General features: G+C 40.6%; 2 protein-coding genes across 2 annotated transcripts; both read right to left on the bottom strand.

Annotated features, from left to right (window-relative positions):
* Positions 1–2,830: 2,830 nt before the first annotated feature.
* msc (musculin (activated B-cell factor-1)) lies at positions 2,831–5,050 on the bottom strand. Its single transcript, XM_076291324.1, has 2 exons — positions 4,286–5,050; positions 2,831–3,872 (listed from the first exon to the last, which is right to left on the bottom strand). Exons 1-2 carry the CDS (start codon positions 4,730–4,732, stop codon positions 3,789–3,791), a joined length of 531 nt encoding a protein of 176 aa, XP_076147439.1. The 5' UTR covers positions 4,733–5,050; the 3' UTR covers positions 2,831–3,788.
* Positions 5,051–13,933: 8,883 nt separating this feature from the next.
* Positions 13,934–47,502, bottom strand: trpa1b (transient receptor potential cation channel, subfamily A, member 1b). The gene is made up of 29 exons (XM_076291323.1): positions 47,471–47,502; positions 46,166–46,226; positions 43,986–44,101; positions 42,946–43,108; positions 37,213–37,388; positions 34,942–35,049; positions 33,032–33,140; positions 31,796–31,941; positions 28,049–28,185; positions 26,675–26,723; positions 26,350–26,449; positions 25,755–25,855; positions 24,608–24,777; positions 24,115–24,279; positions 23,249–23,363; positions 22,096–22,262; positions 21,596–21,686; positions 21,212–21,271; positions 20,485–20,583; positions 19,973–20,043; positions 19,332–19,485; positions 18,229–18,318; positions 17,524–17,693; positions 17,154–17,283; positions 16,856–17,038; positions 16,649–16,717; positions 16,450–16,551; positions 15,914–16,029; positions 13,934–14,957 (listed from the first exon to the last, which is right to left on the bottom strand). The coding sequence occupies exons 3-29, from the start codon at positions 44,067–44,069 to the stop codon at positions 14,768–14,770; spliced, it is 3,315 nt and encodes a 1,104-aa protein (XP_076147438.1). The 5' UTR covers positions 44,070–44,101; positions 46,166–46,226; positions 47,471–47,502; the 3' UTR covers positions 13,934–14,767.
* Between the last annotated feature and the right edge of the window lie 24,587 nt (positions 47,503–72,089).

Raw genomic sequence — 72,089 nt, 5'->3', positions numbered from 1 at the left:
GTGAGAGAGAATGTGTTTGTAAAACCTCAAAGCCTGCGACCCTGGGTCTCGGCCGGGACACAAGGCAGAAGTTTGTGCTTTTGGTTTAATCTACAAAGGAACCCTAAGAGAGCGTCAGTGTTGGCTTTGGACCTGCAGTTCCTTCCTGTTCATGGAAATTTCTTCATCGAAATATGTTTTGGTCCACAAAAAGTCCGAGAAGGCCTGGGTGGGTTCATGCTCCAGCACACAACCCCGATGTTCATGGAAATGTGTTCCACCTGAATAAAGGAGACTGCAAACACATCAAGAATGTCAAGAATTTAATTAAGTCAGGGATAATGTGGAGTATGCTTTTTGGCACTCAAGACAAAACATACTCACATATGAAAATGCACACACACACACACACACACACGCACGTGCACACACACACACACACACACACACACACACACACACACACACACACACACACACACACACACACACACACACACACACAGCAAACAAATATACAGGGGGTGGGGGGGTTAACATTTCAGCCTCTCTAAAACAACTTTTCATCATTTACAAGCAATATCCAAGACATAAATGGATACAATCAAATCCGGGACATTGATGTCAAACAAGAAGAGCTAGTCACCTAGGGGAAATAGTGTAAAAGAAGCTCTAGACGTCTCAAATAGAACACTCTTGACCTCTGCTGGTTGATTGGTGAACTCAAAGTCACCCTATGGGACACTGACTCAACAGCATTACAATGAAGTGGCCATGGACAGTGAAGTCAATGTGTAATGTAAATGCACGAATAAGAAGAGTTACATGACTTATTTTAATGTGTAAGGCTGTTAACCATCATAGTATACCATTGTACACACAATACCATGTTATTTTAATTTTGACAAATTTTAACCCATTTCTCATAACCACTGGTTTGTTTTTAAAAGTCTACTTTTATTGTTTTTATAGTTAGAATTTATTTTTCCACTGTAAGTGAAGTGTCAAAATTTTACTATGTTACTGTAAGGTTGCTACACTTTTGAAATATGCACAATATGCATGTACCTTTACAACCACTAGGTGGAACTGTTCAGTCTCATTCACTGGGCCTACTCCTTATGAATGGATCCATGTTACATTAATAACTGTGTGTGACAGAAATTTGGAAAATATGACACCATGTCAGAACAAAGCATAGCATGTCCTATCACTACAAATAAGAGTGTGCTTTGTGAGAAATGACACAGAACAACGTTTCAGTTTCTCATTAAAACAATGAAGCAATTCACAAAAAAAAGGTAAAAAAGTCACAATGTATCACAGTAATAGATGACCGCGTTATTAAGCGTAATTTTCCAGCAAATCTCTGAATTAATCCTTTCCCATTGAGCAACCCGGCGGTGGGGAAAACGCAAGAGCTGATTGCCTTCTGTCCGCCAAAGTGCTTTATCTCAGCGGCGGCTGCCTCAGGAGACCAATTCAGTGTTCTGGGAAAAGCCAACTCCTCGACAGCTGCGCTCCACCAGAAATGTGATGAAAAGTCACCCTCTTCAGGGTTTAATTATCAGTGTTCTGCAGAGCATTCCAAAACCAACTTTCAGACTCGTAAGTGGGGGAATACCACAAAAGTTGCTGAGTTTATTTAGGGCTCTGTTATATTTTGATGAAGCGTTTTATTCTGGGGTCTTCACTGACACTCAGGTTGACATAAAAGGATTTCACTAGACGATGTGTTTAGTCTAAAAGAAGGGCTGACTAAGATCTTATCTGAGTGTTTTATATAGCCTTCTAATGGGAAGATCAGACATGGGATGGGAAAAGTAAGAAGAGGCAGGCTTCAGAGAAGAAAAGGATTTTCATAACATGGAGAAGAGATCCATATGCATTAGACATCAGAAAAGAATAAAGGATGTATATACTTAACACAGATAGATAGATAGATAGATAAATAGATACAGGCATGCATGCAAGTGTGGATGGATGGCGATATGTAACACAACAGAACAGCCAAGTGTCTCTGTGCGTGTGTGACCTGGCAGCTCCAGGGACTGAAAGACCATTCTCCTCATTACACCAGGAGTCATTTGGCTTGATGAGGTAATGAGGCAGAGTTAATACCATTGAACTTCAACTAATCCTCATTCATAATGGCGGAACCTTCTTAATGAAAAGAGGAACTATTATACTGTCTCAGTAACGTGCAAGTTCTCCTGAGGAAGAGGATGAAGATACTGTAGCTAGAGGATCATAGGCCTTAGCTACCTTTTACAGCTGTCATGACATTCATTAAAAAAGGGCCCACTCCGTATTAAGTGTCCTTGTAACAGAGTACTTTAGCATGTACTATGTACATTTCCATGTGTATGTACTCTATGTTATTGCACATTGCAAACTCTAATCTCAGACCAAAGCCATAACTTTACTTCAAATGATTTAACACGGTAATAGCTTGCAATATAAATGTATACTGTGTATAGCAGGGAGGGATTCTTAAAGTGCTTATTAAGCATTAATTACATTGTACCCAAACTAGGGCAATACTTTCCGAAAGCTTTTACAATCAGTGGTAACACATTAAATGCATCTCTTTCATTAAAATCACTATAAGGAGTTAATTGTATTTGGAGATTGTCACTGAAATACAATGAATGATAGATCACAAACCTGTGATAAAATATTGGATATTGAGCTGTTGTTTATATCTATTGGCTGGGCGCTATAATAAATAAAAAATATGTGGACATCTGCCTGTCAATATGAAATAAATAGACTGCATGCTGTCTGTATACTTTATGTTCCAACTTGTCATGCATACAAATTATTACAATTTTCAAATAAATGTCTCAGGGGTCTAAAAATATAATGTAATTTTTAACAGAAATAAAAAGATACACAACAGTACATTCCATGTACCTCAACATGGGACTGCAGTTCAATGACAAGAAGTTTTGCAGTTTGTCATAAGTGCTATAGTGTAGAGGACCCACACTCAAACCACAGAAATAATGAGTACAACTTTCCTAAGTAAATTATGGGCCTCCCACAGTAACATCAATATTTCAGCACACTTATCAGTGGGAAACAGCCTAATGAAACTAACAACCTGAATCCTTCACATTGCCATACTGAATGCAAGTGTATTGAAGCACTCTTCCTTAAGTACGCTACACCATAATGGGACCTCGGAGTATATCTCAGGGCCACGTGGAAGATATGCAAATAGTTGTAGCCCAACAGAATTCGTAGTGGGTGAGAGCCTGAGGAGTGCGGTTAAGATTTTAATGTGACTTAAGAGTTAGGAAAAAAGATATTGACAATGTCACACAAAATTTTGCAAACCTCCAATGTATACTCATTTAAAAATGTCAATAATCAGAAAAGGTCACAGGCATAATGTCATTATGTGGGTCAACTGGAAGAGGCTACATTATATGTATCATGACATAAACATTAATCTTATGAAAACATATTGCTTGAGATTACTTGACTCTCATTGAGATGACAATGCAATAGAATGAATTGCCAACTGGGAGATACACACATACTGTAAAAACATAAAGAAATAGTAGTGTCCGTAAAAATGCAGTCCAACCTCTAGCAGGTCTAGACAACCTGTCGCCATATGGAAACATTAGGTATAAATAGTCACAGTAACAAATTCCTATGTTAGATTTCGTAACACATTTGAGATTTCAAAGCAGTTTGTAAACTGAGACTGAGTTCAAGAAATGCAGCCATCAGTGGACAGAATGTGATAAATACGATTGTGGGAAGACTAAGTCCAGCATGTCTCCAGCAGGCATCACTCATGCAGTAGCCCCACACAATCTGGCAGCGGTGGCGATCTCTTTGCTGTCCTCTGGTCTGCCTGAGACCACGAAGGGCCACGTCTGTGGACAGAGAGAGTACACAACAAAATGGGATTGAGGTTGATTTGCCAGAGTCTGGAAAAGAAATGCATGGTATGTAGAACACCAGAAAACAACTTGTGAGAAAAAGTTGAGAGTTGTCCAAGTCTGGTCTTAAGGAGGCACAGACTATGACTTGTTTGAGTTGTTCTGGCATAACAATTCATTATGATATGGATATAATACCATCCAGAAGAATGGAGCATGGCCTGCTGAATATTAGTTACCATGCACAACAGGTGGCTATACATTCAGCCTACACACGAAAGTCCATGGAAAATTCAACTACTGTAGTTCTATCATATTTCACATAGCGGAGATCTGTTTAAAGACTAACATACAACACGGGACTGTTGCAGAGACTTTTCTTCGTTGAAATCATTTTGGTCTCATACCAAATTTACCGGATGCACAAAACTGTTCTCATAACGGTCCTCCTGCAAGAGCTGCCTCAGATGAGAAATGTAGCTGGAGGCAAGTCGCAGCGTGTCCAGTTTGGAGAGCTTGGTGTCTGCCGGTACCCACGGCAAACTCGTCTTCAGTCTTGAGAAGGCTTTGCTAAGCACTCTCATTCGCGCCCTCTCCCTGGCGTTGGCGGCGTTCCTTTGAGTCTGGCGGCCATCCGATTGGTTTTTCCCCTGTTTACCGTTGGCGCTGGTCTTCGGCCGTTTGCTTTTCCCCTCGTAACTGTCGTCTATGCAGAATTCGTCCTCAGAGTTATCTCTTGAGTGGAGAAGTGACTCCGATGTCATGTCCCGCGTGGGCCGTCTACTCTGCGCATTCAGCTGTAAAACAGGTAATTCGTGGATGTCCTCAGCATCACTCAGTGACCCGGTTGACATTGCTAATGCACCTGTTCCTTGCCAGATGAGGTTGAAGCTTCCCTAGGATAAATTGAAGAGTCTGTATTGAAATTATCACGACTTTATCAACAGCTACTCCAGCAGATGTTGTCTAAAACCATCCATTCTCAGATTATTGGAAATTAAAACTTTCAGAGGCATAGCCTAGCCTACCAGGCAGCTATAATGTAGAGACATATCATAACAAAAATCTTTGAGCCCAGAATTTTTACATGTTTGCGTCCTCCAGTGATGTTAAGCCACTGTTAAAAAGACAGTGCGCTTTTGCGTTAATGAACTTGTTCTAAGTAGCCTACTCTGCGCCCTTCAAAAGTGAAACTCTGTCCTCCCTCCCGCTCACAGCAGATTTAAATGTAAGGGACTCTGGGGTCTTCTCCCCACCCCTTTTTTCTTCAACCATCATTCCTAGGCTGAACATCATCCCCAGATTTACATAATCAAGGATTTTGACTGGTCTGTGAGGACAGTCACACACATGGACACATCTTGATAGGTGTGACCAGGAAGGCATATCATAACATCTTAAACGTTTATTTGAATAAATGAAAAACAACAGGACTGCAAGGCAGATATATAACTAGATATACATTAGTATGTGTATTAACCCATCAAAATATAAGTGATGACATTCTGACAACTGTTAAATAACCATAGTTTGTCATGAATGCAGAAAATGATTTGCTTAAGCCAAAAAGATGTTTGTGGATGAGCACCACAGTTAAAAGACCTACATAATCTACACTTCCTATACCATGCCCTCCATGTCCCCATGTTTGTGCAGGAGTGCTTGTGTAACAGAATCATCTGAAAACCTTTATCAAACATCTCTAATCCAGCAGGCCACTTTCACAGAGCTATCTAGTTTCACCGTGTGTAGCGTGGTTTCACATACGGCTGATGTGCATTGGCTACAGCTGTCGGCACTTTCGGCTGTCACATCTGGAGCAGGCAGGGGGGGTGCGGTGGTGTAGGGTGGGGAGGGGAGTGATGAGGCGGTGGAGGAACTGGGGGAGAGGTGGCAGAGCCCCCGTGTGAACGAAGCCTTAGAGGAGCCACCCATTGGCACACAGAGTGGGAAAGTACTCGGGATGGTCCCAGATAGATGGCCACCGGTAGAAGGTATAGCGATGGGCCAGATGCGGCCTTAGCCTGGGATGGATCTGGTCGTCTGGACCTGGTTTTGTCAGACCATAAGCATGTTTCATCTCACAGTCTATGGTTATCTCTAGCTCTATCTTGCATCTTTATTTGTAGGCTACACTTAAAGACACCTTCATAACTGAAGACAGCTGCTTGAAACATGTCAATAGTACCTCATCAGATTGTTCCTTTTTGTCTTTGTGAGAATGCAAAATGAATGAAGGCTAGTTGTTTTTATAGGATAACTTGTCTTTTTTAATGTTTTTCGTGTGTGGACTTGAAGGATTCTTTGGATCTGGTCAGTTAAGGCCAGTGCTATTCCATAGTGGTTTGGAAAGAAATGTGTTTAAAACAACATTAATCAGCACACATGTGTTTCAGGGGTTGAATATTAATGCCCTGGCCCAACTTCATTTCCTCTTCATTACTGGTGCTGCATGTCTTCTTTTCCAGGGAGAAATGTATGTCATTAGAATGAAAAGATGTATCAATCTAATTTCCACCCACTTCAAGGTTGCCTTATTAATGACCTCTATGGGATCAGCTGATCAAGTTTGACTGATAGCCTGCCGCAATTCTTTCTTTCTCTTTGGCGTTTTTTTCTGTGCAGTTGAACATTTTATCCCCATCCAGGGAGAAATTAGCTGTGTTATCGGAAACCTTAGTATTGTCGAACCTGCGCGTTAGTTTCTCTAGAACTTCAAAGATGAGGAAATAAAAATGTCCTTGGCGCCAGAAGACATTTCTGATTCTGTAACTGATAGCCTCGGGTGCTAGCGCCCGTCCAGTGTTTCCACTTTGTCCATCAACCTCTTGGTTTCAAGACCAACTAAACCACAGAGAGAGCGAGCAACAGTGAGAAATGCAGCACATGAGAAGTGGGGAAGTAATACTATCCCACCTGACTCTGTGCTAATTACTATGTTGATAGCTTGTCTCGTTATGTTTCATGCTCATTCTTTTTTTTTTTTTTTTTAAGACTTGCTTTTAAGAATGTATTCTATGTGTACTATACTGTACTGTATGCATTTTCACTGGTGTAGTGTCACGACATGTGATTGCAAAAATCTTCCCACAGGAACTGTTTGCAGTATCTTACAGTGTTTTCCAGCAAATCTGATATCTGAGAGAATGTGCATCCCATTTTAATTGGTATGAAATTATGATTTTTCATCACAATTGCTGCCCTTGGCCAACCATTATCCAACAGCACAGCTGAGAAGCACGCTTGGTTTTAACCGAGGGTCTCTGCCAAGTCTAGTGAGCTCTTGGAAGGAGTACTATAAACAGCTCTAGTGTCTATGGCACTCTGCAACCACTCAGAGAGCTTCTCATGACATAAAGCAATCAATGTCCTATGTAATTCCCATTATCAGTTATGTTTATTGTGATGGCTTTGCTAAGGGAGACTTTGACATTGTGCTGTTCATCTTATGGTATATAGCTTATACAATTGATTGTTTGAATTGCAAAAAAGGGAGTAGTGCATTTGAAGTGAGATCCACATTAAAGTGGCTGTGGAGAAGTAATGTGCCTCTGTGACTCCTTTTTGTGTAGAAAAGACATATGATCCTCACTATAGGTCATGCTGCAAAAAAATAATAACTCCTCAATATGTCCTTAGTTGCCACCTGTAGGTGGAATAGAAAAAACATGTTTCAGGTGAAAAAAATCTTTTTTAAGGGTGTTTACTGTCCACACATGGGGCCTGTTGTTTTTATGCCCCCCTCAAGGTAAAGCCATTTTTCTGTAACCAGATGAAAAAGAGGCAAGAGAGTGCATCTCTCTCTCTCTCAGGGCCCAAGTGTTTCTCACATTTCTCTCCCTCACAGGACAGGAATGCTCCCTAATCCAAGGACACATTCTCAGGGTTCCAGTAATCCCGTAGCTCCTGAGTCTTTCTTTCACATGAAAACGGCACATCAGCTGCGTCTCCCGTGTGTGCGCACCCTGAAAGAGGGATCATCCTTGAACTTGTCATCTGGCTGATATTCAATTCCCGTGTCTATGTACTATGATAGAAACATATTGGCACACAACCATCTCTTTTCATTTTTTGGGTATCCATCACTGTTTGTGTGTGTGTGTGTGTGTGTGTGTGTGTGTGTGTGTGTGATCCAAGGGACATCAATATAGCTCTAACACGCAAGGTCTTCTCTGTAAACCTCTAGATTTATTTCTCTGTTTGTTTTACGCGTTGAGTAGACAGTTACAGTATGATGTGTTGCCACGGTAACAAACCCACAACAGATGTCATATGGACAAAAAAGTTTTATTTTTTATTTTTTTAGAAAAAACTAATTGCTAATAATTTAAATGATGTCAAGTCAGAAGGCTTTGTAGAAGAGGAGAAATCTCCTCTTGTCTGTCAGTGAGCACATTAAAGGTCACTATTTGGCCAGCCTGGTTTCCCAGTCACTTCTCAAAAGTCTTTGAGCCGCCAAAGACAGGTGCAAGCCGATGACATCAGCGCCAATTTGCACTCTCCTCCTCCTCTTCTCTCCGTCTCTCTTTCTCTCTCAGACCCTGTTCCCATGGTCACCAAGGTCTCCCATACAGCTGCAGCAGAAAGCAAATGGCGTGTAACTGCATGAAAATGGCCATTAGGAAAATCAATGTGACCCTCTTTTACAAGACCTACACTCTTGGAATTAGAGGGAGGTTTAATTGGTTTCAGTGTCCAACTGGGGGAGTATGTACTTTCAGGAGGTGCTCTTTTACACTCTGTTCCACACAGTGACCTTAAAGCTTATGAAACTCTCAGCAACGTCAGAAAGACATTGCCCATTTTTTTTACTACTGTACTATATGAAACTATAACTCTAGAATGTAAACGGATATATACTGTACTTGTAAAAGAAATCATGGTAATCTATATGGGATATATATAGTATATTGTTTTGTTGCTGATTTTGTTTTTGATGGTAAAAAGACTTGGTTGTTCATTTGGTTGTTATTACTAGCTAGGAATGTACAGTACAGTCCCCTGTGTATATCTGAAATCTAAATGTTCAACTCAGTGGTACATCTACATAATTAGATGGTAGCAAAGCAGACAGCTTCAGATTCAATTCTGCCATTTATCCCTGCAGAGCACCCTGCACACTCAGAAAACAGCAGCAGTGGTGGTGGTGAACGTGTGCTGAATCTCGGTGCAGAACAGACACCCGCAGGCACATGGACACCTGAAGGTAGGATCACACAGGGAGGGATGATTTGAACACAATGCTCATGCTGTTTGGATTAGCTCTCAGTAAGATATGTATAACCTATATTGACATTTGTATAAATCATATCATATTAAATTTAACTCAGGGTTCCAGTAATCCTGTAGCTCTTCCACATGAATACTGCACATCAGATGCATCTAATCTCTTGTGCGTGCATGCACTTAACCTTTAAACACTGTTCGTTGCTACCCCCCTTAATTTACTGTTCACGGTCAAATTTAACCGGACAGTTTTAACTGCTCTTAAATACCAATACCATGACAAGAAGTATTATTTAATAGAACATTATTGTAAACAGACCCTTATTAGAACATTAGCATCTACATCATGTGTGTTTGTGGGTGTGTGTGTTTCTGTATGTGCGTGAATGTGTGCGAACTCTGGTGGTTCACATGCACAGTGGTAACATGACAACATGAACTGACAACATGAACTCTCTGTCTGTGTGTGTGTGCGTGTGTGTGAGAGAGAGAGAGAGAGAGAGAGAGAAAGAGTGGGTGTAAATGTGTGTGTGTGTGTGTGTGTGTCACATGCACAAGTAGCAACATGAACTGTGTGTGTGTGTATGTTATGTGTGTGTGTGTGTGTGTGTGTGTATGTTATGTGTGTGTGTGTGTGTGTGTACATGTGTGTGTGTGTGTGTGTCTGTTTGTGTGTGTGTGGATGGGTGTGTTTCTGTATGTGTGTGAATGCCTATGTGTGCGAACATTGGTGGTTCACCCGTACAAGTGGCAACATGACAACATGAACTGTGTGTGTGTCTGTGAGTGGGTGTACATGTGTGTGTACTGTATGTGTTTCTGTTTGTGTGTGTGTGGGTGTGTGTGCATGCATGCTTGTGTGTGGGAACATTGGTGGTAAGTTGTAGGAGTGTATGTAAGGAGATGTCTTATATCCTGGAAGAAAATTATATTCTTTCCCATTCATTTCCTATGGCGGTCATTTTTGACCGTAAACAAAAAAAGTGTTTCAACGTTGAATAAATCACTCAAAATTCAAAGAAAGTAGTCAAAATAAATTCTATGTGTTCAAAAGCCTTTTGTGAAGGATATCATAAGATCTTGAGGGAATCTGATGAAAAATGCCATATTTATGGTACAGGGAATGTGTAAATCGGTCATTTTTGACCGGAACAGAAGGTTAAAGAGGGATACCTGAACTTGTCATCTGGCTGATATTCAGTGTCTATGTAGTATGATAGAAACATATTGGCACATGATCATCTTTGTGTGTGTGTATGTGTGTGCGGCTAACCCAGTATATTATTTTAAAAAGCCTAGGTACATGGGGTTAGTTACTTTACTGTAGTTTGCATACCGAGCCAAACGGTCTACAGAGGATGCAATCTGCTCTGCCCTCCACCCAGCCCTCACCCACCTGGAAAAAAGAGACTCATATGTGAGATTGCTGTTTATAGACTTCAGTTCTGCATTCAACACCATAATACCACAACAACTCATCTGCAAACTTGACAAACTGGGACTCAGTACCTACCTCTGCAACTGGCTACTGGACTTCCTCTGTCAGAGGCCTCAAGTAGTACGTGTTGGCAACAATACCTCAAGCAGCATCACACTGAGCACAGGGGCCCCCCAAGGCTGCGTGCTCAGTCCGCTGCTCTTCACCCTGCTGACGCATGACTGCACTGCAACCTACAGCAACAATCACATAGTGAAATTTGCTGACGACACAACTCTGGTGGGTCTCATCACCAAGGGCGACGAGACTCAATACAGGTTGGAGGTCGACCATCTGACCACGTGGTGCAGGGACAACAACCTCCTGCTGAACGTCAGCAAGACCAAAGAGATTGTTGTTGACTTCCGGAGAGGTCACACCCAACACCTGCCACTGACCATCGACGGTGCTGTGGTGGAGAGAGCGAGCAGCACCAAATTCCTGGGGGTGCACATCAGTGAAGACCTCTCCTGGACCACCAACACAGCATCACTGGTGAAGAGAGCTCAGCGCCGCCTGTACTTCCTGCGGAAACTCAGGCGAGCAAGTGCTCCACCAGCCATCATGACCACATTCTACCGAGGCACCATTGAGAGCATCCTCTCCAGCTGTATCGCTGTGTGGGGCGGAAGCTGCACTGAATACAACAGGAAAGCCCTGCAGCGCATAGTGAACACAGCTGGAAGGATTATTGGTGCTTCACTCCCCTCCCTGAAGGACATTTACACCACCCACCTCACCCGCAAGGCGACCAAAATTGTGAGTGATGCAAGTCACCCCGCTCACAATCTGTTTGATCTACTGCCCTCTGGGAAGAGGTACAGAAGCCTGCGCTCCCGCACTACCAGACTCACCAACAGCTTCATACACCAAGCTGTTAGGATGCTGAACTCTCTCCCTCCTCTCCCCCCTCCACCCTCAGCTACATAACATCCTGGACATTGGACCCACAATGGCCGCCTGCACCACTCCACTTGCACACTTGTACACTTTGCAACTTGTTGCTGTTGTCCTGAAAACACAACACTTCTGCTGCTCTTACATAACTTGCACCACTATGCCACTTTATTTCTTACTTAGGTCAAACAGAACTACCTCAGCCTCTTATTGGCCTGACTTTGCACTAGTATTTTATTTTATTGACTGTCTATGCACAATTTCAACCAAATTTTGCTGCTCTTATTTTTTCATTATATGTGCCCTCTTATTTACTTATTTACTTACTTTTTTTGTTTACTTGAATGTTATGTTTGTCTGTGGACTTAAAATTGGTAAAATATGTCTTGTCTCCACCGTGGGATAGTGAGAAACGTAATTTCGATCTCTTTGTATGTCTGGAACATGTGAAGAAATTGACAATAAAGCTGACTTTGACTTTGACTTTGACTTTGTAAGAAGAATGGGTTTGGTTCAGGGAGAATTTACTTTATATTGAAATCTATATACCATCCTTACTGTACTGCTCTACTCAAAGCAACAAACAGTAACAGCTGGTGACAGTGTCCCTCAACATCCACTCTGGGAGCTGAAATCATCTGTATCCATATATCATTTTCATTATCCACTATGTTTATTATGATGGCTTTGACCTGTTTGAGAGGGACATTGACATTACAATACAGTAATGTATACAATTACAATATTTTTGATACATCTGATGTTCAGAGAGCATATTCTGTCCACTGAAATCTGTATGCCACCCCCATTGTGTTTACACAGTCAGCCTCACCATCACCACTCACATACTCCCCCGTAGTGGGCAGAGAGGACTGCAGAGCTTAATCTAAGTACTGCTATCGGCATCTCCCAGTGTACACTTTCAGGCCGGGAGAAGGCCTGTGTTTTGAGTGTAACAAATGACGCACCTGTTGTGGTGTTTACCCAGGGGAGCAGGAAGAGGGCAGAGCAAAGGAGGGTGTGCAAAGAGGCCAAGCTAATCGCTATGAAGGCCTCGTCCATGTGTGACGGATGGGACCTTGTGAGACGCTTTTTATTTAGTCTTTTTTATGTGCGAACATAATTTGCTTTTAGAGGCGGAGTTGAAACAGACTCCTCCGGTCCGTGTCGCAGTTGCGCCCCAGGGGTTTACGGCTGTGGGAGTCTAGGGGAGAGAGATGGGTGACTCGGAGTCCACTCAAGTAACATGAAGAAAGTTGTCACCAAGAAAGTGGTACCGGACTCTCTTTAAGATGGGCATATTGAAGCCTGTTTCTTTTGACCCGATACCAATGTGTGGGATAATTTTTTAGTGTATAGTGTAAGCAATAATTTCTCCAACCTGATCATTTAGACTGAGACATAGCCTGCAGCAGAAACATACACAGGAATATATTCAGTAACTTAATTCATGTCATTTGAGTTTTAGAATAATTTCAATTAAACAACTTCCTGTGATAGTTTAATACATCTAGCCTGTTGGACCATGTTGAATCGTAAGGTGTCAGGGCTTTGTTAGATACTTCTATTTCTCACAGCACCCAATCAAGGCATTTCTAATGCAGAGAATTTGGCGCCCATGATATGAATGAAGGCACAACTGATGTGAAGAAACTGCGTGGGACTGTAAGGAATGCAGTTTCATTTCTAACCAACTGGCACAGAACCTCCATATATCCATATCTATGCTGGAGTCGTGATATCCCCACCGTTCCCATGGCACTGAACTGCTAAACAGACACTAAATGAAATTTGTTCTGTCACCGCCATTTTAACAGCCCCCATATCCTACATGACTCCCACTCTTCATTACAGCCAATCAGCAGGCTTCGTTCAGAGAGGGCCTCGCTTTCCATGGGAATTTCACCTCGAAACTGCATAGCGCTAGGATACAAAGCCCTGTTGAATTATGGGAGCGGAGTCGTAAATCTGAAGTATGCTTGCTCTCCTCTGCAGTCGAGTGGGCACGGAACCGCTATGCAAAAGCCTCGCGGGGTTGTTAGGTCCGGGCAGGGGGCCAGTTGGAATTTACATGCTAATTCTTCTGCCCAACCCCGAGACCCCCAAGAACTGATTGGGGTAATAAATATCTATCTGTGATGCTCCGCATAGCAAGGTTTATAGTGGACGGGGCTCTGCCCACGTGGACTTATCAGTGCATAAATCAGACGGCTGGCTTTTCAAATACCCTTCGCTGTCTTTGTCTTGTTCAAGTGCACCAGTCCACCTCACACTGGGGTTTGACACAACTCTGGCTGTTGTGCCCATGTAGTGTGAAAACACACTCCGCCAAATGTTTGGACTCGTCTGACAGCTTCAGAGAGGGATTCCCACACAGCATATTTAAAGCATCAGTTACACAGTCAAGAAAGTTGAGAAGAGACAAGCAGAGACAAGCATCATGTATTACTTGACCAACCACAGAATAACCACAAAATTGACATGAAATAAGTCACAGTATTAAATATAAGATATACTGTATATATGACCATGCTTTATAGTAACCATAGTTACTGTGTACTTTACACTTAATCAGTATGTGAAATTCACAACGTGTTGTTGTACTTGCTGTGAGGGTTAGTGAAATGGAAGTACGTCAGATGTTATGACTTTGGTAAATATGTTCTCATCAACACATTTATGCAAAATGGGGTGAGATATACTGTCTACTTCTGTAGACTGATCACCAGATGCATATGAAGCAAGACTGTATACTGTATGTTGGGAATTACAGTACATGCAGAAAACAGGTACATACACATATTGTGACATGCAAGTAAACTGATGTCCAATGACAAACTTTCATTTCCATTACAACATGAACAGACAATCACAGGGGAAAAGAGTGTAAATAATCAACAGAAATTTTATAGGATACTGTGATATGTTCTAACAGTCTAAAAAAGAACTCCAGTCCTCCACAAACATCTTGTTGTTTCTCTCCTCAGCAAGCATAATTGCAATTTCAATGTGAGGATATACAACCATCCTGTCTTCATCCCAACCTAAAAAGCACCTATATTGACCTAAATAAAGATATAGTTAAAATGTAGCTGTAGCACACAAGCTGGCGAGCTTACAAATGTTCAGGAAACACATGACATGATGTATCCCTATAACTATATTTTCAAGATAAATAACTGACACTCAGAGTGAATACAACACAGGAAAAAAGGGTTTGCTGAGGTCTCTGAAACCTTTCTGTAGCCACTTGTCTCTTTGACCACCAGCATACCAGGCATACGTACAATCAGTGGTGACTTGACTTAAGAGATTTGACGAGGGGGATCCATCTGGACCTCTGAGCGCGGCCCCTCCGGCCGCTGTGGGCATCGTCCGGTCCGTCGTAGTCATCCGCCTCCGATGTGATCTCCATCTTCTGCAGGATCAGCTTCACCATGCTGTGCTGCTTCTCCAGGACGCTGTAGATTTCCCTTAATCTAAAATTCAAAACACACACACACACACACACAAACACATTTGTACTGTAGGAGCCAGTTGAGTATGGAGGTGTAATCAACTTTCAGGAATGTCAGGAATGTTATTTAGTTGTTGTTATGCAGTAAAAGTTATGACTTTATTCATACATACTCTGTAATACTATATCAAATTCACTGTGAAGAAACAAATATGTAAATCGCAGGCAACTGTAACCATCATATAAAATCTTATGCTGTACGAATGGGCATGTAATGGGCATGTAATTTACATCCTGACCACTAGAGGCCACTCAGACACAGGTAATATACATGCCAACTATCCTGCATTAATGATTAAGACAACACACTTAGCCACCACAAGTGCATGTCATAAGTGACCAATAGCAAGTAGAGCTCATTAATGTTGTGGTTAAATTCAATTTGGAATGCTGAGGGCTTCCGACATTACATTAGCTGCAGTTTTGAGACCACTAAAGCACTGTCTTTGCGCATGTCTGGATGAAATAATGATTTTCTTTACCCAGCAGATTAGGTAACGTTAACATGTTAATAAATACACTGGAAAGAAACTTCTGGAAAACATTTAAAGTGAAACATGGGTGTAGACATTATAAGTATTTGTTTGACGATGGTAAACGTGCGTTTTGTCACGTGGGTTAAATAAAATTACTGCATATTGAAGTTCTGAGTGTGCCACGACACTTCTTCTAAACTGTAGACATTATAAGACCAATAATTTTGGTACATTTTGGTAGGGCCAAGAGGGCTATGAGTCACATCTTCCATCTCTGCTGTGAGTGAGGGCAACGAAAATGGTAGACAACGACCTCCATCACAGACATCAGAAATTTTTCAAATGTGGGCAGAGGGAAGAAATGCAAACTAAAGCTATTCACTTCCTTTAAGCCGTTCATTTCCTGTCTGTGAAGGGAGGCGTCAGGTGAGAGGAAGGTCACCTGAGCTTCTGCTTCCTCAGCTCCGTCTCCACCGGCGTGAGCTCCTGGCCACCGGTGTTCAGACGGCTCCGCACCGCCGACACGTCCCTTGAGTGCCAAAACTTGAACATGCTCCTCTAAAGGAAGCACACACACACACACACACACGCAAAATCCAACACGTCAGCATTTCACAGTGATTTATTAATTATTTTATTTTCAATGCTTTTATCTGAACAAAGTTAGATCACCTAAAAAATGTAAAAGGGTTTTAGTGGAGTGGAGGTGTCCTTTTTTGTTGTGTAAAGCACTTTGGTCTTGAATGTGCTATATAAATTAAACTTACTTACTTACTCTCTTGCTTACTTTTTTGGCAGCTGAGACACACCTCACAGAGGGCAAGTTAAGTTTTGTTGTCAGAGAATTACGGCCAGCTAATTCACATATGTCGGCTGGGGTGAACTAATTGCCTCATAAGTGCTTCTCTGTAAACTAACCCTCTCCATATGGATCAGTGATAAAGTCTAGGTACAGTACCACTGTTGCCAAATACCTACATTTCTGCAGGGCTTGTTAGGATAAACAGTGATGGAGGACTTGTCCACTCGCTTAAGGATCCAATATGGAAGCTTCTCCTCCAGGTTTGTGTGAAGATCAATCTGTAAGAGAATAATTTGATTACACCAAAACAAGCGCACAAATCCAAAACAAGTTTTCTTCTTTTTCCATCAAGCGGCTTGGATGCCCTTCTCCGACCTGCATGGCGATCCGCTTCAGACAGGCGTTCCTCTGCACTTCAGCAATGTCTCCGACTGCCAAACCAATCTACGAGTGCCCAAATGGAGACAAATATGTTCAATTTAACAGGGGCCGATTCAAGTCATTACCGACAATTAGCGACAGTGATTCACCACCGCACTCCCTCCTCCTGCTGGGTGGGTGAACGAGTGCGTCTGTCGTTACCATGAGGTTCATGAGCAGGATGGGCATGAGGAGGATGAATAAGACGAAGACCACGTAGGTGATCTGGGGGAAGGCCAACCGATTGCCCTCGAAGGCCGCGAAGAAGTTGCTCTGGTAGTTGAGCTCCCCCACCATCATCACAAAGGTCTGAGCCAGAGACAGGCCTAGCCAGTGAAACTCACTCTGAATGGGACAAAAACACATGATTAAACCTCAGTTACTGGTAATCATAATGTGCGGACACTTGGAGTATGTGTGTGTGTGTGTGTGTGTGTTAAAACTGTAAATGCTTGCTCACCTGATGGAGCATGAGAGCATAGAAGGACAAGCCAAATGCCAGGACCAGGAAGATGACGAGCACAATGACACTGAACAGTGTTTTGATGATCTCACCAAACATCACAACATAAATTCCAAAGTGCTCAAACCTAACATACCGAGGCAGATATATATATATATATATATATATATATATATATATATATATATATATATATATATATATAGAGAGAGAGAGAGAGAGAGAGAGATAGTGTGTGAAATGAGAGACACAAGAAGTAAGAGGTGTTTAAAGCTTTAAATGGTCCATAGACCATAGACCTCTTTATCATCCACCTGTCTGACTTTAGTTTGATGATGACAATAATATGCATGCAAGGTACCAGTACCTCTGCAGGTAAAGCAGGAAGTTGACCCAAGCCAACAGGATGGCCACAGCTCCGGCCTCCCAGACCCAGTTGTCCTCCACACCAAACATGATCGGAATCGTGAACATCAAACTGGCGATAGAGGTCGCCCATTCTGCTGGGTTCGAGGGGTCTTTGAAGTACTTCATTTTCTTTATGCGAAACAAGAAAATGGTAAAGATTTTTTTTTATCGTTATTCATACTCCACATGTCGGCAATAGTGGAAACACATCTCCACTGCTCCATAGGTAATGCAACCAGTGTAATATTGTATGTCATCATAATATCACAGAGGTGATAACCATCACATGCACTCAGGGCAATTGTTGTATTTAAACCCATGCAAGAGAGAGATGGTATTCAAAACAGAGCTGGCCCTGATCTGGCCCACCTCCGCATCAGATCAGAGCCAGACCCTGGCCAGATCCTATTCAGCTGGCCATATCTGGGTTTGCAGATGCAGATGAAAATAAGGGGGAGGTCCTCAAGGCCAGAGCTCATTCCCATTTCCAGGCCTAGTGGTTGTGCAATTCAGACACAGACACAGGCACTGAATCATGGGTAATGGCCCAAATGTCCTCAGTGAGAAACCTCGCCTTGAAGGTTTTCTCTTTAGAGTGACGCCGATTTATTGGCGGGTGCGACATGCGATAGCATGGGTAATGCGATGACATGACAACTGTTACCTGCTGTGACATCTGTGTGATCTGCTTTAATATGGCATAGCAGCTTATGACAATGACCATGATCGTGCTTGAGGTGATTAGATAACTGCTCTGTGGAAGGGAAACAGAAAGCAGAGAGAAGATTAATAAAACGAGAAAAACTAATCTTTTATTTTGATTCATTTCTTTCAACAGTTTAATGGCTCAGAGGGCAATTTTGTTCTAGTCAACCTGAAGTGCAATGCTGTATTTCATAACTTTCAGCCTAAATATATACAGAGTAAACAGCTTAAACAGCTTCTGACAGCAAACACATTGTTTACTAAATGTCCTCCAGGAGCTGAATCCTAGCTTAATCGCAGCCTAATACCTGTGTAATGCTAAACTCTACACTAACACTCCCTTACTTTCAAGACAAATAGCAATATCCCAAATGGGCTCAGCAATGCCAAGAGCAATAGGCATTCTAACCTTGAAGCCGGGAATGTGATGTATTACTCGCAGTTCATAATGAAAGTGAGTAAATTAAGTAATAGGACAAGGACAAGGTTATTACCCAGGAAATGCATATGGGATGATGATGAAGAGCATTAAAAGTAATAGCACATAAAATGTTCTGTCAACTCAAAACACATCTGGCCAACAAGGCCACGTGAATCATGGGAAGGTCCTGGCTCAGAGAAAGGAAGTGTGTAAGAGAAAGGTGACAAGGTGATATTACCGTAAAGTGCTATGGAAATCAGTAAGGCGCAATACCTGCATGCTTAATACATGCCTGCCCTGCACATACTTTAAGATCCCACTGGACACACACTTGACTGGACACTGAGATCACTTTTATGGAATGGTCCTTACATAGTCACGACACCTTACTGTAGCTGTAGCACAAAAGTATTTTTGCACTCTCTATACTACTTACCATTATTTCTTTCTCTCCATAAACATTATTCGTCACCTTCATTGTTCCCTCCACCTGCCTGTATGCCTTTTGTTTCCACACAATGGCTCAAAGAAACTTTTTTTTTTCTGCACCGACTGAGTTCTCTAATCAGCAAATGGAGTGTGCGTGTGTGTGTGTGTGTGTGTGTGTGTGTGTGTGTGTGTGTGTAGGCTGAGTGGAGTACCTGGCGGATTGGGATGGGGCCGACCATGACAGATGTTCCGTTCTGGCCTATGGTTTGCGTAGGCCTCAGGTTGATGATGAGGAAGGTGAGGGGCAGCAAGCCAAGCAGGTATATGACCAGATTGAGCAGGTGAACTTTACTCCCGTACGCCAGCCTGCCAGAGATAGCAGCAGCGTTCATAAAATCAAAACCTCTGGACGGCTTTCTGCCCAGCCGGGGGCTCATTTCCACCATGCATGTGCAGTATAAAAGTATCAAAGGAAAGAGGAAGTGCTCCTTTTTATAGCATAAATGAGACCAAGCCATTAAATATCAATGTGATAAATGGAATGCACATAAATGAAAATTAAAACTATGTTGGGTGAACACCAGTAGTGTTTAAATCATTTGATATTAAACCCTGGTGACTTTTCAGTTTTTTGCTCAGGAGTATATAGCACAGTTATACAAAACGAATGTGCGACATACATTCCAATATTGTTGTGAAATCTCATCTATACATCATTTTACATTCATATCTTGTGGATATGAAATTAAATTTCTGTCCTTGCTGATAGAATACTTATACTTCAAAATATGCTGTAAATGAATATGGCATGACAAATTCTTGCTTAAAATGTGTTGCATAAGCACATGCTTACCATTTCATTTCAAGGTACTTATTGCACACTGGGTGGGTAAGAAGCTCCACACGGTGGTACTGCACCATAGCCTGTGAATTTGCAATGGAAAATGTCAGCGCTTTGATGTTCCGTTGACTTTATATTTCGAGAAGTACAGTCAGTATTTCAGCTGCAACATACCATGCATTTAGATTATTTTAGCTTCGGATAAATGTAGGCCCATTTTACTGTTGTGGCTTGCTGTTCATTTGCGTTGTTTTAGTCAAGTTAAAAATAACAGTAACAGACAGGTGATATTTTAATGTGAAATTTGTCTGCTTGTTATTCATGCGAATTAAATATGTTTTTTTGGTCTGACACCTTAGTTTACTATTCAAACAATGAGCCATGGCATGTTCCATAACTGCAGTTCCTTAACTTTTGTTTATCGATTGGAATAGCATTTTTTGATGTACAGAATCACTATGAATCTATTCCTTTTTCCACACCCTGTTGAATGCTTGCTGGAGTCAATGTTTACAGTCACTTACATTCATACATGCCAAAGGTTGCACTCTCAGACTCTTGTCAGTCTTGGCATGTTTCTTCAACTGAACTGGTGCTTGGAGCCACTGGAAATTATACTGGATCTGTAGGCAAAATGAAAAACAGTCATCCCTAAATCTGAGCATAAATAATCTATGAGGTGGTTTGCAGAAGCAATGCAAGGGGGGCAATCCAGGACACCATATGGAGCTGTGTGGCTGGTGTCCTGAGAAGACTCCAAATGGCTTTATACACATAACCTTATGAAGAATCTGTACAGGTGCAACTGTTTGAAGTGTTGGATCAAAAGCATTGAACAAGTTAAAACTCAAGTTAAAAAAAGAAAACAATGATTGTTTAATTTTAACTGATTGCATGAAATGGTGACAGTCAATGTCTGTTTAAGGATATCTCATACATGATTCATAAAAAGTTCTTGTATTTTGGTTTTCCAAAATTCTTCATGTCCTTCAAAAAGTTAAATGATTTCCTTTTAATGGAAATGTAAGTCAGTGTATCAGCAGTGTACTCTGTCTCTGTTATGCAGTGAAGTTCACACTGTGGTAACCTCAGCACTTTCTTTTTCTTTAGCACACTTTTTCTCTCTCTACCTCTTTCCCTGTAATGTGGTCAAAACACTCTTTAAGACTTAATTAAGTTCATCATTCATAACGAACCATATTCATAATGATCTTAAATACAGTATGTGCATTAAAATATGTTTATACGTACATGGTAGTCAGGGCTGTTGGCATCATGGTCTGACTCTCTGATGCACAGGTCCAGTAAGTGCTGTGCAGAGTGCAAGTATCACAGTTACATGGTTAGTATTTAAAGGATACGTTCAAAAATGTCCAAATAGCAACTGAATGTGAAGATATGCCTATGCTCGGTGTTGCCCAGGCATTGAGAAGCCTCTTGCTGCGACCATTAAAGTTAGCCTGATCACCAGCCAAAGATTAACCATTTCTCTTGTACTACCCCTCTCTACCTCAGTGGTGTTGTATTTAATATAATGCAAGTCAATGAAAGGGTGCCATTGATGTATTCATATCCTACAGAATTATATAGCCCTTTAATACATAAACACAGATTTTAAGGAATGGACATACTGACCTTGAAGGATTCGGGGATTAACTCAATCAAGTCAATGACCACACAGCGATGGTCAGAACTATGCTTAAATGTTTTAATAGCTTCGTTTAACCTGCAACATGACAAAAAGTAGTTTATGATGCTATATGTAATCAAATGGATCAGAATTGGTAATGTGACTAGAAGCTTTTTAGGCCTATTAACAATTTCTTTAGATTAGCTATTAACATGTGAAAGGGTTAATCAGTGCTATAAATACCATATCCTTTGGGGGGAAAATGAGACATTCAGGATAATTGTACATGTTTTCCAGTATCCAGTCTAGTTTTATATGTTTTAATGAAAAGGCTTTATGATTTCAATTATTGTATGATAAACCTTTTGATAAAAATATGACATCTTCGGTAACATCCAAAGCAAGAATAAATGTTCCTTGTTGTTGTTGTTTTGTTAGGTCACTATAGATCATGATAAGTTATATAGTACAGTGGTGACATAAATGGAGAAAGTGGTCACGCTACCTTTCATTATCAATGATGGCATCTGCCACTTCCTTTTTCCCATGATGCACTGCTTCATGGAAGAAAGAGGCATCGCTGTTGTTCAGAACAATGGAAGCACCTCTCTCCATCAGAAGTTTCACTGCAGCAACATGTCCCTCTCTGGCAGCCAGGTGCAGAGCTGTGTTCTGTGACCAGGAGTTGAGAAAGGTGAACAGAATCATAAGGCCATTTAGAATCAGAATCAGATTCAGATCAAATTCATCAGTTCATACAAGGGACTGGTTCCAGCCGTTGGTGTCACTCTGGCATACAGTAATTGACCATTTCCGTGCTTATGTATGTATTCTGTTGTATGTCTAGAGATGCATTGTTGGAGAAGCACAGTCTGACATTGAACACATGGACATACTTCAGCTGAAACATGCACTCTTGCAAAGAGGGTATGCTAGCTAGGAGGCCAAACACTGTGGGTGTCTGATGCTACCGTCTGTAGGGGAGTACAATTTATTCACTGCACAGATCCGTACCCTGCTTGTCACTACTGGTATTACACTAAACCAGCTTGAACTTTACTGCCAGTTTGGACGATGACATCAATGTAACCTGTATTATAAGAAACACAGTCTTGCACTGGATTTAAACCTGCACCCTTGAACACAGGAGGTGAGCATGCTAGTATGGAAGCTAAGTTTACTCACTGCACAGCTGTATACCCCTTGGCCACCACTCAGGCTTTAACTGTTTGAATTACATAATACGGAAGTTTGAACAAACTTGTAAGCAATTTGTTAACATGATGGCAGACAGAGATGAGTTGCGAAGTCTTGTATGTGTGTGGTAGGCTGCCTATGTGGTTTGGTTAGTTTCAGTGAGGAAACCAAAGGTAAACAAGAGCAGTCAGGTGACTTCTGACCTCTGACTCCCGTTACAGTATTAACCAAAGTGAAACAAACTTCCAGCATCTACATTTTCAGCTGGATTCAGATGATCGTGGAGGAGGACAGAAATATGTGGACCCTAGTAGCCTATTATTTACATAACATAACTTTGCTGTGTCACCACATAGAGGTGAATGAAGTTATTAGAACATGCGTGATAACTATTACTTCCTTGGGAACATCTTTAGCCTCTGCAGAAATTTGCAATGGAGTTAATATACTGAGACACATACCCCATCCTCATCGGCCTTGTCCAGTAGTTTGACGTTGGCTGCCAGGAGGATTGTCATGGTCTGTGTGTAGCCCTCGGCAGCGGCGTGATGTAAACATGTCATGCCTTTGTAATCACTAAGGATGAAGGGGGAAGGAAAACCTGAGCTAAACATACTACTTACTGCCATATCACAGCTGTTTTTGTGTCAAGTCGTGCCAAGATCTTTGCAAATATTGTCTCGGTAGAATGACACTGAATCCTTATTTTATGGATTACACTAATGAAAGGGTTGTTCAACCAAGTGACATTAATGAATATCACAACTTCCTACAGTTATAATCAGTCAACAGAGAGCTTACTTTAAAAAGAGAAAGATATCTCTGACATGTTACCTTTCTCCACTACAAGGAAAACAAAATAGTGATTTGATCACCAAATTTGTATTTTTGGGTAAATACTGTATTTATCATCTTAGATTACCGGCTAAATCAAATATAGACCTGTCAAATATTTGTGAGTGGCTAGTATCTTCAGTGTAACTCTTGGCAATAATGTACATTATGAATGCAATTTAAGGTTCTTTGTGTAGTTCTAATAATAGTTGTATATAGCCTTTATCTTTAAATCAATTCTGATAAAGGGCCCTTGGACATAAAATGCCACTTTGGCAAATCAAAAATGATATGGGAGTTATATTGTGTGTGATTCATTCCTTACTCTTACACTATACAATGTTCTGAACCAACAACCAATTTTCTATGACTTTAGATTGTTTGTGACTTTACTTGTTTGTACCTATAAATCAAACAATGAAAAACGACTTCTTTGTGGCAGGTGGCGTTTTTTGCCTGTACAGTAACTCCGTGGACATTTTGTCCTGGGTACCTTTGAAACAAAGCTCCTTTCCTGAGCAGCAGTTCCACCACTTTTGTGTGCCCGCCGCGGCAGGCCAGGTGGAGTGGCGTGAGGCCATGTTCATCACCCTCGTTCAGCATCTGTGAGTCTGTGATTCTCTCCAGGAGTCTATGGCATGTGTTTATACGCCCATACCTGGAAAAAGGGTCATACACCAGGACCACTATTTTGAGTGGATATGACCTTTATGTTTAGGATGTCATATTGAGTTAGGACACACTCCATTAAAATTGACTTACTGAGACTTAATATTTATGTGCATTACAGTAAGTGTTTGTGACATGAGTCTGACCTGGACAGTACTACCAAAGATTCTAGAGCGCCACGCGCTTATTAAGCTGTTTCAGTTTAGCATGATGAATTACAATTTTACACAGACAATGTGCTTATTAATCTTTGTGACCATTGGGCCTTGCATCCAACTCAGTGCTGGCGATAAAAGTATAACAAAGGTGGCCCTTACTCAGCTGCGAAGTGAAAGGCTGATTTCTTGTTTTTGGACTTGCGTTTGGGGCAGACTTGCAGGACCAGGATGTTCTTAACGCTGTCGTGGATCCCCAGTCTGCAGGCGTAGTGCAGGGGAGTGCACCCCTCATTATCCTCATCACACAGGAGGTCCCTCACGGTGGCAGTCTGTGGGAACAAAACACACACAACACCATATGTCAGCACAGTGAACTGATGGAAACTAAAACACACAGCTCTCCAAAGCCATAAATGGTATGCAGACATCTCCATGGAGGAGGTGTTCTGGTCAGAACACAAACCCTGAACCCTAATTGCAATTATCCCCGTTATAACAACATGTTTATATTTATTATGTGTATGGTTCTTTCTTAGCAGACACTTTTGCCCAAAACAAATTATGATGAAATCAATAAACATCTCATTAATTTTAAAATTAACAGTTTATGGTAAAGTCATGGCCTAAATTGAAATAATGATAATAATTAACTAACTAATATCATGTACTGATATTAACTGTGCATTGTTAATAGAATATCATTACATATAGTATTAAGTACATAGTAAAAACCTGATTTGTAATTACAGTACTCATCTAAAATACTGAACTATATATACATGAAAATGTATGAAATGACTCATCTAAGTACCAAATACACAGTGTGCACAGACACTACATGTAGAGTGGGGACCAATGCTGTTTAATATCTTTATAGCAGTTTTCACACGATTTTATCGTTGGCTGGATTACAGTGAATTGTCAATAGGGTGACAGCGTGTGTACACTATTCACAGTAGCACCTTCACAAAGTCATTAACAAACGTTCTTTGTAACAGTGTGTGTCTCTCAATCCCGCATAAGAAGATCATCAATGACGTTGCATCTTTTAACTCACTTTCCCTGGATATAAAATCCACCAATTAAATTGATTGAGTAATTATAAAGCCCTTGGTTACAGTTGCTGAAACAAAGCTCTTCAGCTAATTAGCACTCAGAGGGATCCAAATATTTCGTACTGTCACTAGGAAACCAGAAAAAGGACAGACAAACATGGCATTGGAGTTAACTCCCTGCACTTCCACCATGCCACAATGAAACACTGATGTGTTTCCATTACACAAAAGAGTGTGGAACAGTGTCTTACCTGTAAGATGTGCTCAGGTATGCATTTCAGTCCTTTGGCCTGGAAAGTGGCAAGGTGCAGGAAGTTGCGTCCCTCTTCGTCCTTGATTTTCATATTTGCTCCTTTTTACAGAGAGCAGACTCACACATTCAATGTTTACCCAAAATCGGTTGTGTTACAGTAACACAATTTAGCACTACTGGGTACTCAGTTAGCTCTAAGGGGCCTCCTTCCTGTGGCAACATAATGCAGCATAGTGCAAAGCCACATAGTGCAATGCCAAGCATTCTGGACTCATATTAGCAATGTCAGAGACTCAGTTCTCCACATACAGTAGTAATTCAATGAACAAGAAGCTGTTTTTTAAGGTAAAATAAATACAGCAATTTCCTGTGCATTAGCTGCATTGTGTATAAGCCACAGGATAGTGTTTTATGCAAGTTAAAAAAAACAAAACCATATCACGTAACTGCCCCCGTGTATTAACCTCATAGCTGAAGAAATTTAGCAAAATCAATGTAAGCTCCGGCTAATAGTTAGGAAATTATGGTATATTGTATTATGTATGTTGCGTGGTCATTTTTCATATTATTGTTTTGATGAACTGGTGACTCACCTTTGGACAGTAGAAAGGCTACTGCCCTCCACGCTCCACAGCTTGTGGCTAGCAACAGTGGAGACAGGCCCTTGCAGTCAATGCAGTCAATGTTTGCCCCCTGTTCCCAACAACACAATGAAGCCAGCCGATTTATATTTAGAAATGTCACCAGATACAAATGAATGATGGATAATTAACATTGTTTATTCAAGACAACAAAGGAGGCATCCATCTGTTAAAACACGTCTCATTTACATGTCTATTTGAAATCATTGAACAAAGACGAAACATGACATCTGGCAATTTTCTTTTTCTGTTCTTGTCCAATAAGCAGGGTGTTTACCTTTGAAATAAGATATTCTGCCAATTCCACATGATCAAATATTGTTGCCCTGGAGGGAGAAAAACAAGTAGTTTTATTTTCATCCTGAATTTAAGTGGTGTTGGTTTTGGATTGAACAACAGATTTAAAAATATATACACATAGATATAAGTCTATAGGAAGCCAGACACAGCAAGTGAATGGGCACCCTTACAAAAAAAAGTTTGTGGCAGATTTGCAGCAAACTCGTGGGTGATTTGTGGGAAACAAATGAGTTCGCCAGAAACCTGACATTTCTGTAAGGGCAGCCTATGCCTATACAATGTCCATTTGAGGTCAAGACTGTCACTGAACAGATGGCTTTTTCAGATCAGTATTTGTTTCTACATAAACTCAAACAATTCTGTATGGGTCACACAGAGGGTAAACAGGCAGCAGCTGAGGATTCAGAGTTAATTCTCAGGCCATGCACAAGATGGATGAATCAGCCGTACTAATATCCGATCCTATGTTTGTCTTATTGCAGGAAACACTAGGTTCCTCTATTGTCCTCATAATACCATAAAGCAAGACCCGCTTCAATATCAGAGATGGAAAAGAGTTCAAACAGAAGGCATCCTATCACGTGGCATTTATCACCTTGCCTGTATCAAACCACTCAGGCATAAATTGTTTTTTTCCTGGTTTTATTGTTATGGAGCTAGTATTAATATCACAACTCGTATGCTCATGATGAGCTAATGTTTTGAATGCTTGTTTCAAGCGCACAGTGTAAAATGCTGGAATCAGACAACTGAGAGCTTTTGTTGATCCGTCACCGTGCTGATTTGTGCATGGGATCTCACTCTCACTGTCTCTGTGGATCATAATAAACTAGCCTGTGCATGGGAATGTAGTGAGCTACGCTTTTAATGCTGATAGATAAATTCACCTGTACCAAGAGGACTTGTTGGTCCATTTGTTGGCTGATAATAATCTAGTATACCAGGGTCTCATGTGATAATAAACCAACCAGTTCTGGGGTGTCTGGTTGTTTGATAATAAACATGCTTGTGTAGGGAGATCAGGTTGTCTGATAACGACCTGTGATGGGATCTGGGAAAACCCATAACATGGTGAAATTTCACCAAGATTCTGATACCATCTTAGCAACAACCAGGATTTTGCGAGGCTGGTATCCAGGATGTTGCTAGGGGATGGTATCCAGCATGTTGCTAGGATGGTATTCTAACGTTGGTGAAATTTTACCAGAGAGGGTTGAAACGGAGCAGAAATCATTTTTATTTCACCATGTGATGGGTTCCCAGGTCCCATCACAAATAGCCTGTGTAGTCTGGTTGGCTGGTGATGAGCTAACCTCTGTGGGGAGATCTAGCTGTTGGACTATACACACACCTGTGCAGGGGGGTCTGGTTGGCTCCGTCCCTCATGTTGATGATGTCGTCGCCATGGAGGCAGGAGGCGAGCATGAGCTTCACTGCCTCAGTGGCTCCCTGAGTGCAGGCCAGGTGCAGAGCCGTGGATTTGTCAGCCTGGGGTTGGCCAAAGATGCCCATCCGCCCACACACAGACGCACAGAGCATGAGTGGATGCACAGATACACACACACGCGCGCATACACATACACACACACACACACACACACGTATAAATTAATGCATACAGAGATTCAGAACTTCTCAGAATTATGAACAGGCAAGATGGAGGTGGGGTTGTATGAAATCTATGAACTAATCATGTTTTGGTACTTGTTGTCTAGCAGATACCAGTGAGAATTGAGTGTGGATAATGCAATTTAGTGAGACAGTTAGAATCATATAGGCCTTTCAGCGTGATTTCTTTTTTGGAAAAAATGTGCTGGACTGGGAGGCGGTCATATTTTGTACCGCTCTGCGGTACATCTAGTTGTAATTATGACCGCCGCCAGAGAATGTCTAATAAGGGGAGAACCTTCACTCTCGGAACTCTTCCGGTGTGGTACTGCATCTAGGGGCGCTCACGGGCGAGTCCAGAATGAATGGAGGTCTATGGAGCTGTACCCCTCAAAATCCACTTTTCTCGGGATATAATTTTTTTTCAAGTAATTTGAATATTGTATTCGAAAGGGGAGGCAAAGACAATACACTTGGTTGAGTATTATATTTTTTAAAGTCACTTAATTGTTCTAAAAAGCCTTTCAAACGTGCCAATGACGTCATTCATTAGCATGATCATAGCATAGCATAGCATCAATGCTAGCGTGTTATGGGCAACAACGACCCAACCTGTAAGAAAATGAAAGGACATGACTCCCGGATTATTTCACTTTTGATTGAAAATCCATATCCATTTTGCGAAAAATAAAATAAAATCTGAGGGTTTCAGTTGTTAAATAGGTGAAAACAACAAATGTAGCCATGTAGCTCCATAGGACCCCATGTATTTTGGACTCGCCCGCGATCGCCATCTAGGTGAACTCTGGTGAACTGCAGCCAAATTCGGTTTGTATGGGATTAATAGAGAGTGGGGAGGCTCTCCTTAGAAGGGCTCTGCCGCCGCGCAGCGAAGCGGCGGTCATATAGGTTTAGTCAGATTTTTTTTTTCTTTCTTTTTTTTTTTTTTTTTTCGCATGTCCAAATTTCCGTCAATGATTCCCGGGACACTGAAAGACCGGGGTAGACAAAACTTGGTGGGCATGTAACCCCTTATGGATAGCATGGAACCATCGTTTTTCGTTTTGATATGTAGCCTCCCCGCTGGACTGCACCCCCCGAAAGGAGGGTAGGGCAGACACAGTTTTCTGTGAATATCTCGAGAACCGTAAGGTGTAGGAGGACCATTTTTTTTGTATGTTGATCTCAAGGGGCCATGTCAACCCATTCCATAACCACTCATTTCATGTATAGCGCCACCTAGTTAAACACAAAAAAGTAAAAATTAGGTGTTGTAATCGCAGGTATCTGTGACCTAACATAGTCAAAACTGCACGAAATTGGAAGTGTAGGATCATTATGACACCCTCCGAATGCATGCCAAGTTTTGTGAACTTTCGTTCATGGGGGGCCTTACAATAAAATAATTTATGTGTACATTTAGTGACCGTACACCAACAAGGATTCCCGGGACACTGAAAGACCGGGGTACACGAAACTTGGTGGGCATGTAACCCCACATGGATAGCATGGAACCGTCGTTTTTCGTTTTGATCTGTAGCCCCCCCGCTGTACTGGACCCCCCGAAAGGAGGGTAGGGCAGACACAGTTTTCTGTGAATATCTTGAGAACCGTAGGGCCTAGGATGACCAATTTTTTCCGTATGTTTGCCTCCAGGGGTCATGTTAACCCATTCCATGTGCACACATGTGCATAAACAGATACACACGCACACACATACATTCACAGTAATCATACGTATGACACATACTCACACAGTAGACATCTGTAAGCATGCATGCACATGCACAAACACACATACGCAGGCAAACACACAAGCATGCACGCACACACACACACACACACACACACACACACACACACATAAACATAAACGTGTACACGCACACATGCACACAATTCAAGAATTTCTTCTTTTTCAAGAATTATGAACAGGCAAGATGGGGGTGGGGTTGTATAAAATGAATTTTACATGTGAAATCTATGAACTAATCATGTTTTGGTACTTGTTGTCTAGCAGATACCAGTGAGAATTGAGTGTGGCTAATGCAATTTAGTGAGACAGTTAGAATCATATAGGCCTTTCAGCATGATTTATTTTTGTGGAAAAAATGTGCTGGACTGGGCGGCGGTCATATTTTGTACCGCTCTGCGGTACATCTAGTTACATTTCCAAAATAACCTTCCCCACATTGCATACATCGACAGAGAGCAAGATAGAAAAAAAAGAAAGAAAACAAAAGAGATGAAGATGACGGTAGCCCATTAGGGACAAATGATCAACCAAGTCCAACCCTGCCAGGCCTCTTCCAGGCCTTGGCAGCTCATCCTGAAACGAGTGCCGGGCAATCTCCCCCCATCCCCCCACTCCCCCTCTGGGGGTGTGGGGAGAAGTAATCCAAAGCATTAATGAGGGTATTTTGACTGGCGTGGCCTCGGGCCCGAGAGGGGCCTCGCACCCTCCCAGGACGTAAGTGGGTGTCATTTATATCAATTTGGCCATCAGAGGCTTTTTAGGCCTCAGCAGCACTAGGAAGCATCTCACAGATGAGATTAAGGAAGGGAGCCCAACTGCTGCACGACGTCTGAAGCCAACCTGATCTGGCGCTGCTCCGGCCCTGAGCTGGTCCTAATCTGGCCCAAGATCCACACCAGGTCCGTATCCATTACACAGCCGCCTGCTGTCTATGGAAGGTGTGTCTCCCTCAGTGCTTGAGTGTGTGTGTGTGTGTGTGTGTGTGTGTGTGTGTGTGTGTGTGTGTGTGCGTGTGTCTATGTGTGCATGTGTATGTTGGCTGTTTTGTTTACAGCCATGGATTTGAGGTAAAGGATCCAATTGGTTATTGGCCTCTAATTAGATATAGGTAAGCTGCTTTGCCTGGAGTCGGTTTCATAATGATCACTCAGCTCGGCTCTCATGTACAGTAGGAAGCATTCTGATTAATTGGTCTTACAGGAAAATATATGCTGGCCTCCAGAAGTGAAGGTTATTGAGTTTCATGGGACAAGCAGATTCAAGCATTCTGTCGATGCTGGCAGATATTTTTTGAAGGTTTTCTGTAAATGCTGTTAAGTGTTATGTGGCACTGTTCTGACTGGAAATGTTTAGTAGCACTGAACCGCAGCTTCAGAAGCCTGACAGAACCATGTCATGTTATGGCAGATATATGTTACATGTTATATACTAGCATAAATAGCATGATCTGATAGTGATGTCACTATGATCTTTCATTGTCATGGCCAGGTAATGCAGTGGGAGATTGTTGACGAGACATTAAGCTGTTATGGCATATAAGGTTTGGATATCATATTCATCATCATAGCAATTACCAATATAATACTGTATAGTCATATACCATTTAAACTATATGCCTAATATACCGGTAGTTATCAACAGTAACTTGGCGCACATGGGAACAGGAGGTTGATATCATGTTAATGACACGATAATGGCAGTCTTATGAGGCTGGGTAAAGTGGTACATTTTTACCTGTTGCTGATTAATTCTTGCCCCTTTCTCAATGCAGAGTTTGATTACTTCAATGTTGCCTCCACGCACAGCCAGATGCAGAGGACTGCATTGGGATTTGTCCAGGTAGTTCAGGTGAGTCTCAACGCTGTGTCCAAACTCTTCCCCTGTATCAAAAAAGACACACAGGCATATTTTAGCAATGATATCGGCTTTCTTTTATCTACATTATGAGGTTGCCATAAGCTGTCTGAGACTATTGTAATCAAAATTAAAAGGGAATTCCGGCAATTTTGCACATATATTTCGGTTTCTCGAAGTCACCGAGTACTGTCGGTACGAAAATAATCGGTTCTACCTAGCTATAGCAGCCAACAGCTAGAGTACTATACTCTGGCGGCATGAACATGGGAGATCATAAACATGCCCCTAGAGTACTGTAGCTGCCTGGCAGCTCCAGCTGTTGGCTGCAGCATTCGAGCTAGTTAGAACCGATTGTTTTTGTTTTATTTCGTACCGACAGTACTCGGTGACCTTTTATATCTGTAGGCAGTTTATGTCAGAATTATTGTTGGATAGAATAATTAAACTAGGTCAGCTGTTTCTCTATTATGTGTTTTTACATATCATTCAGTCCCTGTACTCTTCATGAGTATGTCTTTGTGTGACTATGTCCTCAGATATAAGGGGGAATATTATGATTTTGCAGTGTGCCACTGTTCTGCATGGGGCGCATCCCAGTTCCCCTGTGTCAGTCTGCTCTGTATTGGCAGGTTAGAATTAATTAAGGTCTGGGTCAGTGTCCACGTAAACTGGGGTGATCAACACCATCTCGTCAACCTGGGAGGATATTAAAACCCTGACTATTTGTTTGATTAGTTAGAGCAGCTGGTGGCTCTTTATGTGAATATTGTCTCTTCCTTGGTGTATTACCATCACATCTGAGTATGTATGCAAGTGACCAGTCATTGACTGATGACAATGCAAAAATACTGATTTGACATGCAATGTCGTGTCTTCAAATGAAAACACAGCTTGTATGTTTTTGCCCACATGACAGAAAGCTGTGACTTACTGCACCTGCGTCAGTCCAAACTAGTGTTCAAACTACAAACTGGAATTTTCCATCTGTGATAACATGGAGAAGTTTGGACTCACAAATCAAAATATTTGAAAACACAGCAGACCTCCCAAGTTGTATACACTGAAGAGAGTAAATAGTTCACATCAATGAGAGTAAATAGCTCAAAACAATACCTTTCTTTATAATCACTTCCATGGCTTCCTTGGACCCATTAAAAGTCACTGCATGGATAGCATAGTGGCCCAGCTTATTCTGGGAGCACAATTTTGCACCATACTTAAACTGAGAGAGAGAGAGAGAAAGAAAGAGAGAGAGAGAGATGTTCTTTAAATCAGTACTACATCTTACAAACGTTTAATGCACAGTTGATACCTAACATGTCTTAAATGCAAAGGGAGAGAGAGAAAAAGAGAGAGACCTTGTTGCAGTAGAGAGTAGTTAACATGTGTACACACAACTTATACATATACAGTACACAACAGTATATTGGAGGTCTACTGCTTTGCACCTTTGGAAAGGGCCTATATCAGCTTTAAAACTTACTTAAACTACTTTTAATTACTTACTAAAATTAAATGATGAAAACAGTGCATATGTCTGATTGAGGTCATTTTTGCACCTAAACAAATAAGTGTTTATCAGACTGTGTGTATTTTTGAGTCATCTCGTGAGACATCTGCTTTACATAGTCACCCACTCTAACAGGTGCAGTGCATGACAGCTGTTTAAACTGACTTCATTGATATTTTTAAATATATTTAAATATTTCAATTATTCATTCATTTAGCAGACACTTCTATCCAAACAACTTACATATGTCAACTACAAGGGTCACTGTCCCCGGAGCAACTCAGAGTTAAGTGCCTTGCCCTTGCTCAAGGGCAGTAAAAGTCGGGAATTGAAGCTTTCTGGCTATTGCATGATAGCCCATCTCTTCAACCACTGCACTACCACCACCCCCATACATGTATGTATGTCTTTATTGTAACTCATTTATGCATCATATATGTATTGCTAGTACTTTCGATAAGTGTACAAGGGGGGGAAAAAACAGATATTTCGACACCATCATTTTGCCTTTCACAGATTACATGCTATTGACATTCATAAAACAAGACCTTCGCTTCAGGAAGCTGGGGAGAAGCAGTTATGGGCAAGCTACTTAGAAAATGTAGTGAGCTAAGCTACCAGTTACCCTATATAAATTGAAGCTTAACTACACAAAAGCTTCCTTTAGACAAAATGCAGCTTGCTAAGTTACATATACTTCGCAAAAGTAGTTTACTACATCAGAAGCTACTTTGTATTTTTATAGAAAATTAACATTAACAATTAACAAAAAAAGTGAACCAGCTTCACGCCAAGTCAGTGCTATTTGAATGACCTAGCCAATATAACTCAAACAGATACAGTAACTAAGTTACCTTTATTTACACATGTAGGCTATAACATATGTTCATTTAAAAAATAATAACCCTTGATTGTTACTCTCACTACGGAACCCTAGAAATGCAACATATTTTTTGTATGTATATATCCAGAAAACATGTGCACATTTTACTAAATTGTAGGGTAGCCTAAATGTTTCCCAGACAAACAGTGAAAAAAAGGACCAATGCCCTTCTCTTCTCAGATTTAGTTGGACAAATGTGTCATGTTTGTCAGATCTATTGAATAAAATTGAACTTGCATGTATGGGCGGCCAGAAGGAAACTCTACTGTGAGCTCCAAATGTTCTGGAAAATGCACTACTGTACATGGCCAAAAAAACAGCTTAGCTATTGAAAAGCTATACTGCTTCAGAAAATAGTTACGCTACTACCAAGCTACTAAGAAATTTAGTTAAGCTATAGCATCGCTAAAAATAGTACGCTACTGCCCATCACTGGTGAGGTTAATAAAACGAAACCTTAGCTCCAGGAAGCTGGTGCGAAGGTTCATAAAATGAGACCTTAGATCGGAACCTGGTGAGAAGATTCTTTTATAATCCTCCTACACAGTACTTCCCTCACTTCCTGAATCCCTGCACATCTTCACACTCTTTTATTTTTCATTGGTTAGTTTTTTGTCTTTTTGCTCTCACCAGTATGTTTAGGGCCTGGCAGTTGTTGTTGGAGCAGGCCAGCATGACAGGTGTGTTCCCCAGGTCTCCCTCCAGGTTTACATCTGTGACACTGAAGGACAACAGGAGCTGTAAGGAGAGAAGTGAGAGATCAAACACCTGCCATCGATCTCAGGAGTAAAAACATCACACACCTGTGTTCACTCCAGGGAGCGAAAAACATCCAATATTTCTCCATTTCTCCAAGTCACCGCTGTTTCAGTTTCATTGATTGCTTGAGGAGTAAAACTGCAACATCCTAAATAAATGCTGTTTAAAAGGTGAAGCACATTTATCAAACTATGTTTTGTTTTCTGCTTCCATCTGCATCTTTTACATAAGATATTTTTTCAAGGATAACTCTAAACTGTACCAAGGGTATAATCTGACTGTAGACCCAGAAAGGAAACATATACAGTATGAACACAACTTGTTTGAACATATGATTTAAACAAGTTTTATTTCAACATACTTTGGATTTTAAGGGTTAGACACTCTCATCCAAACCAAATGTTTGGGTTTTAAAGGGGTGGTTCAGGATTTTGGACATAAGACCTCATTTCCAAGTAAGCAAGTGTGGTATTTATCAGTGGAGACCGTTTTCAACACGTTTCATCCAGTCCTTCTAATTGCAGAGTTCGCAGGTGCTAGGCTAGCGCAAGTCAACGGTATGTGCTAGCTTGCCACTAAAGACAGTCTTACCCACTCCAAAGTACACCCGAGGCAAATTCCAGACAATCGATGTAAATGTCTGTGTTGATAGAATAGTGTGAGAAATACAACTACCCTCGCATCGCGTTGCAATAGTTATACTTTGGTCCCTGAAGTTGGTAGTAGTCATTTTGCATCTCAGCGGCGGACTGATATTACCAAGGCTACTACTAGGTATCCCCATTGGAGTGCGCTTTACTGTTTACTTTTCGGCGCAGTACTACTAACCGGAGCAAGTATAATTCCGCCGCTGCTAAGAAACTAGTCCCTCAAAATGTAATGCGATCGTTGAAATGCAAGGATAGAATAACGTTAGAAATAACACTATCAAAACAGACATTTACATCGATAGTCTGGCGTTATAATTTATTTGCCTCGGGTGTACTTTGGAGTGGGTAAGACTGTTTTTAGTGGCAAGCTAGCACATACCGTTGACTTGCGCTAGCCTAGCACCTGCGAACTCTGCAATTAGAAGGACTGGATGAAACGTGTTGAAAACGGTCTCCACTGATAAATATCACACTTGCTTACTTGGAAATGAGGTCCTATGTCCAAAATCCTGAACCACCCCTTTAATGATCCTTATTGCTAGGTTTTAACATAATCAATCTCATCCAGAACAGTGGGCAACTTCCAAGTCAGAGTACCTCAAAAGGGACACCAGAACCCTCATTTTAAAAGTGTATAGGTGTAAAACACCTAAATGTTAACAGAGCATAAACGTGTAAGGTACTCCAGTAGGCTGGTGTCCTGGTGGCCTGGTCTGGCATGGACCTACAGCTTGGATTCGTTCCAGAGTTGAGCTGCTGCCTGGGGGCTTTTAGTGTCATGGCTCCAGATATGGCTTTGGCAGAGTGAGATGAGAGTTCACAGTCTGAAGACAAGTCACTGATGGACTGTAATTGTACCAAACATGGCTGCCTTCTCTCTCTCTCTCTCTCTCTCTCTCTCTCTCTCTCTCTCTCTTTTTTATTTTTTTATTTATTTCTCTCTTTGTTCCCCTCTATGTTGTTGGCTTCCCATCCACTCTTCGGTAAATCCCTGTGCTTTCCATCAAGCCAACACAAATTAGATTGGCCCACATAATATAAAATAATGTGATTTGGTGAAAAATTGTAAAATAAATGTCATGGACTGGTGTTCATTTTATCCTGGATTTTCAATAGTCTTTCAAAAGTTGGATCTTGTTCACCCTGAGTTTGTATACAAATTTTACCTCACCATTGTAATCATTGCCACTCACATACACACTCCCAAGTTTGCATACATACGTATACTCTACGCTATATGCTTTATACATTGTTTGACTCGTTAACAACTGTATATTACTTGCATAATGTGTACATTTGTGTATAGTATGTATTGTCTATACTGTATTTGTTGTCTATATTGTATATATTCTCTATTGTATATTGCTTTAATAGTGTCTGTATTGCTTGTGTGTACTAATTCACATGGCCTCTTTGGGGTTTGATTTTGATACACATGCGATTAAATAAGGCTAAACTGGGCTGAAGCAAAGCACTCATTGCAGTCACTGACCTCCACCATGTCGTTGTGTCCCTTGCTGATGGCCAGGTGTAGAGGAGACATGAGGGCGGCATTGAGGACGTTGGGGTTGGCACCCAGGTCCAGCAGGAGTGCACAGCTGTCCCCAACGTGCTTCTCCACGGCCCAGTGCAGCGGCGTATTGCCCTGACCATCACACATGTTCAGTCCTGGAGGTGGGGATCAAAAAGGCCAATCAAATTGTGTATAGAGTCGTTAGGCAGGCTTAACATAATGATTGAAGGCAGAGTTGCAACGAGTTTTGCTTGAATTCCCTGCTACTTGAAAACAAATAAGATGTTGCTGTTGGCGAACAGTATGACACGAGTTAAGCTTTTATTAAGTTGGCAAAAGTTTGAACTAGCCAACTAGCTCCGCTGGTGGGAAACGCATGGGACTCATAGCGCTGTCCTATTGCGTGCAGAGGGAATTTGAAAGACAACCGATTATCCCGCCCCTCGGACTGAGCACTGCGAACGGTGAGTGCCCAGACCCTATACTACATTTTAATGTGGGTCTGGCTCGTCAGGCTAGGTATGGACATGAATTTCTTTGGAATTGAGTTAACAACTAAAACTTCATTGACCAAATTGCTACACTTTTGAAACGATTTGGTAAGAGTTAATGTACCAATTTAAGTTGAATTTCACTGCTAGTTACACCACTGTTGGAAGTCGTAAGTCAATTAACTTTTTCCAGACCCACTTCCAGACCTACAATTGTAAAGGGCTGGGTGTTCCTAGGCTAGCTCTGCAGTGCAGTGCTTTTCTGTATAGGCCCATTCTTAGACTGGGTAAACCTCATGTACAAAGCTTGCGTACGCACAAAAATGCTGCGTACGTCACTTCTCACGCTCACGTCCGGATGTACGAAGACTGACTTGAACGTGAGAATGTGCGGTCCTCCACGCAAACTTCATGTCTGGCGTACGCACATTTCCAATGTGTATCGTCAGTTGGCGACACTTAGAGGCAATGCAGCGCAACAACATTAGTTGATCGTGAGTCTAGGCCTTTATTTGCACAGTATATTGTGAAACGTGGGTTTCGAAAGTAGGCCTTTGTGTATATTTAAATGGACATACAACATGCGCAAATTCTACTAAGTTATGCAACAACCTATCTAATGACAACTGTAGACTTATTAGAGGTTCAGAATTAAAAGGGAATGTGAAACCTAGCCTACACAGCGCCGATATTTGGTTACACGATTGTTGATGACTGGCTTATCAAACATTTCAGATTTTGAAGAGCTTTCCACAAAACAAATGGGGTCGGCTTCACGCATTTGCCCATGCCTTAAAATGTGCCGAGTGTTTTCCCTTCATATAGGCTATCCGATAGTTTTCATTTGAAAGAAATACATATGGGACAGGATCATGCATGTGAATAGATAGGCTGACTATAATAAGCGCGAATATAAGCTATTTCCCTTAGTGTGATTGACTGCATAGGATACTTTGACTTTCCTCGAGTAAGCATTCGCATTATTGTTGTCACACTTGTGTGCAAATATAGGGATATGATCCAGAAATCGTAATGTTGTGGCGATGTGGCCTGGATCAACTTTTCAACGATTCCACCTCGAGTGCGCGATGCGTGGTAGCCTACTTGGACACGATTGATTTAATGTTTTTTTTTTTAATTAATTGTGTTGTAATGGTTCAAATGCATCAAACCCAGTTATGCGAACCCTGTCACCTACTTGCAGACTGACCAATAATTCTGCCACAGTCTCTGACTCTATAGCTGCCACTGCTAGTGCTACGCTCTGCCACTACTGTTTTTTGTTTGTTATTAATTACAGATGATAAAGACGTAAGATTCTTGCCATTTCGTCGGATAAACACTTCTACCTCGCATTCGCACTTTTTTTTATTAATTTGATGATTATTAATATTGCGGGATAGGCCATTTTGTCTTCGCGGAGGTCTGCGCTCTCGAGTGGCCTTCTAGTTAGCATATTAAAATGAGTGTGATTGAGGGAGGAGAGAGGGTGGAGTGTAATGCTCGTGCATGTACGCTTAATTTCACGTTAATTGGCATGTACAAAGAAAAGCTGCGTGGAATGCTGCGTACGCACAGTTTCATACATCAAGTTTTTTTTGTGCGTAGGCTACTTTTCAGGTTTGCACGTACGCAATGTTTTAGTATGAAATCCACGCAAGTCTTTGTACATGAGGCCCCCGATCTGCCGGTGATTTGATTTCGCCCTGCAACTGAGGCTGGAAACCTGTAAATTTTTTCTATCCTGCTTCCGTTGCAAATCTACGGGGACCAATCACAAACCTGCCGAACCCGGATCGTTGGTCTGATTGGTTAAAGCGTACAGAGTCATTTGAACTATGCCAATTGATCACATCTCTTGTGCAGTAAATAAATACAGCAGACTCCCCAGACTAATGTTCAATCTTAAAAGATTGAGCTTGGTCTGGTGATAGCCAGACTAGTCAATTTTCTCTGTGCTCCCGTCCTAACACCTCACCAGTTGGATCACAAGTCACCGTCACTGTCTCTACTGAGACTCGATGAGATAATGGTGGAAAAAAAGATGTCCACCGTCAGCTCTCGGCCCTGGGAAGATTACTGTATACCCTCACAGCCATTATCACACTCATTCACAAGCCCATGTGCTACTGTCGTGACAGAGGTGCAGCGCTGTGTGATGATGATGAGGATGGGAAGGGGAGGGGGATAGTGATGGAGGTGGTGGGGGAAACGGGGAGAGGAGGGGGGTTTCCATCAGTGGATGGGGGAGGTTCTCTCCTTCACCTTATCACCTCGCTTGAGTCATTATTTCCTGGTGCGAACATTTCCTCGCTTCTCTGCTTCCGTGCATGTGTGTGAGAGAGAGAGAGAGAGAGAGAGTCGGTATGCTTTTATCTCGTCCCTAACTGAAGATTACTTTAGGGGAGCACTCAGTGGTGTTAACAGTAAAAAAAATACTTTGCTCTACGGTTACTGTATTTCATTGTGCTGCGATGATTACTTGAGCTAAGTATGTGTGTCATTGTGTTTCTGTATGGGGAAGGTCAGACCTCCTGTTCTCCATTAGCTTCATGTGACACCCCCCTCCCTGCTCTTTCATTTTTGATCAACTGGGGGAAACCCACCTGGTAGTACCCATGATGTAGGCTAAAAACAGTGTGGTTACGCTGCAGTGCAGTGCAGGAAACAAATAAAAACACTGATAGTAGAACACACAATATCCATCTCCTGTTTTCTTGTGGTCAGCAACAAAGTGCAATATAAAAGGGGAGAGGCACCATAGCAATAGTCATTCTGATATGAATACTGTACATACAGATGATGTCTTTAGAAAGAGATAAAAGCCTTTAAAGGAGAATTCCGGTGTGATTTTGACCTGGATGCATGGATTACAGTTTCTTCCAGTAGCAGCAACTGGAATCCATGCATTTCCACGGAATTATTTTTGGAATCTGATCCCTTATCATACCTGTTCATTCTTACTCGTCGCTCGACTTATCGTGACTAAATTCAAGATGGCTGCAAACGCTAAACTTCGAGAAGATACTGTCTGTATAAATCGTCTTGTAAGTAAACTACCAGTGCTTTTTCCAAGTTCTCAATGTCTCGTTTTAAATGTCAGGGCCCACGGAAGTCTACGAATGAAGTGTGGAGATACATTGAGCCTCATAAATGGTGTAAAACAGTGATTTATTTGCATGGCTATGCCGATGCCGAGGCACCACCATTGACCGCCTTGTTGGTAGCATCGGCTAGCGCCAGATTTCGGAGTGCAGGGGACAAGCCGAGATGGGCTATGAGACATACGTTCACACTCGGTATCATGTTTCAAAACACTTTAGGTCAAAATCACACCGGAATTCTCCTTTAAGGGCCAATCTCAATTCTCTATTTTACCCCTTCCCCTTAGTTTTGCGCGTGCACTTGAGACGAAGGGCTATCTCAATTCTCATTTCGATCTAGGGTAGGGATAAGGGCAAGGGGTAGATACCCCTTAAAACCAAGTAAGATCGGGAGCTTACTTGAAACCGAGGGGTAAGAGAAATACCCAACATACAACGCTCACACCGGAAAAATAAGCACACCGAGAGATTCATTGACATGAAATGTTGGCATTAGGCAAATAAGGTAAAAATTAAAATTAAAATGGTAATTGTTTTATGTTGCATTCAATCTTGTGACCATATATTGAAGGTCCTGTTCTTCACGAGGAAGTTTTCAAAAATCGCTGTTTTGTGAATGTTAACAGCACATCATTATTTGCGCGAATGTCTCGCATTTTACATATTTCCATGTCTGATACCCCGCGAATTGGCAGCATCCCATGTCAGAAATGTAAAGTCTAACAGCAGCTAAATTCGCTGAACTTTTTTACAGCTCGTCTGATATGAATGCTGCATAGGCCTACTGCTGCCGACTCCTCGCATAGGCTATTACAGGTAGCGATTGCTTCTGATGTCAAGTAACGACCATTTGGATATTATTGTAAAATATCGAAGGAGTTGTGGGATGTTTACATAGCAAACTGCATGTTTATTTTGTCCCCCATCCCTGTTTCATTCACCCGGACCAGAAGGTAGGCTGCGAACGAACATACATTCTGCTGTTGTTGAAATAATTCCTGAACGGTTTTATCCCGAGCTGAAAATGCAATGATAGCCTATTTGACAGGAGACAGGTTGCTATAGTGACAAAAATATTAGCTTTCAGTGTGGTACGATCTCTGTAAATTATGTTAATTCAAGTGTTTAAATCATCCCGCTCTCCCTTATGGTTGGCTAGTGGTATCTCATTTCCAAGGGGAATATTCTTCACCCATGTCTTGCCACTCGGTTTCGAGGGACAAGGGCTAGGGGAAGGGGAAGGGGTAAAACAGAGAATTGAGATTGGCCCTAAGAATCAAGAACAAAATGACCAGAGAAAACTATTCTGGTATTAAGGAGTTCTTTGCCTCATCATTGTCCATGTCCTCTTGTAGCATGACTTACTGTACATGTTGCCTGCGCCTGATGTGGTTATGCAGGTGTAACACAGGTGTGTGCAGGCTATACACAGGTGTAATTTACACAGAAAGCAAAGCACTTTTTTTTGGTTGGAAAACCTGAGATAGGTTAAAAAAGCAACAGTTTATAAAACACATCTCCAGTCTTCATCTACATCTTATCAGTTTTATTATTTTATATATATATACTTTTTTGATCCCGTGAGGGAAATTTGGTCTCTGCATTTAACCCAATCGGTGAATTAGTGAAACACAAACAGCACACAGTGAACACACAGTGAGGTGAAGCACACACTAATCCCGGCGCAGTGAGCTGCCTGCAACAACAGCGGCGCTCGGGGAGCGGTGCCTTGCTCAAGGGCACTTCAGCCGCGGCCCACTGGTCGGGGCTCGAACCAGCAACCCTCCGGTTACAAGTCCAGAGTGCTAACCAGTGGGCCACGACTGCTCAGTTGTTTGCATCAGGGCGTGAGTGCGTATTTTGACCATCACTAGTTTGAGCTATAGTGTGGCTAATTCTCAGCCAAGTCTCCATCCCAACATGAGCGTGTCATATTTACATGATTACAGTCCTCAATGTGATTACACCAGTCTTCCAGGATCCCATTACGGCCTAATGATCCAATACAGTTTGTGGGAGACACCAGCAGCATGGGCCGGTGGGATTTGATTGGTAATGGCTTTTTATTGGAAACCGAGAGAGAGAGAACCATTAAAACGACGTGATGTGGCACTCACCCTCCGGTCCGCTGGTGCTGACCATCAGCCGGATGACCTCCAGGCTCCCCCCAGAGGTGGCGTGGTGGAGTGGGGTGGCGCCAGCGTCATCCTTGGCCGCCAGGCACTTTGGGTGTTTCCTGATGAGGTGTTCCAGGCACGCCGTGTTCCCCTCATGGGCCCACTAGGCAGTGGAATGGACGGGCGGCAGGAGAAGATCAGAGGAGAAGAGCAAAGGAAGGAAAGCAAGGATCCATATTTTTTTCTGAATTTGTTAAAGCAACACCAAAGAGTTTTTTCTACCTTAAAATAATGTTTCCAAAATCGTTTCAGTGGTTCATCAACTCATAACAGGGTGAACGGCACTTCTGCATTCGCTTCGCGGCCCTCTATCGGCTATAACCGCACTATGTAAATTTGCCAGATTGGGTAGCGGATCTGTAGTTCGATGGAATGACACATAAGAAACTACAAATGTGACTTGCATCTGATGTCGCAATACATCGTACTTTCATAAAATCATGCAACATATTCTACCTTGTCTGTGGACATTGTTATTTCCAAAGCCAGTGCTGGATAAACAAATAGTGTGTGCGACAGAGGAAAAGTTCTTTGGTGTTGCTTTAAGTTGTGAATTTGTGAAGTTGTGAATTTATCTATGGAGGTTTTAGTTGTTCTTGTTATAATAATTGTTGCTATAGGAGGTTAAGTATAACACAGCGTCACTAATTTGGGTTGAGTGTGTGTGTGTGTGTCTGTGTGTGTGTTTTTTTCATTCATTTTACTAAATAATGTGCTAATTTTATTAAATTGCCTCATTGTGTCTCATCTTTTGTAAGATGAGTGCACAATTTAGTAAAATGAGACCACAACTAGTTATAGGAGCGCACAGTATATTAAATTGTCTGCACAATCTAAAATGAGTCCATAATTTAGTCAAATGAGCACACAATTTAATAAAATGAGTACACATTCTCAGATATCTTGCATTGACACCTCCTGGTTCTGTACAAAGTAACTTCAGTTCCAGTGCAGGCAAAAACTTCACAAGCATCACTTACTTCGAAGACCTTTCCCGAATCCAGGGTTGCATCGTCTGTGTCAATCACACATTTGTAGAAACTGTTCTCCCTGGCGACTGACATGGGGAGGGTGTTGGTGCTGGAGAAAGCTGCTGCTGAAAGACAGTAGGAAATGTCTTCAGGATGAGGTCAGGCAGATGAGAGCAAATTGGATTACTGCTCTTCCACATTGCATTATTGTTTCTCGTCCTTTGGAGAACATTACTGTAGTTAGACATGTAAAAAGACTGGCCAGGATGTTGTCCATCCACTACCAAAGGTGTTCTCATCATAAGCAACAAAGGGCCCTGTGAACATTATCTATTCTTTTTTTTAACATCACTTATAATGGGACAAGACCTCTTGTTTGAAAAAAGAAAACAAAAACAATTATTTGTGTCACTGCAAGAGAACTCACCATGTGTCTGATGGGAATTCTGTTCCATGAAAACTGTTGTGTAAACACCAGTCCCACAGATACACATTGTGAAGGTGGAGGACATTGGAAACGTCCTTTCAATGAGGAACAGGGTATTTATAAAAACTATTGTATTTGTGAATGTTTGGCTTTATCGCACATGGACTCTTAATTATACGGAAAAAAGTCAATAAGACCCCATGTGTACACCAGGGTCTCAGCAGCCCAAGGTGAAAAAATCGATATAAACCACACATCATTACAGAATTGGGAATCGTATCATGTCAAGATTAGGTTCCTAATTCAGAGATCAATATGCAACTTCACAAAGGTCACTGTCATCACAATTATACAGTTGCAGCCTATCTTGCTTTTAGTCTGATCTAATTTCTCCTGATCTCTGAAAACAATTACTGTCATGACTCAGCATAAATGACTCATGCAGTTTATCACACTGTTTGTGGAGGAGACTATGGCCCTGTCCACACGTACGAAACCGATCTTTTTTTCCTCCGTCTTCCCTGAAACCGCATCAAGAATATTTGCGTCCAAACGGATCCATCTCAACACGTTACTTCATACCCCAGGCCTATAGGTGCCACTGTTTCTTTACAGAAATTCACCAAAATTTGCGCTTTACAAACAGACAGAATAGGCTACGACCAAATGGCTAGTGCAAGGAAACCAGAATTGTTTGTGTGGACTGATGGTGAACTGTCAACTGTTGTCAACTGTAAAACTAATAAACTTTATTTTACGGTTTGTGAAGGGTGCAGCCCCGTCCTTTATTTGGCTAATGCAGGTAGGCCTACTAATCACCTTTACTTTCTTTGGTTTTAGGATAGTCCGTGATTCACATTAGATTCTCCGCAATTAGGCTACTAAACGCAAGGCTTACCCAAGTTCTAGGCTATTCTGTTGCACATTTATACTATTGCTATAAAACCCTCGTTAGTAACAGTCAATACTTTTGCCTGCATCAAATCGCGCATTCGCATTCAGTGTGCTACCATCGGCTTAACGTGAGTTCTAAGCGTCTTTGTATGCTTATATCTGATTTCACTCGACTGTGAATGCATGTATATATGTTGTAAGACATGTAAAATAAATGAATGACACTGGCACTACGCACAAATTAATGTAGCCTAAACTTACACCGCACTTTCCTAATAACTTAAGTTCTCTCGCGTCACTGACAGTAGCTAGAATGCATAAAAAAACACCGGGAAAAACAGTGTTCAGTCCACCAAGTCATAAGCTATCGGCGCTGCGCAGCACCAGTTGTGATATTTATCTTACGGAGTGTAATCGTAGGTAGGCCTAATGTCATGTATGAAAACTAGGCAATACTATAAGTGCAAGTCCAGGGCAGCTGAGGTGTGGCAATGACATCATCGATACGCAAGCAGGATGTGCCGTTTCGCTGTCTAAACGAATTCAAAGTTCTCCTAAATATGGATAATGCACCACGCCATATGTAGAGGTTGAACAATACAATGAACAATGCAATAAAGAAGCAATGTTCTTACATTGACCCCTGTAAAACAAATTGTGTAAAAAATATACTGGTCATTTTCTGGCAGTAGAATTTCTGTACATTTTGTATAATTTTATGGCCAATTCCTTCATTCCTTCAATGGAAAATTCATAAAAATAACAGCAACAAAAAATCATTAACAGAATAAGTATTTTTCTTTTTTTTAAACGTTTCTTTTCATTATAAGGAATATTAGTATATAAAACGTACAGAAATTGTACTTACAGAACAGTCTCAGAGCCTGGTCTCCCGAAAGCTTCTTAACACTGTCGTTCCTGAGTTACACCTAAAAATGTCATGTTAGTGGCAAGACATGTTCACTTACTGCCAGGCAAGACCTACATAATGTGTTGCATTATATTTTATTTAGTTTCAAAACGTGATTACTTTTCTTGCTAAACTGGAACTGATCTGTTTCTAAGACCAACCGCAGTTAAATAATAAATATTAACACAATGGCACATTAAGGTCCGGAACACAATAAGGCCTGTGTTTGCTTTGTGATAAACACCTTGTCATATCAATCCCCCACCTCTACACTGCTGTTGTTGAGACCGTATTGGATATAAATTACTTCCAGTATATCAGCCAGTGTTAGATCATTTCTGACAGTGGCCTTTATATATTTTTCAATACAGACAAAATTAACTCCTTACTGGCAAAAGATTCTCATTTCTCAAGAGTGAGGACTTTTTTCCTAATGGTTCTATGAAAAGGATTTCTTGGAGGTGTGCATGTGTCATTACTACATAATTTGTCATTTGGCAGATGCTCTTTTCCAGAACACCTTACTGGTGAACCCCCTGAAGCAAATTGGAGTTAAATGCCTTGTTCACTCTTAAAAACTAATGTGTTGTCCCTATCTGGACACAGAGATGTGTTTAACAAAAACAACACAAGTTGTGTTGTTTTCAATGCAAGTTGTGTTATTTCAACACATATTGTGTAACAAAGGAACAAAAATCTATCTATCTGGACACAGAGATGTTGTGTTGTTTTTAAAACATTCATTTCGAGAGTGTTCAGAGACACTATTTTGTCAGCCCCCTGATCTAACTCTCAGCCTTCTGGTATACTGCAGTGTTCAGATTCATAACCACTCCATCATAACCACCATCATATCTTCCTTTACTTCACAGATGTCTCTGATGTCTTTGTCTTACAAACTTCTGTATTCTTCTTATCCTGGCACATACTTATATTTTGCCAGATTATGCTATTTGACACAGATCTAAAACATCTTAAACATACTTTAACATATTAGTATTGAAAGAGTATGTATGCATTTACATAAACATACAATATTATGGTGCATATCACATGTCAAAATGATTGAACAGACAACATATAAACAGTGACAACTTTTGATCACATTCAGTCCTTCACCAATTAAAATATATTTATAAACTTCAGAGAGGCAAAGTAAGTGTGACCCCTATAGATGTATCAAATAACTCTTGTTGCAGTATAAATATGAATCATTCCGGTTATGACAATAGAATAGTAAAATGAATAATATGCAGTACCTACCTATTATGAGTCCTGTCGCTGTTGAGCTGTTCTGCTCTGCATGTCTGTTCTACCACCTCCTCAAAACAGCAGCGGCTATATACACAGTCTGATGCTATCCGGTTACAGCAGCTTGAGGCTTCCCACTCCAGAGTCTGACCTGTGTGGAACATTTCCTGGCCTCCCTTGCAATCATAAACCAAACGCTAATTTGGCATTCAAACTGGCCTCTGAGTGTTTGAAGATGGTAATGGCTATAAATAATGTAGCAAGGATTGCACCTCCCTGGCGTCTTGTGGTTTTGAATATTGCATCTTTTAGAAAGTGATTTCTAATGGCTTTACTTGAAAGTTGTTTACTCATTGTGTTTTGTCTTGGGAATGGGAATTGTTTTTTGTGCAAATAATACCTTCCATGGAAAGCAGGCAAAGGATGATGTTTGATTAATGTTGAAAACTATCACAGTGATATAACCTTACCATACCAAATATAACTTTCATTAGGCTATTGATTGAATTGATATTGTTGTTTATTATTGCTATTCTCCTTAATGTAGTCTGACCAACTTTTTAAATTGTTCCCTGTTAAATGTAAGTATTATATTGTTTTGTATTTGTGTGTCACTTTGGACAAAGGCGTCTGCCAAATCCCATAACCATAACTATAATCATTTACAAATATTTCTGAAAATGGAAAACTTCTCGATCAGTCACTACAGTTATTTATTTAATCCATTCATACATTCTTATTATATAAAACATTTCTCCAGGCTGGAAAAAATGGGGAATTGATTTATTCTTGACAGAATACATTAATGCTGCCATGGCCATAATAATGTTACATAGTAACAGGGAAATACCTCATACAGTACCTCAATATGTGTGTGTGTATGTGGGGGGGGGGGGGGGGGGGGGTAATTGAGGTGCCACAAAGACCTAATTGGACTATTCATCACCAGGTTGATGGGCCTAAAGCCAAGAAGAAACACTAAGGACCAATAAACAAGAATCGATCATTTCACTGTAAACTGGCAAAACATTACTTATTCGGATCACATGACGTCTGTGTCTTGTTTTAACAGTGACTGGAAAAGTGAACTCAAAGGCATTTTATACCCATTTGTTTTATACAAGTGCTCTCAAATGTCAATGATTGTTCTCACATGCTTAAAGAGGTCTGCTGCTCGGCCGCACAAATGGTTTCCGTTAAAGCTATTGAAACAGATTTCAAAATTTGAAATAAAACAGTTTAGTCCCTTTCACTGTCATTGCTCCCAAATTGTTATTCCATAACTGGAAGATCAGCAAGGATTAAAGTTCTCCGTCATAGGACGGATTTCCGTCAATTTGATTTTAGAAATGTCATATTTGAGATCGATGCAGATCCGATGAGAAAAAAAATAGGAGGGGGGGGGACTGTCACCTTTGCTTTTCCTTTTTTAAGGCAACTACAAATATTAGGTAAATGTTTAAAGACCTAATAGTGTTCTTGAGAACTTGCTGTATCTCAATCCGTGACCGCTCAAGAAGATACGTCCTACGGCCTACGTCAGCCATGAGTTTCGCTTTGTATGTTGTACACACTTGTCTCGGGCGTTTGCTTAAAAAAAGAACGTATGGAGGACTATAACGGTCTAAAAGTTGGATTATAGTGACACAATCGAGACAGCTGATGAGGTTGGCCAATCCGTTTAATTTTTTTGGATATGATATTGTGAGCTCTATGTGCGAATTCGGAGGCTGTGTTCTTTCCGTGCATCAATGTAGACACTTACTATCGCGAACTCTTGTCAGGGGAAGTCATTCATTTTGGGTGTCACCTATGACTTGAACAGATAGCCTGCTATGCCACCCGATGTAGGCTACTATTATTGTTACAGTTTTTAATCAATGCAACTAACATTATGTGTAAAGCGACGCAATATAAACCGTAGCCTATGCAATTTATTATCCCGTCTGTTATGACATACAACAATGTTTTTCACAATTTGCGACGGAAGGTTTTGACTGAGCGTGTCGAGTAAGGGGGTCAGTCGTGTTTGTGACGCACAGACAGCCTTGTAGCCTATTTTGCTTAGGCCTCACTTTTAACGACAATAGGTTGTGAGTGTATGTTGACAAAAAATAACCATACAATTAAAATAGTCAACTTAAAACTTTGCTATAAAATATTATTAATTTATAGCACAAAACCATAACCAGTGGGCCTACCAGAACCTCGCATATTAGCGTCATGATTTGTGTGCGTCTATTTGGCAAGGCCACTAGCTGTCATGGATGCGTTGTTGCTAAAAGAAGGCAGGTATCAAAAGTTAAAAAATAAATGCAGATGGGCAGCTGTTGGAAACGGGGGAGAACTAACAAGCCATGGTGTAAAGAAATTAAAGTGCCAGGAGTTTGCTTTTGCGCGGTTCGCTGCAAGAAAATTGTTTATGGATGCAATAGGAAAACGTTTTAGCACGCCACCAATCAGAAGACCGCCATAAGGTTAACGTTCGTGCACTTTAGGACATCTTCCCTACCTGGTGCAACTAGCCACCACGACAGAGGTAGGCTACGTTTATCTATGGCTGACCGTTTTTACGTTTAGAAAGTAGGCTACGCATGTTCTTTCATAGCGCAACACGACCTGTCCTTAACCATATCGCAACCTCTTGTCAACCTTATACAATCTGTTGCAGAAGACAAAAGCGCCGTCTCCAGATTGTCGTTACAAATGCGCAGACCTCCTGCATGAGCACACACAGTATTGCTGCTCATTGGAAAACTGAGTTGTCTGTAAAACTCAAAATTACCATGTTTTCATTAAATGCGGATGAGGCAACAAATGGAAATATGAACAATATCTAGAATGTTCTGATTTGATACTTTGATGAGGAAATGGGAAGTCTTGCAAACTTGATTTTATAGATTTTACTTGGTGTTGAATTGCATATTAACAAGAAAAAAATCTCCCCTTTAAACACTTTTGGCCTGAAGTAATTAAATAAGAGTGTGTTAGAGCCTTTCTACAATATTGCTGCAGTAGAAAAGAACAGCAATGGCTAATCAGCAATGGTCAGGGATGGTACTAAAATATATTTTTGTTCATCAGGAAAACTCAATCTCAATCAAGAACACTCTCAATTCGCCTTATTCACATGGCGGCCATTGGCGGCTAAAATGAGGCTACAGGGTACACAAACCATAGGATTGTTATGTTCTATGCATTCACCTGTAGGTGGCATTAATTATATAGTAAGTGTACCCTGTAGCCTCGTTTTGGTTTAAACAATGGCCGCTGTGTGAATAAGGCGAATACTCCCTTTACTTTGCTGTTTGCATCTTTTTGTACATTAAAAACCAATAGGTCGTGACCGCAAAAGGGGTGCTATCTCTATAGGTAGATATGAACAACGTATGACTTATGGCCTGAAAAAAGTTCAGTCAAACGATTTTTTTTCACTTTAATCCCTGGATCAGACCAGTACGAGTGTGTTCCATAGGGATTACGGAGTGGCCCATTGGAAAAGTGATGGCTTGGAATTAAAAGTGGGTATACTGCTTATCAAGAAGGATCATCAGATAAGGTGTATCATTAACCATGGATTATGCAGTATGGGACAGCAGGAAGTCTGTGATTATTTTATGTTACTGTACATGTTGTGTTGTTGCCTTATTGAGACATTCGAGCAGTGATACAAAGCAAGTGATTCCAAAACAAGGACTTCTGAGGACATTTCTACCACTGTCCTCAGATTGCTACTGCTGGATAAAAACAGCTGGATATTGTTATTGTTTGCTGGGTAATATGACAATCTTCATAGGCTGTCTGTGCACATACATCAATATAAAACCACTAAAGATTGGAGACCATTATTATAAATAAGATATGAGATCATCAAATCAAACAAAAAAGGCCAAAATGTGCATAAAGTGTAATATATGAGGTTTCAGGTCCAACTGCAATCACACAGATGTACACTATTCATTTAATCATTTGTAAACAGAAGCATGCATTGTTTTTTGTTTGTTTGTCACTCTTTACAAATCTCTAAGCACACAACACAGTTTATCAAAGCTGTCAAATTTGAGAAGAAATAAATCAAATTCTCATAAATACTCTACACTGAGTACTGTATTATAGCCTCTGTGCTAGTTCTGTAAGTATAGGCTAAATGAGATATTAAAAACATTGAGTGAGTAGCACATTTTGTCATTTACATTTTGTTATCAACATTATTGCAGGCGCACCTGCCAGGACACCTGTAAACAAATGTTTGCCTGGTTATTAATGCCCAGTCATATATCGCTCTCAGTGTTTGACAGTTTAATGATTTGGCATAAGCCATCAAAGCTTTCAATGGGGCCAACAGTATTGAGCAAACAGAATGACCATTGGATGCTGATGAATAGCCTCTATGGGTAAGGTTTCATTCAATGAATATTTGAAACATCAATGTTTGCTTTCATTTTGTGTTCATCATGAAGTAGGGATATCCTATTTAAAGACAGAAGGTTAAAAGGTTTTGTCCATCGCCCATTTACCTTCTACCAGCACTTACTGTAAGCGGGGACTGTTGCACTTAAGGTAGAATACTATATGAAATACCGTTTGAGTCGAGCAAATATGATATACACAGGCATGTTTGTGACTTAGGTCTTCACGTAGGGACCAGTTTATGCTCATCACACATGTTTAAACATGACCTGACGTTATTATATCGTCCAACCCCATTTCCAGGGAGGTTATGATTGAGTGTGTCCACTCCTGCTCACTGTCATGCGATATTGAAAGGAAACTACATTTTCCACATGGGTGCCTTCATAGACTGTCACCATCGGCCATGTGTGACAGAACAGTGTATTGAGGGTGAGTCACAGGAAGGAGGAGAGCAGTTGGTTTGTTTTTGGTTACACCACCAACCAACCATTCAGTGCACCAAAGGCTCCAGGGAGAGGTAATTCTGTAGTTTTCTGTAACTGGAGGCATATTGCATTGGGGAAATACTGCATATGGTTCATATTGTTACTTGCAATAATGTTAGCAGTATATGGTAATATATTGTGTGATCAGGAGGAACTACACAGTAGTATTCTGTTACAATAAATATATGTAATTGTAATGTAATCACATTGTAATGTAATTGTAATGTAATCATTACATTACTGGTAATCACAATGTAATGTAATTGTAATGTAATCACATTAAGCTAGGTTTAGGATTATATATTTATGTTTTGATACGTCAGTTCTTAAAATGTGTGACGAACCCAGCAAGTTGGTCTACTCTTGGTTTGTCTTGTGTTTTATTTCCCGCTGATGTCCAGAATGGGAGCTGGGAGACACCTGGTGAGAGATGTGTCCACTCCTCAGCAGTCTTTGATGGCTGTGTTTTCAGAGACGTTGTGTGTAAACTACCGGCTTTTCTTCTTTTATTAATTCTGTAATTTTATCAACAATAAAAACATCCTAAAAGTAAAGCACACTACTTCACTCCAGTTACTAAGTTAGTAAGTATGAAAATATATTTAAAAACCTCAGTGTCTTACTACATGGTACAGTTAATTACCAGATACTAGAGAGTGAGATGGAACCAGTTATATGTGCTTTGCATGCTATATATGTACTACATCATCCAGAAAGTGTGTATATTTAGCATGTTTTAGAGGTTTCAGATGTTTCTAAGTTCATCTCAAATAAATGAACTACTTAACTGTAGGTATACTGTATAGGGATAGGGGCGGTGGTAGTACGGTGGTTAACCTTCTAACACTGTTCCGATTTACACATTTCCTGTACCATAAATATGCCATTTTTCATCAGATTGCCTCAAGACCTTATGCTATCCTTCACAAAAGGCATTTAAACACAAGACACATTGTGACTTATTTCTTTGAATTTTGAGTGATTTATTCAACTTGGTCACACTTTTTTTGTTTACAGTCAAAAATGACCGCCATAGGTGGGAAAGAGTATAATTTTCATCCAGGAGTTGAAAGACATCTTAATACACTACAACTTTCCTGTGCTTGTGTGCCCATTCTACACATGAATCATACTTTCCACAAGAAAGCTTAGAGTAAATTATGGGAACCCAGTGTTTTCTTGAACTAATGTACTTCTCCCCCAATGTGAACCGTACATGCCAAACAAATACATTTTGTGTAAATTATAGGAAGCCATCTCAATGTTCACACACACATGCATGCATGCACACATACACACACATGTACACCCACACACAAACACACACACACACGGTTCATGTCGTCAGTTCATGTTGTCAGGTTGCTACTTGTGCATGTGAACCACCAATGTTCGCACACACACAGAAACACACACAACCACACACAGACACACACACACAAACACATAAACACACACACTAATTTGACTCCAGTACTATCCAATGCAACTGCAAGAAAACATGACTCACAGTTATTTTGCTTCTTCATTCAGGGACTGTGCAGGTGTCTTAAGTTGCGACACCACATTTTCCCCCACGAAAATTGCATTTCTCAGTAATTTACTTCAAGTAAATTATCAAGAAAAAATATGAGCAACCTTTGATAAGTAAAGATGTATTATCAACAACTTTTCATAACATATCAATGGCGTCATAGGAAATTACAAAAAACGGCATGTTGCCCCAAGGCAACATTGTACCATAACGGACTCGCTTATGGCCATACCAAATAAACTAAGTAAGCAAGTGCATTATATTTGTAATTAAATTAGCAAGGCAAAAGCAAATATATTGCATATGCCTGTAAGTAAACTGACAAATGTATTTCCTGCATTTGTTAGAAAAAGAGTTATAAATATGTAATACTTTACTTTTTAATTGTACTGTATGTCTGTTTCTTTCCACACTGTGCCTCCTAATTTTTATTTCATTCTACTTTCTTACCTTTTACTTTTAATCCTGCCTATCAAGATGGGTACCATAGAGGGTTAAAAATACTCTTTGTCATTTTTATTGGTATTTATGTTAAAACTAGATGTACCGCATAGCGGTACAAAATATGACCTCCGCTCAGTCCTGTACATCCTTTTCGCGAAAATAAATCACACTAATCAATTTGTCTCCATCTTTTACTCCATCCCCCACTCTTGAAACTTTTGTGTATGCTTGTTTGGCATGCCTGTGTGTGTGTGTGTGTGCAGCTGCACAGAAAGTAGCCTACTGGCGCTGAAAAGGTGAATAGATTGTAGAATAGCCAAAGAAGTTGTAGCATTGTTATAAAACCTTTAAAATCTCTAAACAATCACAAGTAGGGCAGTTCATCACAGTTCATCCATTGCAACTGGATTGATGAAAGGTCACTTACACCTGTAGGCTACATTGTATTTGGGAAAAGCAAAAGGTATTAGCATAATGTTATAATTTTATTTATTTATTTATTTATTTATTTATTTATTTATTTATTTATTTATTTATTTATTTATTTATTTAATTATTTATGTATTTATTTATTTATTAATAAACAAAAACATCTCTGTCAGTTCCATGCCGTTTTCAACAGCTATCAAAAACAAAGGTCATTTTTGGATAGATGGATTTTTTGTGAATGTTTCTTCTTCTGCATAAGATTTTAGTCATCTTTAGTTAATGTGATACTTTATTGTCAATGCACAAATTAAGTAACAGTAGTCTGAAACGAAATGCTGTTTTACATCTAACCAGTGGTGCAAATAACTGACATGTCCAAATGGGCCTTGATGAAATGCGTCGCTAGACTGTTCATACACATTTTAACGGGCCAAAGTTGAAGAGCTGTTGTCCGTTGTTGTTCGTGCAAATATAGGCTGATTCATGTTCCCTTGCATTGTGTAACTGAGGTCCATGGCTTGTCTGGCTTTCACCAGACCAAGCTCAATCTTTTAAGAAATCAAAAAATAAATAGCTGGCAGATCAGGCTGGGTTCACCCAGCCTAGTCCATAGGCGCCCGATATTGTTTAATTTTCCGATTGAGATATCCACGCTCTGGTTATTCTAAATGCAAAAATGCATCAGGGAGTTATGACAAAACTGTAACTAACAAACTAGATCCTAATAGAAAGCTGTTAGCTTCCCTAAGCTACAGGTAGGCCTATAAGGTAGGCCTATTTACAACATAAATAGGCTATGCTGGCGACACAAATAAAATCTCCTTTGGAAACCAATGGCTTACGCCTTACAGTATCAAGCGGACTTAAACTGCCATATCGTGCGAAAAGTTGTAATAAAATTCACGCAGCTCCATGAGTCAAAGAAAAGCGCGAATGAAGTAGCCACTTCTAAATGGGACCCACTACACAGTAGCTTAAGGTGTGTTGCTAAAGCAGCCATAATGGAATGAAGGTGTCATTGTTTGGATACTTCACAAACACGTGCTTTTTAATCTCACAGACTACAACTACCAAGCTGGAATCAAAGCACATTGATTGCCCTCTCACACCCTGCACGCACTTAAAACAAATAAACAGGCGTCTCACGCATGTATAGGCAAAACTGTATCAGACCGGTGTGACGTTGGTAAATCTTCCATTGCACAGAATGATTTTTGTAGCACTTGCAACAAATGACAGTCGAAAGATACAATTACAGTGCTGCTATCAATTTGCTTGGTATAACCGCATTTATAGTTTTCTACAAATGCAATCAAATTGGCCTCCATCACTCAACCAACGTTAACGGTAACATTATTGTACCTAGGTCCTTATTGATATTATAAGATTAACGTACCTGCAGTAAAAACCAAGCATGTCCGATAAACATTCTCAGATTTATTTCGGCTTCAATAAGAAATGGGAATTACATTTCATGTGAACATCGTCCTATCCTTATTAGACGTTCTCTGCGGTAAACTACAGTCCTTGTAGGAAGCGCCCATTGTTTTTCCAACCCACTTTTAACTTCCAACAAAATGACGTCTCACTGCAACGATGCCATCTAGTAGACAAATGACTACTTATCGCCAATACTGGAAATGCAGCCATGATGATGATGTATATTTGGCTTTCTTTTAATCCTACTGAATTTGTAATTATGTATCGGCCGTTCTAATACCAATAGTATGTGCGTACCTGTGTGTGTGTGCATGTGTATATGTGTGCACCGCCATCTACAGGCCAATGAGTGTACAGTCACTAAATGTACACATAACCTTTATTTTTTAGACCCCCCCATGGATGAAATTCTACGAAACTTGGCATACCCCCAGAGAATGCCAGGTCAATCATACACATAAAATGTGGTACAGTTCTGAACATCTTAACTGAAGATAAGGGCGATTAAAGCAGAATGATATTGCATTTTCATTTTTTACCGGGGGGTGCAAATCACAAATGAGTGATTATGGGCCAGGTTGATGTGGGCCCTTGAGACCAACATACCATAAAAGATTCTTCATCCTCAGTGCCACGGTTCAGGTAGTTATTTAGGAAAAACTGCTTTTTTTGCGGTTCGGGGGGCCCAGCACGGGGGGGGAGTGGCCGAAACAAAAATTTTCCGTAAAAGTCTAGTGGGGCTACATACCCACCAAATTTCATGTGCACCGGTGTTTCGGTGTCCCGGGTATCGTTGACCAAAAATTCAGGAAGTAGATGACAGAAAAAAAAAAAAAAAAAAAAACTTTGACAATCTTTATATGACCGCTTCGCTAGCTTTGCTAGCGGCGGTCATAATAAGAGCAGTTAAAACTGTCTGGTCAAATTTGACCCTGAACAGTAAATTAAGGGGGGTAGAAACGAACAGTGTTTAAAGATTAAGGAGCTGGGTTACTGTGCAGGTTGTTGGTTCAATTCCCGGCTTCCACCGTTGTACCCTTGAGCAAGGCACTCAACCCCAAGTTGCTCCGGGGAAAATGTAATCCCTTGTAGGCAGAGGCGGACAGAGTACACAGCTTCATTACTTGAGTAAAAGTACAGATACCCTTTGCTAAATTTTACTCAAGTACAAGTACAAGTACAACAGTCAGATGTCTACTTAAGTAAAAGTACTGAAGTACTTGTTTTTAAAAGTACTTAAGTATCAAGAGTACAAGAGTAGCCTACATTTTTTTTCAAATATTGCATTACTACTGCCACAGTGCTTACATTTATGTACAGACGTACTACATAGAGTTATGAAAAATGTTAATGTTAATACCTTGGAGAATGTAAAAGGAATTGAAAGTAAAATCAAGTAATTTTCATCTTTTTACCATGTTGCCATGTTGATAGGCTGTCCCAATCAGTGGCGCCTGCACAATCCAATCACGTTTGAGAGGGAAACAACAAATTTAGGATTTCCGAGATTTTTCTTTTTTCCTTTTTTTTTAGAAGAAGTAACGGGTACTCACGGTTATGGATAGAAATGTAGTGGAGTAAAGAGTACAATATTTGCCTCTCAAATGTACTTGAGTAAAGTCATGAATACTCCCCAAAAATGATACTGTAAAGTACAGATCCCTCAAAATTGTACTCAAGTACTTTACTCAAGTAAATGTACTCTGTTACTGTCCGGCTCTGCTTGTAGGTATGTAAGTCACTTTGAACAAGAAGTGTCTGCTAAATGCAATGTACTGTAATGTAATGTAATGTAATACGTACAGTACATATTGAGGAAGTCTTTTCTACTGATGAATTATACATATATATATATATCAGTAGAAATCTGTCCGCTTGGCGTCTGAGTATCTTATCGGTGGGTCCTGCCTCGTCTGATCTGCCATGTCTTGCCAATATTGCACAGATGCTGTGGTGAAGAGCCAATCATCAGTCACTGCTGTGGAGTGAAAACCCTGTTGAGTGGCTAAGAAAGCAAAAGCCAGAAAAGTGGAGGGTTCAATTCCCGACTGCGACCACTGTATCCCTCAGCAAGGCAATTAACCCTGAGTTGCTCTGGGGAAACTGGGCCTTGTAAGAATTGATGTATGTAAGTCGCTTTGGATAAAAACATCAGCCAAAAGAAGTAAGTTTGACATTCACTCACTATAGGTTTCAACCATAGGATGCCTTTTTGGTTTGACATGCTGCTCTCTTAGTTTAAGACTCAAACTATATGTATGTCAGGCTGATTTAAATTAATGTGAGACTATTAATTCTATTTACACATCTTCTGATGATGTTAATTTAAAGCAGCACTAGATAAAATTTGCTCTTGCGGTCCCCCTACAGTTGAGAAGCGCAATAATAAACAAACTAAATATGCGTCTTTGTGTTCCTACCCGAACACAGAAAATTGTTAGGTCGGTGATCGCCTATAGAGGAACACTCAGACAATGGCAGAAGTGCCATCCGAACTTAGTCCCGCCCACAACATTTGAGTTCGATCTGGCATTGCTCCATTGTGGAGCAACTATGCTCACCCAAAATCTGGCGGACCAATCAAATCGGGCTTTATGATGATGGACAGGTGAGCAACTTAAAAACTATTTTGACATATTACAGCACTGACTTAGAGGCAGGGCTTCAGTGATGTTACTGCCTTTGGGTAATTGATTAAAATATATACGACCTCTTAAATCTAGGCTCACAGTTAGGTTGGCAGGCTCAGCGGGGGCTTTGTGGATAAAATTACCGTGTGAGAAAAAGGGTATAAAAGTAAAACTCAACATATTTTGATGAGAACCCAGCTTGAGCTGGATATAGTGTGTGGAGAGTAAGGAAAGCCATTGGGACAGTGGGAGCCACAGGTAAGTGACCTCTCACTGGGCTGATGTACACATTCATCCACAAACATTACAGTAGGTCCTACTCTCAAGTTACTCACATTACGTACGGCTAGTGTACTGGTTTGTCCTTTATCATAGCCTTCTTTCTTGTTTGTTTGTTTAAGTTTGCGGAAGAGGAGGCTGCTATCTTATTTACCCCTAGACAATGTAGCTTGGATGCCAAGCCTGAGTGCACCTTCTCCTTCCTAACACAATAGATCACATGTAGAAATGACATTTTGACTGGTCAACAATAGATTAACAGATATCTTTAATTTAAGGAACTGTATGTAAGAAATGTATTTTAATCATAAAATGGCCCTGATATGTCACTAGACATTAAGAAATCATGTTCATTTCAAATACTTATATCACTGACAGCAGTAGTCCGGCCAGGATATTGTCATTTAAAAAGTGAAGTTGCAGCGCTCAACTGATGTTGATGTTGTGAGAGAAAGTGGAATAGAACATTAGGTCCAATATTCCAATATATGGTTTAATGTTCTGCATTATGTCCAATATTCCAATATGTGGTTTAATGTTCTGCAGTTCTCATTAGTAGGTCACTTTGATACTAAAAGTATGATTATATGTAATGACTGTATGATATCTGTACTGTCCCTGTGTGACTGTGTTTAGAGATAAGCAGGAATATTATGACTTTGCAGTGTTTCACTGTTCTGCATGGCTGCGTCAGTAGCTATCTGCTCCGGATTGCCAGGCTGCCACTAATCAGGGTCTGATTCAGTGTAGTCCACGTGAGATGGGATGACCAACGGCATCTCCCGTCAGCCTGGAAGGATACTTAAACCCTAACTATTTCCTTGTCTAGTTAGAGCAGCTGATGGATCTTTAGGTGAAGTCATGCTGTCTCTCCCTTGATGCGCATCATTGTAAATAAACTCTGTTTCTGATTTTTCATACTATTGGTCTGACTGGCTCTCTATTAAATCTATGGTATCAAAATTACCATCAGTTTATGGAGGTTCTACCGAGATTGATAAGGATTATATTGATCTATTGAATTAAGGATTGTTCTTTTTACCAAACTTACTGTGTGTGATCCCTCAGCCCGCTGGAAAGACGCGCTCTCCGTAAGTAGTACGTTTTGTTCCTTTAAAGTGCTACAGTCCACGTTGGGTGATACGCTGCAGCAACGCTGGTCGGTCAGCTGTAAGCTATCTAGGCCCTCGCTGGACAACAAGGGAGAGGGAGTTGAGCAAGATCTCTGTTGTATGGGTGATACGCTGCAGCAACGCTGGTCGGTCAGCTGTAAGCGATCTAGGCCCTTGACAGAATTGGGCCAAAGGCCGAAACAAGGAACAGATTGTGTGCGCACACGAAACCGGTCTAAGTCAACGAATCTCCTGAGAGTTACAGATGTTTTGAGTACAGGTCTGGGCGAGAGATCACATTCACTGGGTTTGCTAAATTGGACAATCTGTCAAATTTTGAGACCAGTCACTTTACGGTAACCAATCAGGAACATGAGTCTATGAGTTTATGTCTCAACATGTATGTCTATGTATGTTTCTGACCTATGGGTTATGTGTAAGTGTGCTTTGCAATTGTCTGCTACTCTCTGATACTAACATATCTGAGTGTCAACCTGTCTCTGCTTGAACTACTATTTGGCATAGTTTGTTCGGAGCTGCAAAGCTATTTGAATCTAAGAAAACTTCCGCCTCATCTGCGTTGTTAAGGGAAAGTTAACTTACTTGGCAGTTTTGTCTGTCTGTGGCAGCCACACATGGTCAGCAGCATTAGTTGGGCCAAACTAAGATAAAGGTGGGGACGCCTATTCAAAACATCCCAGTGCTGCTAACATTGTGTGTCAGCCAATCAAAAATACCACAAAATATTTAGAAGAAAGAATCCGTCTAAAAGTATAGGCTACATGTTATGTGTTGCAACTAAAGACTGAGTTCGTTTTGTCTTTGTCTTCCCTCCTGTCAGTCGACATGAGGCCCGAGTGAAAGTGTGTGTGTGTTGGCCAGCTGATATGCATGAAGGTCACATATCTGTTACAGACTGTAACTGAGAATACACCTAAGAAAGATGCATCTGACTATTAACTGTATTGAATTGTTTTTTTTTTGCTTCCTCTCAATAAGAGAATTATTTTTGGGTTTTTGCTTGGGATTCAAACTTGTTTGATTTACTGAACTATTGAACAAGATTTTGTTATGTGTTTGAAGTCTAATTCCTTCTCTCCTGTTGAGTTGTTCTTTCCACAAAGGTAAAGGATATTCTGTGGTCACCATTGAGGGCACTCTTGCTGGTACGGAAAACACTAACACACTTAACCATAAGGTACAGATTTTCTCTGAGTTAGCTGTGTGTGTGTGTGTGTGTGTGAGTGGTTGTTATCTCTGCACTTGAAGGTCAGGGAGCCAGTGTAAAAAGAGAGAGAGAGAGAGTGGAGAAGAGAAAAAGACATTTATTACACTTGAATTATGAAGTTAAAGATATTTTATATCTAAGTTTGACCAATTTGAAGGTGTTTCTTGTCAGAGGAGTCTCAAATTCTCTTTTAAAATGATGTTTTGATGTTGATAGCATGAAATATTAATTCAGTTACTTCTCTTAAGAGTGGCACACATTTTGTTTTGGCTTGTGTTTGGTCAACATGCCTTAATTATTTTCTTTTTCGCATGTCCAAATTTCCGTCAATGAGTCCCGGGACACTGAAAGACCGGGGTAGACGGAGGACTATTTTTTTTTTGTATGTTGATCCCAAGGGGCCATGTCAACCCATTCCATAACCACTCATTTCATGTATAGCGCCACCTAGTTAAACACAAAAAAGTAAAAATGAGGTGTTGTAACCGCAGGTATCTGTGACCTAACATAGTCAAAACTGCACGAAATTGGAAGTGTAGGATCATTATGACACCCTCTGAATGCACGCCAAGTTTCGTGGAATTCCGTTCATGGGGGGCCACACAATAAATTCATTTATGTTACTATACACCAACTGGCCTGTAGGTGGCCGGAGACAGTTTTCTGTGAATATCTCGAGAACCGTAGGGTCTAGGAGGTCCACCTTTTTTTTGTATGTTGGTCTTAAGGGGGCATGTCAACCCATCCCATTACCACTTATTTCATGTATAGCGCCACCTAGTTAAAAATTAAAAAGCAAAAAATTAGGTGTTTTCATCACAATATCTCTGGCTGACATGGTCAAAACTGCACGAAATTGAAAGTGTAGGATCATTATGACACCCTCCGAATGCATGCCAAGTTTTGTGAACTTTCGTTCGTGGGGGGCCTTACAATAAAATAATTTATGTGTACATTTAGTGACCGTACACCATTGACACTGAAAGACCGGGGTACACGAAACTTGGTGGGCATGTAACCCCACATGGATAGCATGGAACCATCGTTTTTCGTTTTGATCTGTAGCCCCCCCGCTGTACTGGACCCCCCAGTTTTCTGTGAATATCTTGAGAACCGTAGGGCCTAGGATGACCAATTTTTTCTGTATGTTTGCCTCCAGGGGTCATGTTAACCCATTCCATGTGCACACATGTGCATAAACAGATACACACGCACACACATACATTCACAGTAATCATATGTATGACACATACTCATACAGTAGACATATGTACGCATGCATGCACATGCACAAACACATATACGCAGGCAAACACACAAGCACGCACACACACACACACACACACACACACACATAAACATAAACGTGTACACGCACACATGCACACAATTCAAGAATTTCTCAGAATTATGAACAGGCAAGATGGGGGTGGGGTTGTATAAAATGAATTTTACATGTGAAATCTATGAACTAATCATGTTTTGGTACTTGTTGTCTAGCAGATACCAGTGAGAATTGAGTGTGGCTAATGCAATTTAGTGAGACAGTTAGAATCATATAGGCCTTTCAGCGTGATTTATTTTTGTGGAAAAAATGTGCTGGACTGGGCGGCGGTCATATTTTGTACCGCTCTGCGGTACATCTAGTTATTTTATTTTTGTTTGTTTTACTGTAAATGCTAAAAGAGACATCTAATGCCCTTGTTTGATATTCTTGGTAGGTTTGCCAGTTTTGGAAAATGATGTGCCATTGAATTGCAATTGTCATTGAATAATTTCTACAGTCCTAAGTGTTTGTTTTTCCTCTGGAACAAAATGGAGGGGGGTGATCTTTCAGTCCTGGTTCTGGGGTGGGCCTCTGGAAACACCCGTAAGGGAGCTGAACACGCAGCAACGGGTAAACCAGAGACTTACAGATAGACCAGGGCTGTTAGGTTGCTACAGCCCATCCTATCTTTTTTTTCCCCCTGGTGATTCAGGCCCTAGCCCTAGAATAAGATATACTCAGAGAAGCCTGAGATTCTAATATATGAGAGATCTGCTCACAACAACAAGTAAGGTAACAAACCACCAACATTTGATTAAGTAACTACCCATTAGGAGTAGTCACGCTTGAATTGTATGACTTTAGGTGTAGTTACGCTTGAGTTATGTAGCCACTGAAGTATATAAGCACTCTTAGAATGTAAAACTCTTTGCTTCAACCAGCTGTGCTAGTTTGCAAAGATTCAATATAATTGGATGATTTTGATCACTGGCTCCTGTCTCATCTTCTTGATTCCGAATTGATTTAACTAACAGAATTGCGAGAGGTCCCGGGATCCCAACATCTGGGGTCAGAACGAGCTTTCTGAAAAACCGTACATGGTGAGGTCTAGGACCTTGGATTTGGAATCCTGAAAGCCCTTGGTTGTCTGAGACAGCAAGGCGAGATGGCTGATCTTCTGACCCCTGGTGACAGGATCCTACTGAAAGGGAATTCTCCTGAGACGTCGGAGCGAGAACCAGTGATCAACCAAAAGGCAAACGTTCGGTGAGTAAAATAAATAAATAAATAAATAAAATCTCCTCCGTAGGGAGTCGAGGCTATGTTGTAGTAGTAGTCTTTGGATGAAAAGAAACCCAAAGCGAAGAGACTCAGGGGTGATTCATCCTAAATAGAAAAACCTAGGTTTATTAGATCCTTTTGATATTTATAACGACCTCTACATAGTGCTTATTGGTGAGGGAAATAACAGTTTTGCATGTAATTTGTGATGATCTAAAGTGTATATTTACACGGTTTACACCTCAAATTACATTGATTTAATCAATGACTAAAATGTCATAGGGTCGCAACCTCCTACATCATCCTCCAGTGTTTTATATACATTTTCATATTTTGATATCTCCGCCTAGGAATATCTGTTGTTTTAACTAAATTTAGTGAAGCTTTGCAGGGAAAATGAAATGCTGTGTGCTGTGCTATAAAGAGTGTTGGATGCCTGGACCAAAGCATCAAGGCCATCCTTGCTCTCCCCAATCCTCTACAAGTCACAGGAGCACATATGCGAGATGATGGGTATGTTAATTATATCAGATTACATATTCCAGTTTTGGTTTAGATTTTCCAGTTGTAAATTTAATGAAGGCCCCATAGAAAGTATGACCATTTTGCTTAAATACAGGCTAATTGTTTCTCCAAGCTTCCTGCTCCCCATGCTAATATAACCTGACCCAAATTATCCTGTTCCACGTGTAGGCCACAAACACTGGAAGCCATGCGGACGCTATGTTCCTGCTTCAAGGTAGACACATATGTGTTTTGACTGTTGATTGGCTAGGTGTGTAGGCCTTCAGCCCTGCCAGGTCCTGCTTTGAGGCCACCAAACACTATGGTGAGCGACTGGCTGAATGGGCGACAGTGGAAGACATACAGGTTCTGAGGGCAGAGAAGGTTCTGGATAAAAAGGGGGAGAGGGGCACAAGTGGCAGAACTTTTAGCTTGGACATATGATATTAAAGCAACACCAAAGAGTTTTTTGTACCTTAAAATAATGTTTCCAAAATTGTTTCAGTGGTTCATCAACTCGTAACAGGGTGAACGGCACTTTCTGCATTCGCTTCGCGGCCCTCTATCGGCTATAACCGCACTATGTAAGTTTGCCGGATCGGGTAGCGGATCTGTAGTTCGATGGAATGAGACATAAGAAACTACAAATTTGACTTGCATCTGATGTCGCAATACATCGTACTTTCATAAAATCATGCAACATATTCTACCTTGTCTGTGGACATTGTTATTTGCAAAGCTGGTGCTGGATAAACAAATAGTGCGTGCGACAGAGGAAAAGTTCTTTGGTGTTGCTTTAAGCATTGCTCCACAATCTCGTGCTTCTGGCAGTGACAACACTGTCAAGAGTTAAAGCATATCAGTTAAATTCATACTTGGGTGCCAGTTTAGCAAAGTTGTAATCTTACAAACAGCAGTGAATTTATTAAATTGTTGATGCTATGACGCACTTAGCTCTAGGACACAGTGTTATACGCGACAACACTTTAGCTAAGGGGATAATCTTGCAGCTTTGCTGCAGATCATAAGGGGGAGTCTGATTAAGAGTAGTCTGATAACATAGACAGCTAGCTCTTGCAGTGTATCAAGTTATGATTAAAGATAGCTTTTTCTTTCATGGAGGATGAGAGGTTGTTGATGTTCACTTCACTATTCTGAACTAATATTGAACTAATAGGTTCATCTGTTTATTAACAACACACCCACTGCAGTTGTTATATTGGTATTATTATTATTTTTTTCTCTTTATTGACATGAAAAAGGTTTTTACAACTGTTTACAGCTTTGCCTAAGTATTATGGTAAAGAGACACAATTACTGCATTACTCTCAGTTAATTATAGGCTTATCCCGATTCATTCAGAATGTGTGCTATTGTTTGGTGTTAAAGGCTTCAAGTCTTTTAAAGGGGGACTTGAGAGTATTTGATTCAGAACCTATTATTTTTATATACATGTGATTTAGGTCCTGATGCCTTTAAGTTTCTGAATAGTTTAGGGGGATAGACCAAATATATTCTTTTTGGATCACTAGCTCTTGTTTTGATTATTGTGACAATTTGCTCTTTGATTTATTTGGTTGTTATTGTACACCAATTATGTGTAGCTATTCTTCATAACTTATGAAGAAATCAGTTAAATCATATATCTAGTCATGTACCTGCTTATTTGGATCTGACTAACTTTAATGAAACAAGTGTATAATCATTTATATTTTATATAGTGACATTATTTGATTAAATGTTCCAGCCATAAAGGCTGAAAAAGGGGGACTGAGAGAAAGTGGAATAGAACATTAGGTCCAATATTCCAATATATGGTTTAATGTTCTGCATTATGTCCAATATTCCAATATGTGGTTTAATGTTCTGCAGTTCTCATTAGTAGGTCACTTTGATGCTAAAAGTATGATTATATGTAATGACTGTATGATATCTGTACTGTCCCTGTGTGACTGTGTTTAGAGATAAGCAGGAATATTATGACTTTGCAGTGTTTCACTGTTCTGCATGGCTGCGTCAGTAGCTATCTGCTCCGGATTGCCAGGCTGCCACTAATCAGGGTCTGATTCAGTGTAGTCCACGTGAGATGGGATGACCAACGCCATCTCCCGTCAGCCTGGAAGGATACTTAAACCCTAACTATTTCCTTGTCTAGTTAGAGCAGCTGATGGATCTTTAGGTGAAGTCATGCTGTCTCTCCCTTGATGTGCATCATTGTAAATAAACTCTGTTCCTGATTTTTTATACTATTGGTCTGACTGGCTCTCTATTAAATCTATGGTATCAAAATTACCATCAGTTGTCATGTTGTGTTTTGGCCTGATACACCGCTCTACAGTAATTTAAAAAGTGATTGCAGTACCAGTTCTGGCCACAATCTTACATACGGTTCCTTTAAAATATTGATATCAGTAAATACTGTTTCACCAGTAAAATGAATGACTACAGACATTGTTAGGAAGTCATGGCCTGGCAACAAGCTCACAACAATTCTAGGGGATTTGTGTTGCCATGACCAGAGTCTCTAACCTAGATGTGTGCGATAACGTGGAAGTCAGAGTGTAGGAACCACTTTTCCAGAGATGGCTTATTGTACAGCACAGCTGCTGCACAGCCTCAAACTGAGCTTGACGACGTAGATGGGAAGTGAGCAACCTGTCTGAAATGTGTTACTCTTCTGGTAGCTGCGCACAGAGAAATCTAAATCAAGCATAGATCTGCAAATAAATCAAACGATAACCGTGATTTAAATTGAGATGGTTTTTTTTCCATTGCCTGTATAATTAGTTTTTTTTTCTTTGTGAATATAGTTATACCTCATTACCCCTACTTCCTTATTTAACCCTTAGATGCATGACCTACCAACACCTACACTCTTCCATGAGTGTGGGTCAAAAGTGACCCCAATTAGAATTAATGCATTTTATGCTGTAAACTTAAGAAATTTCTTTAATTTTGGTTAAAGATGATGATTTGATGATGATGATAATGATGAGAACAAAAATAATAACAATACTTTTTATAATGTTTTTCATTTTTGTATATTTTTAAGATTTAAGATTTGTTGCCTCATGGCAACATTGTAATTTACATGGCAACTTATTAATTTAAAACACCTATCCATATGACTTAACACTAACACACAAATATTTATCTGGTTTTCAATGCATTACAAGTAACATACTTAACAAAAATCTGATTTTAAACTTAGTTTTTGCCCCTAGGCAACATTGTACTAGCCTCGTGAGACCATCCTGATCTCGCGAGCTTCAGGGTTTCACTCGCAGATCAGTCTGGATACTTTCCGTTAAAGAAAATTTGGAGCAGTTCACCAAACGAACGTCCAATCAGCGTTGGCTTTGAGGCGGGTTGAGGTGTGACGCAACGAACAACATGACGGCATCCACAGAGATGAACATAGCTATAAGTTTTATTCAAATTAGAAAGTATTCCTGGGTAAACTGTGAAGCTATGAGTCTCAGCCATGCAGCTGGGAGGAATGAACAACACAGACATCCTCCACGGCTGATTCCAGTTCATAATGGAGGAATATACTATCTTCAGAAGTGTAGGGCCTACCGTGAAAACTTGATGGGAATTGTCGTTGATTAGGTTCATAAATGGTAAGTTAAAACATCTTAACGTTTGTCACGTTACCTAACTTAATTGTATGTTAAACGGCATTAGAAGAATACTTTGTTCATCTAATTGGTTGATTTGGCCCGTCGATGCGGAGCAAATCCATCTGGCGGAGTCAGGTTAACATTGTACCATTGCGGAATAAAAAAAAATATATTTTACAGATATGAAGTTATAATAATACAAATTATTATTTATTAGTTATGTATACATATACACACACACATCCATGAGTTTGCACACTTACACCCATGAATACTCATGTAGCCTATGCGTACTGATGCACACTTATGGACACACACATTTACAACATCCACTTTCCCTCTGAGACACCTGACTTTCTGAAAGTTTAGGCTAGTAAGCAATTTGTCTCAAAAGAGAAACACAGGGGGTAGGTCTAATAAAAAATAGAGGCAAATAGGCAAATAGAGGGATTAGTCAGGCCTTAAACTTGGGGCTACAGGGTACAGGGTAGCAAGTCTGTAGCTTCACCACAGCATTGTCTATAACATGCCTCAGTAGCTAGAGGCTTCTCAAATCTCAGACATCTTTTTCAAAGCTGTTGTGAAGTCAGCCCTTTTTAAACATACATGACAAGATCTTCAGCTCCCCAGACCTCCATATAGGCTTATTGAGGTTTTGGAGTATGATGCAATGGTCTACGCATATCATCTGCACTGATCAATAAAACACCAGGGCTGCTTCTGGGGAAAAAACAAGGTTTATTTGTGAGCCACATTGCATACATGTTTTTATATGCATACATTCTAGTCGTAAAGCATCATATAAGATAGCAAGATATTGTTTATCTAGTGTGGTTTTGCATGAATTTTGGTTAAGTACCCTTTCACATTCATATGTAAATCCTCCTTTTGTTCTTCAACAGTTGTCAAAAACAACAAAGGAATGAAAACATTCAAATCACCATAACATGATGGGTTTGTGAATAGTGGTTGTGTAAGCACAATAAAAGCTCTCAATTTAATTGCAATGCTTTCATAATAAATAATGTATTTTGGATTTTTGGATGGATTTTTTTTTTAACCGGAAAAGGAACTCCAAAGGAATGCAATTTGAGAGTATGTTGTAGAACGGTCCGTGTAACGCTTTGCAGTGCTTTGTTCTATTTGCTCCATCCATCTGATCCAAATAAAAAATGTGTTCAATAATCCAATTCTCAATTTTTTTAACTGGTCAGCAAATAGATAATTGCTGCTATTTTCTAAATGTGTCATTAGTCACGCAAGATAAAGAAAAAGACAGAAACTGTATTGGAAACAAAAGTAAAATTCAGTTAATATTTTTTACCGTTTTTGTTGGGGTGAACCACAAGCGTAGGGGGTTGCCCTGATACATATTGGCGCGCGGTGTTGGTGATCACATTTTATCAGCGGATGTAGAGATGGAGGCCTATCAAACACAGTTCAGCTTGCATCAAGGTGCCAAGCGATTGATAATGTCAATTCGAGATCAGAACTTCAAATGCAGAGGGAGACATTGCTGCATCCTGATACCTATGAGTACGTGTGTAGAATGTTCATGTTCTGGGAGGCTTTGGAAGCCTACATGATCCAATGGACTTGAGCCGTAGCCTATAGCAATGTAGGCTATTTGCTGTTGAAATTAATAAATAGATAAACTGATAAATTAGGCATATACTCACTGTTGTGTCTTCGTTTAGCCTAATGAAACATAGTCTAGCGTAAAGTGTTAAATAAGCAAAAATGTCCCATGTCTAACAGTGCTTGGGGTAGCCTCTATAGCCTAGACTGACGTCGATGGCAAAGAATTCTGCTTTGGGGAATTATTTGCTATGGTATGGCATGGCCATGGTATTCAAATATACTGTAGATATGTTCAACATAGGCTGAAAGTTATGTTTAACGTGCCATCTCCCAAAAATCGGCGAAGTTTTAGTTATTAATCACTAAAGTAATGAGTCAAAATCACGCACAACTTAGGCGGCGCTCTCTTCCACCATCTAGCCTGGCCCAGCTAGATGGTGTTCTCCCCCAGGTGCTCGTGGTTCAGTCCAACCAAAAGCTCAAAAAAGGAAAATTAGAAAATTGACGCATCATTTACATTTTTAACTTCTGAACAGAAAACCGTAACTGTGCTTAATTGAAAATCCAAATATGCAACAATAACCCATTTACTGTGCCGTCCTAAAGAATGGATAACGGATTTTTAAGCCTATTTTTATATTTTTTCATGTGAATTCTGCAAATAGAACATAGCACTGCAAAGCGTTACACGGACCTAGAACACACCACTACCATAATGACATGTATATTTATTTGCCTTTGTTTTGAGAGAAATAACTGTTGTTCAGTGTGAATGATTTTGCATTGTATTCTGTGTGGAACACACAGGAAAAGTATGGATTTACACAGGATTACCTCTGAGATTAAGTTTCTTACCAGCCTGGCAAATTTGGTGGGATTTGTTGGCCATACTGTACAAGCAAGTGAGTTATTGTAGACAACACATTATGGCTAAATCCTTCTGTTTATGCAACACACAGACCACCTGCAAACTCCACTCTGACTGCAGCTCCATGTTTGTGACATTGTGACATCTGGTGCTAATGGTGTTTTATTTGAATATATAAACTTGAGAATCAAGTGTCATTTAACAGAAGTCAAAAGTCTGACATCTGACAACTGATAATTGAAGGGAGGGGGGGGGGGGTTCTGATTATTATTTTTTTTTCATAACTTTAGCATCCCTAAAGTTCTGAAAAAAATAAACATCTTGTGTTCTCCACTTGCACTGTAAACATATTTAGTAATTCTAAGATTGACTGACCAAATAATGACACCAATGATTGTTTTTATTCTTCTTCCTGTTCAATCTGTATTGCTTACAGCTTGACATACATTACCTCTATGGGTCAGTCTTTGTGTGAGTAGGACATTTTCCACTGCTTTTTGTCAGGCCCATCTCTCTCTCTTCCTCCTTTTCCTTTCTCTTTCTCTATCTCTCAATGACTGATCGCTGTAGAGAAGTGCTCATGAAGACCTGGCTTATCTAAGAGGCTATACGCCATCATTTTTTACAGCATTGACGTCTCAGCCCCTAGCCAAACAGTGGAGAGATGTGACGTGATTAAAAAACTCTGAGCGCTGGTGCCCCACACACATACACAGAGAGAGAGAGAGAGAGAGACACAGAGAGAGAGAGAGAGAGACTATACTATTGTTATGTACACTTCATCTAGGCAGGTGTAAAACCAATCAGAGGTGCTTATTTTCAAAGGGATTTGATGTATGAAAGAGACAGACAATTTTGTGAGCATGTGTATGGTCAAGAGAAAGAAAGACAAAGGGTTTCTTAGAGTATTTGTGTGTGTGTGCGTGTCTGTGTGTGTGTGTGTGTCTCTGTGTGAGTGAATGTGTACATGTATGTGTGTGTATGTGTATCAGGCTTGTGCAGAAACTGGCTCTTAAATTCCAATTTAATTCTTGAATTTCACTTGCATTTCAATTAAGGTAGCAAACAGGAAGCAGAATTGCAATTCAAATTGTGCACATCCCTGGTGTGTATGTGTGTGTGGGGTTGGGAGGGGGTGAGTCTTTGTATGTGTGTCTGTGTATGTGAGTGTGCGCACATGCATCCGTGTGTATGTGTTTGTGCATGCACGCAAGTGTGTGGATTACTGTCAGGATAACCCCGTGTGTGACACTGGTTTGTTGTCGCAGATCAATGAGGCCCCAGACCTGCACTAACAGCCCCCAAATCTCCTCCCTCAGGATGTGATAATCTTATTTACCAGTCTGGCACCATCTGTTGTCGTCTCCTGTGCCAGTATCTTCCACCAGTCACCAGCCATGCTGAGTACTGTATGTAGGGAAAATGGGGATCAAAACATTTGTTATTCCCTCCATTTGCTTTGAGCCTGAACCCACACTGTCTAGTAAGCATGTGCTGCATACAGACAGCATCA

The sequence above is a fragment of the Alosa pseudoharengus genome, unplaced genomic scaffold, assembly GCF_046254945.1.
Source record: "Alosa pseudoharengus isolate Yale_2024_CS ecotype anadromous, Long Island Sound unplaced genomic scaffold, YU_APseudo_1.1 YU_APseudo_1.1_scf_18, whole genome shotgun sequence".
In the NCBI taxonomy this organism is placed as follows: Eukaryota; Metazoa; Chordata; class Actinopteri; order Clupeiformes; family Clupeidae; genus Alosa; species Alosa pseudoharengus.
The sequence above is the reverse complement of the archived record's forward strand: the minus strand, read 5'-3'. Positions and strand labels throughout refer to the sequence as shown.

What these genes read in the sequence shown, in the direction of transcription:
- msc (XM_076291324.1), bottom strand. Translation starts at nt 4,732, where the DNA reads ATGTCAACCGGGTCACTGAGTGATGCTGAGGACATCCACGAATTACCT. An exon ending in TTGTGCATCCGGTAAATTTG is followed by an intron (nt 3,873 to 4,285) that starts GTATGAGACCAA and finishes CTCTGTCCACAG; the next exon opens with ACGTGGCCCTTCGTGGTCTC.
- trpa1b (XM_076291323.1), bottom strand. Translation starts at nt 44,069, where the DNA reads ATGTCAGTCGCCAGGGAGAACAGTTTCTACAAATGTGTGATTGACACA. An exon ending in AACCTTTGGCATGTATGAAT is followed by an intron (nt 20,044 to 20,484) that starts GTAAGTGACTGT and finishes GCAAATTCACAG; the next exon opens with GCTATGGTGCAGTACCACCG. An exon ending in GCCCCATCCCAATCCGCCAG is followed by an intron (nt 18,319 to 19,331) that starts GTACTCCACTCA and finishes TCCCTTCCACAG; the next exon opens with AGCAGTTATCTAATCACCTC.